Source organism: Miscanthus floridulus, chromosome 12 (assembly GCF_019320115.1).
Source record: "Miscanthus floridulus cultivar M001 chromosome 12, ASM1932011v1, whole genome shotgun sequence".
Classification (NCBI taxonomy): Eukaryota; Viridiplantae; Streptophyta; class Magnoliopsida; order Poales; family Poaceae; genus Miscanthus; species Miscanthus floridulus.
In genome coordinates this window covers 33717368-33789456 of record NC_089591.1, presented here as the reverse complement: position 1 = coordinate 33789456, position 72089 = coordinate 33717368, and the positions used below count along the sequence as shown (strand labels likewise).

The 72089-nt window shown below is 45.7% G+C and overlaps 2 protein-coding genes across 4 annotated transcripts; both read right to left on the bottom strand.

The window, feature by feature from the left end:
• Positions 1-34208: 34208 nt before the first annotated feature.
• Positions 34209-37042, bottom strand: LOC136496789 (heavy metal-associated isoprenylated plant protein 7). The gene is made up of 5 exons (XM_066492549.1): positions 36875-37042; positions 36497-36764; positions 35578-35795; positions 35325-35412; positions 34209-34922 (listed from the first exon to the last, which is right to left on the bottom strand). The coding sequence occupies exons 1-5, from the start codon at positions 36881-36883 to the stop codon at positions 34381-34383; spliced, it is 1125 nt and encodes a 374-aa protein (XP_066348646.1). The 5' UTR covers positions 36884-37042; the 3' UTR covers positions 34209-34380.
• A 10430-nt stretch (positions 37043-47472) lies between these two features.
• LOC136498465 (uncharacterized) lies at positions 47473-54013 on the bottom strand. Of its 3 annotated transcripts, none has more exons than XM_066494392.1 (10): positions 53821-54013; positions 53587-53702; positions 51751-53432; positions 51007-51233; positions 50561-50893; positions 49428-49674; positions 48716-48844; positions 48418-48633; positions 48191-48314; positions 47473-48014 (listed from the first exon to the last, which is right to left on the bottom strand). In XM_066494392.1, exons 3-10 carry the CDS (start codon positions 53311-53313, stop codon positions 47776-47778), a joined length of 3078 nt encoding a protein of 1025 aa, XP_066350489.1. In that variant the 5' UTR covers positions 53314-53432; positions 53587-53702; positions 53821-54013; the 3' UTR covers positions 47473-47775. The 3 variants fall into 3 exon arrangements, with proteins under 3 accessions (XP_066350489.1, XP_066350490.1, XP_066350488.1); XM_066494393.1 differs by having other exon boundaries at positions 53587-53695; XM_066494391.1 differs by lacking the exon at positions 53587-53702.
• Positions 54014-72089: the final 18076 nt, after the last annotated feature.

Genomic DNA, 72089 nt, shown 5'->3' with positions numbered 1-72089 from the left:
TCCAATTTGGAGCCTTGCTCCCACCGCCACACCATTAAAGGCTAAGCCCACTGTTGCCATGGGCAAAAACCCCACCGTGCCATCCTGAGCCAAATTGGTTGCACCCCCAGCCCCACCTCACAATCCTTCTCGATGTGCATACCTAAGCCACACCCTCACTGTTTCCCTCGCGGCGCTGACATGGCCATGCCACCGCTACCCACCATCGCCCTTGCCGTGCACACGTGGCCGTCTCGACTAGGGCCGTCTCTAGACGCACAACCACTTTGGTTAGGATAACGGTGAGACCCTAATGCTCATCCATTGTCCATATTTCCTCTCCGGTGGCGGAGATCGCTTGAATGGGTTGCCACCATCACAGGTTGGTTGTCGCTATAGAGGGAGCTCCTGGACGTGCCCCCGCTTACCCTTTCACCTCCCATCGATTCGCGTCTACACCTAGGTGAGCATCGGTCCCTTAGTTAAGGCAGTGGGGGTCCTGGGTGGTCGGTGGGATCACCAGTGCCATCGGCTGCCATGCCAGCGTGTGCAGCCAGGGCGAGGACATCTCTGTTGCGAAGGAGAGAAGGAGCGAGGGTTTTGTTGCAAAGTCATAGTCTATTGAAATAGTGCATATAGTGTTAGTAGTATTATCGAAGAACACAAGGGTGTTTTTGCAAATTGGTCGGTGCGTGCACGGGCACCCCCATCATGGGCCGTTTGCGCGTGTGGGCCGCGCCTTGCGTGGGCCAAGTTGGGCCGCGCGGGAGGGAATCGTTTTCCTTTTTAAGGATTAGAAATAGCTTATTATTTTATGGTGTAAGTAGAACTTTGGAAAAAGCATATCAATTCAAGCAGGTGTCCAAAAATTGTGAAAGCCATTTTGTTAGGTTCCTAAAATTGTGCTCTATCTATTAGTGTATTTAGTTCATATATATATATATATTTGTTGATACTAGCGGCTATTAAATCATTTGCGAGTGTTTAGTATTGTTTAGATTAGTATTTGTAGGAATTTTTGTGGCAAATTGGTAATAGCTTTGACCATAAAATTTTTACAGTAGATTCATTGTATTATTATGTGCTCAGTATAATTTTTGTAGCCTTAGAATAAGTTGAGAAATATGGTAGCTAAGTACTCCTTGTTGTAGTATATAGGAAATCGTTAATAAGAGTAAGAATATATTTTAGTTGCTAAGTAGCACTTGTAGGTGAAACCCTACTGGTTTGATGGGAATGATGATTAGCTCGGTATCTTAGTCATTAGAGCTAGCTTAGTGGCTTAGTAGATGTATTCTTATTTTAAGAACTGTTGTTGCCTTGAATATTGAGTGTTGCATCGTCATTGCATGCATGTAGAGAACGAGTTGGTGGAGTTCATGACCGTGGGCGAGCAGGAGTACGAGGAGGTGATTGAAGAGTATGAGGAGGAGATCCTCATGTAGGAGGAGGTCCTAGAGCCACCACTAACTGACTGAGCTGACACCACGCCTGCCTAAGGCAAGCCCCAGTGCATAACCATATTTTGAATAATCACTGGATATATATATGTGATGTGCATTTATGTTACAGGCATTTTATGCAAACTACATGCATAGATAACCTACCTATGAGTCCTACTAGCATAGGTCGTGTAGCTGCTATGCTTAGGCTAACGGTAGCGTGAGTAACCTATTGTTACTCACAACTAGGTGATTATTATTATTACTCAACATAAAATGGTGAAAGGAAATGGAGACCGAAGCAGGGATATGGTACGGGTATTGGTGGGTGTTGGGTACCATAAAAAGGGGTCCCCTAAGCGAGAACTGAAAAAATCGCTTAGACCTTGTAAAAATCGAAGCCAAGAGACAACCACCGGTGAACCCCCACCTTGTCTGAGGCCCGGCCGGACCACCCGGCCCACCTCGAACAATATCCTGGGCTCATCCGAAGCGGGCTCAGCCCAAAATGATTCCACGAGGCCTCGAATGAGGTACCGATTCTCCAATTCGCCCGAGGCCCCACCCAGTAAGGCCTCGGACGAGGTACCGATTCTTCGCTTCGCCCGAGGCCCCGCCCGTAAGGCCTCGAACGAGGTACCGATTCTTCGCCTCACCTGAGGCCCCAGCGCGTAAGGCCTCGGATGAGGTACCGATTCTCCGACTCGCCCAAGGCCCCGCCCGTAAGGCCTCGGACGAGGTACCGATTCTCCAATTCACCCGAGGCCCAGCCCGTAAGGCCTCGGGCGAGGTACCGATTCTCCGATTTGCCCGAGGCCTCGCCCGTAAGGCCTTGGACGAGGTACCGATTCTCCACCTTGCCCGAGGCCACGCCCGTAAGGCCTCGGACTGAGGTACCAATTCTCCTGCCTCGCCCGAGGCCCCGCGCGTAAGGCCTCGGACGAGGTACCGATTCTCTGACTCGCCCGAGGCCCCGCCCGTAAGGCCTCAGACAAGGTACCGATTTTCCGATTCACCCGAGGCCCCACCCATAAGGCCTCGGACGAGGTACCGATTCTCCGATTCGCCTGAGGCCCCACTCGTAAGGCCTCGAGCGAGGTACCGATTCTCCGATTCGCCCGAGGCCCCACCCGTAAGGCCTCAGACGAGGTACCGATTCTCCGCCTCGCCCAAGGCCCCGCGCGTAAGGCCTCGGACGAGGTACTAATTCTCCGACTCGCCCGAGGCCCCGCCCATAAGGCCTTGGACAAGGACATCACATCCAACCACTCCCGCGACATCAATCGAACGATGGCTCGATACAGCGGAGTGGCCGACGAGATAGGAGTCACCTCGACGCCATGCCGTCCAGGACAGGACGGGGCAGGGGTTACCGACCGCTGTGCTCGACACTGTGCCCACGACTGACACCCGTGTCGCACTGTACTGCCTAACCCCTGCTCCAAAGACAGCGCGGCGTGGAGAGTCAAGTCCGGGTCCCTGTAGCCTCGGAATCAACGTACAAGACCAACTGCTCCCTCTAAGCCTTGGCTATCCGCTTCCGGGCCCCTGTAGCCTCGGGACTCGCGCCCTCTAAGCCCCCACAATGGTTCAGCCTCTGCACCAACTGGGCCTCGGCTCTCTACGTTGATAACATATAGCGACCGGCACTGCTGTCCGCAGTATGCACCATACCCTACGTCAAGCCACAGGAGCTCCGACGTCGTGCACAGGGCCAAGCCCTGCATCCTCAGAGTTAGCACACCCGCGTCGTCGCCTCTACCCAGCCTCAGCTCCCCACGTCGGACAAACATACAGCAACCAGCATGCCTCCAACAGAAGAAGGTGCGCATGCCATCACAAGAGCTCCCACGTCGCACAGGATCAGGCATGGCCCGCGCGTCGCTCCAGTGCATGAAGGACAAGACCGCTCTACCGACCATGCCACCACAGTGACAAGCTGCAGGGCTCGGACACGCTGCCTCCGCTCACAAAACACCACGTAGCAAATGCATGTACCGCCCCTGTGCCTCCCTTTGACTATAAAAGGGAGTGACCGGGGCCGCTTCTAGGGAAGAGGAGAGAGGGACACACATGTGCAAGCAATGCACAACGCTCTGTAACACACACATTTCCTCACTGTAAGAGATCAACATCTCAAGCAACCCACGCCACTCTACATAGAGACCAGGGGCTAGCTCCCTCTCTCGCTCAGCTTGTAAGCCCCTACTACAAGCACCTTGGTGCAAGGAATACAAGATCGCTCTCTTAGACTAGACGTAGGGCACCTATTGCCTGAACCAGTATAAACATTGTGTCTCTTTGCATCACCATCTAGGATTAGGCGCACGTAGTACACTTTCACTAGTCGGTTGAGGACCCACCGGACCAAAACACTAACAGTTGGTGCGCCAGGTAGGGGCCATACTGTATGTCAGCTTAATCATCCCAACAAGTTCTAGATAGGCGCTGCTGCCGAGCCATCAGCAGCAGCACCCTCCAGTGGTGGAAGGCCGCCACAACCATGGCCGTTGTAAGGCCACAGCTGCGCTGCCTCTCTAGTGCCTTCAGGAGGTCTGCAGCTTGGGCTAGGTCAACCTACTGGGACGCCGTACCTCCACTTCTCTGGCTGGCTCTCCACAACCCGCCCGGTCTAGGGGGGAAGCCTGCCGTCATCATTATGGAGGTAGAACTAGCTATTGTACCAGCTGGTGGTTGGATGACGTGAGCTAGGCTAGGATATAGAAGGGCTACCTATCTTGGCGCACTTGGAGAGTGCAGCCGCTAGCCCTCAATGATTTCTGCATGCCCGTCGTGCCCGCTGGCTTGGTGTTGAGCCCTGCCCAAAAGAAGTGGAGCCACAGCTCCTAGTGGGGGGCGATGCCTAGGTACCCCTCGCAGACAGCAACGAAGATGGCCGCCTATGTGATGGAGTTGGGGTTGAAGTTGTGGAGCTCCATGCCATAGTAATGCAGGAGCGCCCTGCATGAACCGATCCGCCGGCAAGCTGAGACTGCGCTCATGGAAGGCCACGAAGCTCATGATGTAGCCACCGCTCGACAACGATGGTGGCGGCGGCAGTGGCACGGCCCTCGGAGCAATCCACTCCGGTCTGTTGGGGTCAGTAACTGGGCAAAGGAGACCATCGTCGACGAGTGACTGCAGCATCGCCACGGACATGTCAGATGGGCCCCAAGGATCTGCCTGGACGACAATAGCACCACTGGCCATGGGTGTGGTGGAGAGTGCGGCTACGGTGGTAAGGCGTGCTCTCGCTATCCCACTCTATCTCTCTCGCCTTTCCTCCCCCTCGAGGGTCTTGATAGCCACCCTAGGACAAACAGAGTCAGGGATGACTATGGGCGAGCCTGTACATGGCCGAGACCCAAGCAAGCAATTGCTTGGGATGCCCTAAGTCATGTCCAAGATTGGCAGGGAAGTCTATGAATGGGATCCCACCGTAGGGAGGCATCGAGCCCCCGGGGCTAATTAAATGACCCTGGGACCTACTAGAGAAGCCCTCTAGTACTTTTGGAGTGCGTCTCTAGACCGCCAGCTGACCCCTATCGAATGGGGCACGGGCCTCCACTCGGACTTACCCAATAACAACTCACCGGAGGTGTCACTGCTCGTGCCCACCGAGGGTAGCCTGGCATACTCCACCCCTCCTTCCGAACAAAAAGGATACGTGAGGGCCGCACATAAAAAGACAGGGAAAACTCCTAATCACCCTCTTGCTCTGAGCAGAGGCTTGGGGGCTCTTCCTGCAACCAACCTGATTCCTTTCAGACTAAGGAACTGGGCACCGAGCCTGTTACGATCTAGGGGTTCGAAGGCTAGGCCCCCGAGAGGTCTCGACATGCCGCCCTAGGACAAACAGAGCTAGGGATGACTATGGGCGAGCCCGTACATGGCCGAGGCCCAAGCAAGCAATTGCTTGGGATGCCCTAAGTCGTGTTTGAGACCGGCAGGGAGGTCTTTGAAATGGGATCCCACCGTAGGGAGGCACCGAGCCCCTGAGGCCAATCGAATGACCCTGGGACCCACTAGAGAAGACCTCTAGTACTTTTGGAGTGCGTCTCTGGACCACCAATCAACACCTATCGAATGGGGCATAGGCCTCCACTCGGACTTACCCGATAACAGCTCACCGGAGGTGTCACTGCTCACGCCCACCGAGGGTAGCCTGGCATACTCTACCCCTCCTTCCGAATGAAAAGGATGCATGAGGGCCACACAAAAAAGACAGGGAAACTCCTGATCGCCCTCTTGCTCCAAGCAGAGGCTTGGGGGCTCTTCCTACAAACAAGCCGAGGCCCAGCAACCCGAACTCGCACTCGGAGGCTCAACAAAACACGATAAAAGGCACCAAGCCCATTATGGTCCAGGGGTTTGAAGGCTAGGCCCCCAAGGGTCTCGACAGCCGCCCCAGGACAAATAGAGTCTGGGATGACTATGGGCAAACCCGTACATGGCTGAGCCCCAAGCAAGCAATTGCTTGGAATGCCCTAAGTTGTGTCTGAGACCAGCAGGGTGGTCTCTAAATAGGATCCCACCGTAGGGAGGCACCAAGCCCCCGGGGCCAATCAAACGGCCTTGGGACCCTCTAGAGAAACCCTCTGGTACTTTTGGAGTGCGTCTCTAGACCGCTAGCCGACCCCTATCGAATGGGGCATGGGCCTCCACTCGGACTTACCCGGTAACAGCTCACCGGAGGTGTCACTGCTCGCACCCACCGAGCGTAGCCTGGCATACTCCACCCCTCCTTCCGAACGAAAAGGATGCGCGAGGGCCATACAAAAAAGATGGGGAAACTCCTGATCGCCCTCTTGCTCTGAGCAGAGGCTCAGGGGCTCTTCCTGCAACCAACCTGATTCCTTTTAGACTAAGGAAATGGACACTGAGCCTGTTACGGTCTAGGGATTCGAAGGCTGGGCCCCCGAGGGTCTCGACAGCCGCCCCAGGACAAACAGAGTTAGGGATGACTATGGGTGAGCCTGTACATGGTCGAGGCCCAAGCAAGCAATTGCTTGGGATGCCCTAAGTCGTGTCCGAGACCGGCAGGGAGGTCTCTGAATGGGATCTCACCGTAGGGAGGCACCGAGCCCTTAGGGCCAATCGAACAACTCCAGGACCCACTAGAGAAGCCCTCTGGTACTTTTAGAGTGCGTCTCTAGACCGCCAGCCGACCCCTATCGAATGGGGCATGAGCCTCCACTCGGACTTACCCGATAACAGCTTACCGGAGGTGTCACTGCTCGCGCCGACCGAGGGAAGCCTAGCATACTCCACCCCTGCTTCCGAACAAAAAGGATGCACGAGGGCCGCACAAAAAAGATAGAGAAACTCCTGATCGCCCTCTTGCTCTGAGTAGAGGCTCGGGGCTCTTCCTGCAAACAAGCCGAGGCCCAGCAACCCGAACTCGCACTCGGGGGCATGGCAAAATGCGATAAAAGGCACCAAGCCTGTTACGGTCTAGGGGTTTGAAGGCTGGGCCCCCGAGGGTCTCGACAGCCGCCCCAGGACAAATAGAGTTAGCGATGACTATGGGCAAGCCCATACATGGTCGAGGCCTAAGCAAGCAATTGCTTGGGATGCCCTAAGTCATGTCCGAGACCGGCAGGGTGGTCTCTAAATAGGATCCCACTGTAGGGAGGCACCAAGCCCCCGGGGCCAATCAAATGGCCCTAGGACCCACTAGAGAAGCCCTCTGGTACTTTTGGAGTGCATCTCTAGACCGCTAGCCGACCCCTATCGAATGGGGCATGGGCCTCCACTCACACTTACCTGGTAATAGCTCACCAGAGGTGGCATTGCTCGTTCCCACTGAGGGTAGCCTGGCATACTCCACCCGTCCTTCCGAATGAAAAGGATGCGCGAGGGCCGCACAAAAAAGATAGGGAAACTCCTGATCTCCCTCTTGCTCTGAGCAGAGGCTTGGGGGCTCTTCCTGCAAACAAGCCGAGGCCCAGCAACCCAAACTTGCACTCGGGGGCTCGGCAAAACATGATAAAAGGCACCGAGCCCGTTATGGTCCAGGGGTTCAAAGGCTAGGCCCCCGAGGGTCTTGACAGCCGCCCCAGGACAAACAGAGTCAGGGATGACTATGGGCAAGCTCGTACATGGCTGAGGCCCAAGCAAGCAATTGCTTGGGATGCCCTAAGTCATGACCGAGACCGGTAGGGAGGTCTCTGAATAGGATCCCACCGTAGGGAGGCACCGAGCCCCCGAGGCCAATCAAACGGCCCTAGGACCCACTAGAGAAGCCCTCTAGTACTTTTGGAGTGCGTCTCTAGACCGCTAGCCGACCCCTATCGAATGGGACATGGGCCTCCACTCGGACTTACCCGGTAACAGCTCACCGGAGGTGTCACTGCTTGCGCCCACCGAGGGTAGCCTAGCATACTCCACCTCTCCTTCCGAATGAAAAGGATGCGCGAGGGCCGCACAAAAAAGATAGGGAAACTCCTGATCGCCCTCTTGCTCTGAGCAGAGGCTTGAGGGCTCTTCCTGCAACCAAGCTGAGACCCAGCGACCCAAACTCGCACTCGTGGGCTCGGTAAACGTGATAAAACCCTCACTCAACATGAGAAAATCCCCTGGAGGAATAAATTCACTCATCCAGGCACTCAGGGGCTACACCCGGTGGGTGCACTCTCGCGCACCCACCGAAGCCTTGAGTATGAAACACCACCCCACCAGGAGCTACCATGAGCCAAGTCTCATCAAAACCTCAGAGAGAGCGCTCACACTCTCCCCAATGCTCGGGGGCTACTATCGGGTACCATAAAAAGGGGTCCCCTAAGCGAGAACCAAAAAATCGCTTAGACCTTGTAAAAATCGAAGCCAAGAGACAACCACCGGTGAACCCCCACCTTGTCCGAGGCCTGGCCGGACCACCTGGCCCACCTTGAACAATATCCAGGCTCATCCGAAGCGCGCTCGGCCCAAAATGAAACCACGAGGCCTCGAACGAGGTACCAATTCTCCGATTCGCCCGAGGCCCCGCCTGTTAGGCCTCGGATGAGGTACCGATTCTCCGCTTCACTCGAGGCCTCACCCGTAAGGCCTCGGACGAGGTACTAATTCTCTGCCTCGCTAGAGGCCCCGCGCGTAAGGCCTCAGACGAGGTACCGATTCTCTGACTCGCCCGAGGCCCCGCCCGTAAGGCCTCGGATGAGGTACCGATTCTCCGATTCACCCGAGGCCCCACCCGTAAGGCCTCGGGCGAGGTACCGATTCTCCGATTCGCCTGAGGCCCTGCCCGTAAGGCCTCAGATGAGGTACCAATTCTCCGCCTTGCCCGAGGCCCCGCCCGTAAGGCCTCGGATGAGGTACCGATTCTCCGCCTCGCCCGAGGCCCTGCGCGTAAGGCCTCGGACGAGGAACTAATTCTCCAACTCGCCCGAGGCCCTGCCCATAAGGCCTTGGATGAGGTACCAATTTTCTGATTCGCCTAAGGCCCCGCCCATAAGGCCTCGAACAAGGTACCGATTCTCCGATTCACTCAAGGCCCCACCCGTAAGGCCTCGGGCAAGGTACCAATTCTCCGATTCGCCCGAGGCCCTGCCCATAAGGCCTCGGATGAGGTACCGATTCTCCGCCTTGCCCGAGGCCCCACGCATAAGGCCTCGGATGAGGTACCGATTCTCTGACTCACCCAAGGCCCCGCCAATAAGGCCTTAGACGAGGACATCACATCCAACCACTCCCGCGACATCAGCCAAACGATGGCTCGATACAACAGAGTGGCCGACGAGATAGGAGTCACATCGATGCCATGCCATCCAGGATAGGATGGGGCAGGGGTTACCGGCCGCTGTGCTCGGCACTATGCCCATGACTGACACCCATGCTGTACTGTACTGCCTAACCCCTGCTCCAAAGATAGCGCGGCATGGAGAGTCAAGTCCGGGTCCCTGTAGCCTCGGAATCGACTTACAAGACCAACGCTCCCTCCAAGCCTCGGCTATCCGCTTCCTAGCCCCTGTAGCCTTGGGACTCATGCCCACCGAGCCCCCCAAAATGGTTTAGCCTCTACACCAACTGGGCCTCAGCTCTCTATGTTGTCAACATACAGCGATCGGCACGTCGTCCGCAGTACGCACCATACCCTATGTCAAGCCACAGGAGCTCCCACATCGTGCATAGGGCCAAGCCCTGTATCCTCAGAGTTAGTACACCCACATCATCGCGTCTACCCAGCCTCGGCTCCCCACGCCAGACAAACATACAGCAACCATCATGCCTCCAACAGAAGAAGGCATGCATGCCATCACAAGAGCTCCCACGTCGCACAGGTCAGGTGTGGCCAGTGCGTCGCTCTAGTGCACGAAGGACAAGACCGCTCCACCAACCATGCTGCCATAGGGACAAGCTATAGGGCTCAGACACGCCGCCTCCACTCACAAAACGCCATGTAGCAAATGCATGTACCGCCCCTGTGCCTCCCTTTGACTATAAAAGGGAGTGACCGAGGCCGCTTCTAGGGAAGAGGAGAGTGGGACACACACGTGCAAGCAACGCACAATGCTCTATAACACACATGCTTCCTCACTGCAAGAGATCAAGATCTCAAGCAACCCACGCCACTCTACGCAGAGACCTGGGGCTAGCTCCCTCTCTCGCTCAGCTTGTAAGCCCCTACCACAAGCACCTCGGTGCAAGAAATACAAGATCGCTCTCTTAGACTGGACGTAGGGCACCTATTGCCTGAACTAGTATAAACCTTGTGTCTCTTTGCATCACCATCCAAGATTAGGGGCACGTAGTACACTTTCACTAGTCGGTTGAGGACCCACCAGACCAAAACACCGACAGTGGGTGTAAGAGGTTGTGTCCCGTGGCCAATTAGGCATAGTTTGCTTACACTATTTTCCCTGTCCATGTCGGTTAAGGACCGGCCGTTGCATTGGATTCTAGTTAGGTCACTGACTTATTATCCTGAGCACATACTTGTTTATGAGAGCAGGAAAGGCTCATTGCTCTCTTGTCGTGTGTTTCGGCTCATTTCAGACCGACTGATTAGAGGCGGGGATGGTGGAGGTCTAAGCACCACACTGAGTCCGGGACTCAGGTGTGGGGGCTTGGAGTCCAAGTTTGGATGGAGACCTAGACCCCTTGACAAGAGAGTGATGGGTTGGTCCTGCTTGTGCTTGGGGTACAAGCGGGGCATGTGTTTCAGGCTACCCAGCTGGACACATTGATTCACGAATCGCTGGGTAATCTGGTATGACTTGTCTACGATCTAGCACTATAGTAAGAATTGGAAGATGAAAGGTGGTAAAATGGATTTAATTGCTCAACTCTTGCTTGAAAGTAGAACAGGTGCTTACATAGAATGGTTATCTAATGAACTAACCATGACAGCTAATAAAAGACATACATAAGGATTCACTACTAGTATTGCTTTTTGCAAAAAGGAAACCCAGCAAACCATAAAGCTTATCATATCCTTTGGAGTCGGGAAATTATTCGCACTAGTCAGGTAAGTCTTGCGAGTACCTTGTGTACTCAGGGTTTATTTACCCTTGTTGCAGGTGCAGCTGGAGGAGTAGCTGTTGTGTGGAGGATTGTTCTGGTGGGCATAGACGGATCCTTGTATCTTATCGTTGGAAGTTTATTTCAATTCCGCTGTTTAAATTTCGCACTCTAAACTTGGTATTGTAATAATGTATTTCTGAGAACTCTTGATGTATGAAATAGACTAAGTATTATAAACTTGTTCTCATTATTGGATCTTGGAGGAAAAACATGGATTGTTCGAGTTCTCCCTTAGAGTGTCCTCGACAGAACCGTCTGATGTAGCTTGTTTTTGGGGTGCATAGTGTCTGGTGGAAGACGGGCGCCTCTGAAAGCGCGCTATTTTGGGCGGTTCTGCCACACTCTTCTTGGTGCTGACCGACCTCCATGGCGAGCCTGGCGGACATGCCATCAGCTAGAACCTTTAGGTCCCTCTCCCTCTGAAGCTCATCCTTGAGGTGGTCAATCTGCCACTGAGCGTCAGCACGCTCCTAGCGAGCCAGGTTAGTCCCCGTGCGGAGCCCCTCTATGGCCTAGAGCAAATTGTCTCGCTCCTTCTGTAGCCGCTCGGCCTCTATGACGTCTGTGCGCACCCTCTCAATCAGGGCCATGAGCTTCTCCTTGGCCTCACGGGCATCGTCGTGAGTATCCTTCTCCTTGACTCAGAGGTCGGCCACCTCCTGGGCGATAGGGGCAAGCTCAGCCACCTCTTGAAGAGGGGCGGCAAGCTATGTGGCTAGCCCCTCACTCCACCACATCTCCTCAGCAAGGAACTAGGACTTCTCTAGGCTACGAGCCATAAGGATCTACGAAGAAGACAAGACTTAAAGGCGTAGAAAGAGAAGATGAGGGTCGGAAGCATGGTCATATCATACCTGGCCAACCGGGGCGATAATGTCGTGCATCGAGCTCAGCATAGTGGCTAGGGCATGAACGGCGTCCCCAACCTCCATGTGGATGCTCCCCCATTCCCTCTCCTCTGCTGCTTCATTAAGGGCAGCCACCCAGACTAGAGGTCGAGACGTCCCCGCGCTGACCTCAAGCGACGTTGAGCTCTCTGGCGGCAGTAGCTCCTCCAGAGTGGCTCCTCTAGCGATAGAGGGGGTGGGTGACATAGACATGGAGGCTTGCCCTGTTACAACATCCGCGAAGGATGCCTCGGGTGTGCGCCCTTCCACCAGCCCCACCATGAACACGACCACCTGCATGGACGACGGCTCCGGCGCCGCCTCCGCCTACGACGTCAAAGACATGACCGACCATGCCGCACCCGCCATGGGTGCCTCGGACACGCCCTCCTTTGTCTGCTCTCCCACAGACACAGCCATCGGCTATGCCTCCTAGGTTGATGCCGTGGCTGCCCCGACGCCACTCACGCTCACCACCGGCATGACGCCAGTCAGCTCCTAGTGCATTTGCTGGAAGAGGATCTTTTTCAGAGTGAGCCGCAGAAGAGTCCCATGTCCTCCGAGGCTGCAAGGGACATGGCGATCAGTTTGTGACAAAAATTCATTAGGACAAAAGGACGAAAAAATCCTTCACTCACCCTGACGCCATCATGTGAGGACATTTTGGGGCCGGCTTGCTCAACCCCAGTTGCTCCTCGTCGGTATGTTGCCGCTTCAAGCCCTTCCTCGGCTCAGAGGGCTCGGATGAATCAGAATGGCCGCCTCCCTCCAACTCTGGAGGCACCACCGAGGGCTCGGATAGAGCGGGGCAACCTATTTCCACCGGCTCTGGGGCCATCGTTGAAGGCCTAGACAAGGTGAGGTGGCCTAACTTTGCTAGTTTCAAGGCCACCATCGAAGGTCTGAATGAGGCGGGGCATTTTGATTCTGCTAGCTCCGAGGGGCGTCCTCCCCCTCCTGCCCCGTAGCATGCTGCAGGAAGAGTCCCACCTATGGCAAAGTGGGTTCTCATCCTTGGTGGCCAGATCATCCCACGGGATGGGTGACATGGAGCCTTCATCCTCCTCCTCCTCTTCTTCTTCTTCATCATCTTCTTCCAATGAACCTTGACGCTACTTCCCTTGCTGCAGCTTCGCTCGCTATTTCAACCGCCGTTTCTTCTCCTTGTCGTCCTTCTTCTTCCTTTGTTCATCTGCGGCACGGTTCACCACCCTCACGGTCGTGTGCTGTCGGCACAAAAAATCATCTCGTGTCGAGCACATGAGCAGGCTAGAAGGGTCTGCTCGATGTAGCTAGAGATCCATCTAGCTTCAACGCAGGGATGGTCGATCCTGCATACTCCTCCCAAGATGTGCCAGTCAATTTGACCCCACAATTGACAAGGAGAGAAATTTTATCAGTAATTTAAGGTGGAACATGCCAGTCTATGCCTAGATAGTTCCAAGTGTGCCACTTCAGGAGCAGCCAGATGCGAAGGGTGACTAAATAGCCGATCCGCACATAAATCGGCTGTTACAGACTATAAAGCTTATGAGTAGCGATTAATTTCATATTGATAGGTACAATACACATATATGTAAACAAGATCATCAGCTAGATAGATATTGCTAGTGTAAACCATTAAACCAATGAATCTAATCAGAAAAGATATAGCACATGAATGAATCGACTATCTGATATGAACGGATCTACAAACGCTCTGAATCTAATCTATTACCACCAACAGTGAGGTTCGACCAGATCGGCGATAGCTATGATGATAGTAACAAACTAAAACCAAAGAATCTACAAACACATCCGTACTTCGACAGGCTTTCCGAAAGACATGCTATACAGGAAGGCTCGGATGAATCGGCTAAAATAGTCGATTCAGGTGAAAAGGACTACAGCGTGTGAACAATCAACTATTTCACGTGAACAAACCCATGGACTCCTTAGACTCAACCCACTATCCCTAATAGTGGGGTTCGAATGGATCGATGCAGGCGTGAAAAAGACAATGAATCAAGCCCTCAAAGCACATAGATCTATTCAGGCTCAACAGAATCATGGACGCACACCGTAGACGTTAACGCATAGGCGATCGACTATTTAGCCAATGCAAGCATAGCAAACAGCTAAGGTCATGCCTAACCAGGAATAGATCTACTAACTAACGGTCCCCACTCCATGGTACTAACAGTGGGGTGTGAGGCAAAATCACACAGGCCATGATAATGGGCTATGGAACGGTTTTCATTAGCCGATAGATCTATTCAAGACTCGGCATGCCTTGACCGCACACTATGCATGATCAAGATTGACATAAAACAGCCGATAAAACATAACTCATTATTTAAGTTATAGATTAGATCAGTTTAGATTAATAAACAATGAGTTAAACAAGATATAAAGCCGATCTATATCAATCCCAATCGGGCAAAGTGATATTGCTATAATTAAATAAATAATGAAAGCAATAAGCAATATTGTTAACTTAATGAATCTACTCAAAGGACGTCACCCTTAGATAGAGCCGATAACTTGACCTTAATCTAGTTCAAGCAGTGGAGGTCGATCGGATCGATGCAGCCATACTTGAACTAGACAAGTGTCGATAACTAGCTTATACCAGAGTCGCAGTGGAGGTCAACTGAATTGATGCAGACGTACAAATAGAAGTATAAGCCATGATGGTACTTATAGACAAGCCGGAGGTTGGCCGAACCAATGTAGCCCTGCTCGCTGAAGAACTCGCCGAGATCTACTCTACTCCTACTCCTAAAAGGTGGCCGGAGCTGAAAAAGTAAGTAACTTGTATTTGATTGATTGCGTGTCCTTTACAATAGCCGGGGTCAAATATTTATACCTAGAGCCTAAGCATGAATCCTATTCGAGTACAACTCATTACAATCTTTGGTATAAAAGAGAACATTCCTAATCTTACTTAAGATAACTTGGACCCCAATCTTTCCCTTTTTGTAGAGTCCAACATGTTTTTCCTAGCGTCGATTGTAGCTATCATAGTTATCTGCTGGCGCTATCTGAAGATAGCCGATTCTAGTGTTGCATTCGAATCAGCTGATACCGACCTTTATGCAATTGATTCCTTGATGACATGATCTTAGGAGCTTTTGAGTTCCTGCAATCCTTCTTCCAAATTCTGGTGTAAACACGTGCCCCCCAATTTTGGGATAAAGGTAATTTTATTCTAAAATTATCACATCTATACCCTCAATAGGTCCTGCAGTCACGGGTAGAGAATCTAGATCTAGGGTCTACTGTTTGTCACCATCTATGTCAGCTTATGAGTCCATGCTTCAAAACTTTTACGAGAGCATCATTACTTCACGGGCGCTTGGATCCATCTTTCTAGGCCGACTATAAAACGTCTATCCAACTCTGGTGAGAGCAATTCAACAATTTAGCTATGTTTCTCTTCTATCTACTTCCTCGAGTGCCTCTAGCTATGCCGGACCCTCCATGGTCTAATTCCTTGCTATGAGGATCTTGAGTGGTTAGAAGAATTCTTGTGCATAGGGTGATTGTCTCACTCATCTTAGCGCCTTGTCGAGCAAGAGGATCAGCTACTGTGGTTAGAAGAATTCTTGTGATATCACCTGAGTCTTCTCTCCTTGCTCGTACAGCTGTTCTAGTGTTTCCAAAGGCTAAAATGTGTGGACACCTTTCCCTTGTTTGCTCCATCAAATTCCCATCAGGAAAGCCATAGACTTCTTTCCCACAGTTTTCCAGTCACCGAGAAATCAGTTGGGCATCTGTTAAGCAGGCAGCCTTTCCCCTTCTCTAGGCATAATTTTTTCAACGGGCCAATGTGACTCAGTTCATGATGACCTTCGGCCCTACCGGGATCCGAACTCCCTTCAATCCAAAGAAGCCTTGGTGGGTTGATCGCTCGTCAATGTAAACCTTTCGTATCCATCCCACGATATTTTGTAATTATGGGAAACAATAAGTTTGAATCTGTTATCTCTTCGTTATCCATCCCCTGAATTTCTAGTGTGTCGATCCATTTCCATATCTGACTTTAATTCCATAACCTCGGTGAAATCTATCTTCTCACCTTACTAGGCTATATATATGGGCCACGGCTAGGGATCAAAAAGAAACTCGCTTCGTCTCAAACCTTTTGTGTCTTTAGTTCGATTTCTGCTTTCCCATAGGTGTGAGATCATGGAGAACAGCAAGAGGTCTACTGAGGAGGCCCTCAACAAAGTTGTGCCATCATGCTAGCACCTTCGTCACTAGGAGGGTGCAACTCGTGATCCCCTCACTACCTTGGGGCATAGGGCTGACTCCATTCAGCCTTCAGGGTTCTCTTTGCCAATAACTTGCCACCAGCACCCCTGCGATCCGAGGAGGTGGGTCCACAATGATGACCTGCTCGCCTCCGTCGATAGGCATGGCCAGAATCTCATCGACTATCTCTCCCTCACAGAATTGGCTCTGGGCATGGTCTGATGTTGATCGCCTCCTGAGGCCGATTCGGTGGAGGATAGGTTGGCCAAGGCTGAGGCCAAAATCACAGGTGAGATATCTATCATAATTTTTGTCTTCTCTCAATTTCATCTTCAAGATCTTGATCATCTCCCTTTTGAATCTTTTTAGATTTGTCAGCTCAGCTAGAAAGCCTCCAATCGGCTGTGGAGTACGCGGCGGGATTCATCAACGCCAGAGGTGTCGTCATGGTGGTTCATTTGCATGACATCCCGAACGTATCAGGGAGGTCGCTTTGCATGGTGTTCATCATGGTGCTGCCATGGCGTTACCTATTGCGCAAGCCCATTCTGGCCACGAGCTTCGGCTTCTTCCCCATGGGTTTCCAGGCGTGGCACACCCTGGAGATCATGAGTGCCTGGTCAAGGATTTCTTCGGCGCCGCCAACTCTGTAGCTCTTACTTCCCAGTCCGATGATATAGTAACCAAAGTGTTTTCTGGCCCATAGTTTCTGATAGGTGATATTTAGCAAACAATTTCTTCATCTTGAGTGATTTTCTTTTGCTTCGTACTTCATATTCCATGCATCAATCTGTCCGTGTTTGCTTTGCTCCTATAGGCGATACGCATCGTACCAGCTTCTACCCCTTTGGGTTTATTTTTGTACTAGAGGCGGTACCCTTCTTGTATCGGCTATTAGAGCCGATGACCGAACAAATCGGATGTCAAGTATTAATCCAAATGCTAGGGTAATATTTCTTTAGATATTTCTCATTGATTGCTCTGCCAAATTCTTCTTCTCCTCTTAGTGTTTCTAAAATATAAGCATTATCAGGTGCACAATATTTGATCCGATATGGTCCTTCCCAATTAGGTGACCATCTGCCGAACTTGCTATCCTTTGACCCGATTGGTAATTTTACTTTCCAGACCAAGTCACCTTTAGAAAATTGCTTACTCTTGACTTTTTTATTGTAATATTTTGCAACCCTCAATTTATTGGCTTTGATATTCTCAAGAGCTCGTAGCCAATGGCAACTCAAGTCCTCTAAGTCCGTAAGTCATCTATCATAAGATTCTTGTAGACTTTGGCTAACAAATCATTTTGCAACGTAACACGCCTCAATCCAGCCTGAACTTCCCAAGGAAGGACTGCATTATGGCCATACACAAGTTCATAGGGTGACGTTTTAATCAGTCCATGACAAGCCATTCTATATGCCCATAGTGCCTCATTAAGCGTTGAATGACACTTCCTTGGCTGCTCCTCAATCTTTTTCTTAATCAGCTTAATCATAATCTGATTGGACGCCTCTACCTGGCCATTAGCCAGAGCATCGTAAGGAGAAGAATTTAGTAGCTTGATTCTCATACTGGCAGCAAAATCTTCGAACTCTTCTGATGTGAACATTGTCCCTTGATCGGTAGCGATAGTTTGAGGAATCCCAAAATGATACACAATATGCTCGTTGACAAAATCAACCATGTTCTTTGAGGTTACCATCTTCAAAGGAATTGCCTCAATCCACTTAGTGAAGTAATCTGTCGCTACCAATATGAACTTATGTCCTTTGCTTGAGGGCGGAAAAATCTGACCAATTAAATCAATTTCCCAACCTCAAACGGCCATGGTTTGATTATTGGATTCATGGCTGATGCAGGCGATTTCTAGACATTACCAAAACGTTGACAGTCCTAACACCCCTTGTAATATTCAAAATAGTCTTCCAATATTGTTGGCCAGAAATATCCAGTTCTGCGAATAATCCATTTCATCTTATAAGCTGATTAATGAGCTCCACATATCCCTTTATGCACCTCGCCCATCAATACATTAGCTTCCTCTTGATTTAAGCATTTAAGCAACATCCCATTGACTATTTTATAATACAGCTGATCATCCAGTAAAACATACTTAGTCGATTTATATCTTAGCTTTTTAGCAACTTTCTGTGATGAATTCCTAAGGTAATCGGCTATTTTAACTCTCCAATCATCATTCGAGGTTTCACTACTCAAGACTTCTTGAAACACTCGATAACCTGATGCACTTTGAGCTAAACAATTAGGCTCTTGATTCTGTGCTCTCAGAATATGTTGAAAAGAGACATGAAGAAATTCCTTGAGCAAACTTTAGCATTCATCATAGTATCCTTTCAAAGTATCTTCTTTGCATTCATATAGGCTGATCAACTAATTAATAATTAACTGTGAATCTCTAAATATTTCAATTGCTTCAGCCTTTACTTCATGAAGAAGCTGAAGTCCTTTAAGAATAACCTCATATTTCGCTTGGTTGTTGGTAATCATTGGTTCAGTTGAAAGAGCAAACTCAAAACTTGCCCCTCGAGGCAAAATAATAACAATACCGATGCCACCACCTTGCTTGCATGATGATCCATCAAAGAATAATGTCCAAGGTACCGGCTCTACATAATCAACGCTTGGCTTATGATGCTGGGTGACAAAATCGGCCATTACTTGTCCTTTGACAGCTTTAGCCAATTAGTACTTCAAGTCAAATTCCGATAACACGAGAATCCACTTTCCCACTCTCCCATTCAGTATTGGCATTGATAACATGTGCTTAATCACATCAGCCTTGGAAACAACTGTACATTCGGCCGATAATAAGTTGTGTCGCAACTTAGTGCAAGAGAAATATAAGCACGCGCATAACTTTTTGGTGGGAGAATATCTTGTCTCTGGATCCAGGAGTCTTCTACTCAGATAGAAAACAACTCGCTCTTTTCCTTCAAACTCTTGCATCAAGGCCGATCCAATTGTTTTGTCATCAGCCGATATATACAACTTAAAAGGCTTACCATGCTGAGGAGGGATCAGTATAGGTGGACATTTCATATATTCTTTTATCTTCTCAAACTCCTTTTGTTGTATGTCACCCCACTTAAATTCTTGATCATTTTTCAACTTCAACAAGGGAGAAAATGACATAACTCTTCCCGACAAATTTGAGATGAATCTTCTGATAAAATTAATCTTACCAAGCAAAGATTATAACTCTGTTTTAGTAGTAGGGGGAACTGCCTCATCGATTGCTTTTATGCTTTTTTTGACCAACTTTGATTCCTCTCTCGTGGACCATGAAACCCAAGAATTGTCCAGCTGACACTCCAAAAGCACACTTATTAGGATTCATCTTTAGACCATGTTTTCTTGTGCATTCTAGAGTCTCCCGCAAATCAGCTAGATGCTCCTTGTACCCCTTGAATTTTATCATCACATCATCAATGTAGATTTCAACAATCCTGCCGATCAACTTATGAAAAATATAATTCATTGCCCTCTGATAAGTTGCACCGGCATTATTCAAACCAAAGGTCATCACAACCCACTCAAATAAACCAATTGCACCAAGGCACCTGAAAGCGGTCTTTGCTATGTCTTCCTCAGCCATGAAAATTTGATTATATCCTGCATTGCCGTCCATGAAGCTAATAACTTTGTGTCTGGCTGCCGCGCCAACCAACACATCAGCTATTGGCATCAGATAACCATCCATGGGTGTAGCCTTGTTCAGATCTCTAAAATTGATGCAAACTCTTAATTTTCCATTCTTCTTATACACACGGACAGCATTCGATATTCACTCTGCATATCGGCACGGTCGGATAAACTTTGCTTCCAGTAACCTTTTAGTCTCCTTTTTTATATTATCAAGCATGTTTGCGTTGAATCTCCTCGGAGCTTGTTTAAACGGCTGATATCCAAGTTTGATTGGCAATTGATGTTCAATAATCGATCGGTCTAGAGCAGGCATATCATAGTATTCCCAAGCAAAACAGTCTTTAAATTCCTTTAATAAATCAACTAACTCTTGCTAATACTCAGGATCCAACTCGGCCTGGGCGTATCTCCAAAACCAATATCTACTTCTTCTAACTCATCGCCCGACGTGAAGCCATGTCCTAGTTTGCCATCTGTACCATCTATTGGATTATCCATTAAAGCAAATTTTCAAAGCTGACTGCTTGGACCAGCTATTGGCTTTCATTATTGATTCTAATGAAGCCTCCTTCCCATATCTTGTCAGAAAAGCATTCAAAGTCTCCTAGTTCCTAAAAGACTGGATCGACTATTGCGACACTCATAGATTCATCAGCGTGAACCAGCTCAACATTATCTCCATGCCATTGAATCAAACACTGATGCATGGTTGATGGCACACAACAGTTTGCATGAATCCAATCGCGACCAAGGAGTAAACTGTATGACCCTTTTCCATCGATGATGAATAATGTGATGAGCAAAGCCTTACTCTCGATTGTTAGTTCGACGTTCATTGCCCCCCGGGTCTTAGACGCATTACCCCCAAAGTCCTTAAGCATCATGTCGGTCTTAATCAGATCCCTTGGTCCCTTGCCAAGTTTACAAAAAGTGGTGTAAGGCATGAGATTGACAGAAGCACCTCCGTCCACCAACATCTTGTTCATCGACTTCCCATCAACAAAACCTTTTACATATAAAGCCTTTAAGTGCCGATGCTTGACTACTTTATTAAATATTGCCTGTTGTATAACTGTCAACTTGGCAATTATCTTCTCATACTCTAATTCATCAAAATCTAAGTAAACTTTTAGATCTGCTAGAGCTCTGAACTCTAATGGTAGCAGAAAAGCCATTTGAATATTAGCTGATGGTTGCCTTCTATCAGCTATCTGTTTAGCATGCCATACTTGAGGTTTACTAGATGCCTGAGCCTGCTCCAACTCTCTATTCCTAAGGCGTTGCACTCTTCGTTTCTGGCTTCTTGTCAAACCTCCTAGACACCATTGGCCTTCCTGCCAAACACATCCTTCTTCACTATTTTCATAATCAGCCCAGTTTTGATCAACAATTCATTTTCTAAGTCGATCATGAACACTTTCATTTTTTAAGCGCCGATCCATGTTATCATGATGATACGCATCTTGAGCATGGATAGATCGGCGGTTGGCTTGAGATTGCCTAAACTCCCAATATTGTTCACTGTACTCTAGATAGTTATTTTTGGTAGGCAATTTCAAACCTTCATTCCAGCAATGTATGAAGAAAGGACAATTCTATTGTGATTCAGCTTGCTTTCTTTCATACCTCTCTTTTTTCTATTGACGCTAGTATTCTTGCTCTTCTAACCAACGCTGATAATCCTTTTCCTTCTGCTGCTGTCATTTATTCAACAAAATTCAAGATGTAACACGCGGCTTTGCCGCCCCATCTTTTGATGTTTATCCATGCCCATATCGGCTCTTTTGCTTGTCGCGACGTCTTTTAATTTCTCTATATTCGTCAGCCGATATTTGCACCTCAAGATCGACTGTTCTAGTTTCTCTTGATTTGGTTGATGTCAGGACCTTAGTCTTTCCTTTGAGCAGCCTAGCATCGACCATGTTTTGATCTCCTAGGAAAGGATTATCATCAACTTTTATCTTCCGAGGTGTATCGAACTTGAGCCTTCCTTGCTAAATAGCCATCTGTATATGCAGCCAGAAAACTCTGCATTCATTAGTGGAATGAGAAGTAGCGTTATGGAACTTGCAGAACTTCTTATTCTTCAACTGATCAGGGGGCAACATAACATGATTATTGGACAACTTGATCTGTCCCTTCTCGAGCAAGAAATCAAAGAGCTTGTCAGATTTTGTGACGTCAAAGTTATAGCTCTCCTCAACTCCTCTTCCCCAAGGATTTTGCACCATTACTATCGTTTTGCCCCAATTCCATTCAGCCACGATAACCTCTTCTTCTTCATCTTCATAGCTATCATCAATTGAATATGGATTATAAGCTTCGGTCATTGTGGTACTTTTCTAGAATCGGTTATCTCTGCGTATACTCTAGAATTGGCTATTGAGTGCTGCCACTTGTTGAGCCAATTAACCCGAGTTATCAAACTCTTGTCCCAGCAGCTTCTCTCTCCATGTCGGCAACATCCCTTAAATGGCCAAAGCAGTAGCTGATCATCGGCCAAGTTCAATGAGAAGCACAAATTTCTAATCTCTCAGAACCTCTAAAGAAACTTAGTGCCCGATTCATTAGTTTCCTGCCTTATAGTTGTCAAATCGGTAATCTTCTTTTCTCTAGTCCCAGTATAAAAATATGTATCAAATTTCTTCTCTAGGTCAGCCCAATTGGCAATGGAGTTAACTGGCAGTGATGAAAACCAAGTGAAGGCTGGCCCTGATAGTGACAGGGAGAAGAAACGAACTCGATGGGCCTCTTCAACGGATGTCTTGCCCAATTGTGTAAGATACCGACTGACATGTTCTATTATGCTTGTGCTGTCTTGGCCAGTGAACTTGGAAAACTCTGGGAGCCTGTAATTTGTAGGAAGAGCGACCAAATCGTACCATTCTGGATATGGGTGTTTGTACGAGAAGGTCAGACCTTTTAGCTTTAGACCAAACTGATTCTTTATCATCTCGGTCACTCTCAGCAACAACTCATCAGCACTCGAATTTAGATTTCTCTACACCTGCTGACCCATTTGTGGATTAAAATTATGGGTACCTTGGTACCCTAGATTCAGAATCATGTGAAGGGTATTGTAATCTGTGCCATAATGATACCCTTATGAAATCTCTATCTGCTGGGACCTCTGTAGGTTTGCTGCTTGAAGTTTCTGGTTATAGACATTAGGATCTATATCTCTACGGATCCTTTGAATTAATGGTGTTATTTTTTGAGCCGACGATGGTATGTGGCCTGATGTGCCAAAATTAATCATCTGGTTTTGACCTTGCCTCGCCGGCCGTTCCACATGTTGCACTGATGATCCAGGATTATACTGTATCTGATTCATAGTAGCACCCTGAGCTTGCTCAGATGAACTCTAAACTGCCTGGACATCATCATTACTAGCTGGTACTGCTTCTTGATAGCTAGTACCAGCTTGATTTGTTCCCTAAGTCAACGGATGTTGAATGTTGTAATAAGCCGGCCCAACCTGATCAACTGAAAACCCATGAAGCACCTTCTTCATGGTGTTGTGGAATGTGTTCAAGAAAAATTCATTATGGTTCGATATGGCATCATGAACAGATTTGTTTACAGCTTCCATGAAGAAACGTCTATCTTCTGCTTTATCTGCATCTGTCTAGCCATGCAATAGAACTCTTGGTAGTGGATATTTATGAACAATTATATTGTCACGTGTCTTGGTGTAGGACAACAAACACTTATTCTGAAATTCTTTTATAGCTTTACTGATGACATCTTTATCTCCATCAGGTAGATCTTCATAAGGTACCATAAGGATGTCGTTGTTGTTGTGAGCCACCATGATGATTGTGGGGTCCCACCGGATGTGCCAGAATGTGTGTCGGCATGAAAATTCATCTCATGACAGGCACACGAGCAAGTCAGAAGGGTCTACTCGATGGAACTGGAGATCCACCTAGCTTCAACGTAGGGATGGTCGATCCTATGTACTCCTCCCAAGACGTGCCAGTCAATTTGACCCTGCAATTGACAAGGAGAGAAATTTTATCAGAAATTTAAGGTGGAACATGTCGGTCTGTGCCCAAATAGTTCCAAGTGTGCCACTCTAGGAGCCGCCAGACAAAAGGGCGACTAAATAGCCGATCCACACAGAAATCGGCTGTTATAGACTGTAAAGCTTATGAGTAGCGATTAATTTCATATTGATAGGTATAGTACACGTATATGTAAATAAGATCATCAGCTAGATAGATATTGCTAGTGTAAACCATTAAGCTGATGAATCTAATCATGAAAAGATATAGCACATGAACAAATCGACTATCTAATACGAACGGATCTGCAAACGCTCTGAATCTAATCAGTTACCACCAACAGTGAGGTTCGACCGGATCGATGGCAGCTATGATGATAGTGACAAACTAAAACCAAAGAATCCACAAACACATCTGTACTTCGATAGGCTTTCCGACAGACATGCTATACGTGAAGGCTCGAATGAATCGGCTAAAATAGCTGATTTAGGTGAAAAGGACTACAGCGTGTGAACAATCGACTATTTCACGCAAAAAAACCCATGGACTCCTTAGACTCAACTGTCGACAGAATATCATCGGCAGTCCTCTAAGGGGTATCCCACGAAGGTAGATTGATCGGCAGGGGAGCGTGAGATCAAGAACAAGAAGGCAACAGAGACACACGAGTTAGAAAGGTTTAGGCCGTCAGTATGACGTAATATCCTACTCCTATGGTCTGTTGGTTTGTATTAGCTATCATATGATATTGCGTGCCTGCATATGTATGTATCTTGATGTAGCCTATCCGCTAGGGGACCCCTACCTCTCCTTATATACTCTGGAGAGGTAGGGTTACAAGGAAAGTATCCTATTTGGTACTATACAATATCTTGCAGTGCACGTCGAGCAGCGTCGTGCACGCCTTGATCTTGTGGGCTAGGCCACCTCTGATGGTGCGGCCCATGTCTTATCTTGTGGATACCAAGGGCCATACCCCTACAGCTAGTCCCCGAGCCTGACAGTAGGTGACGTAGTCATGTGGTGCCAGGGTCAGAAAGTAGAAGACTAGCCGAGCAGGCAGCCAGTCCCCGGGCGTAGCCTCGAGATGAGAACAAGCACATTCACCGTAAGGTGAAGTGTGCCCACTTAGTCCTCGAGCCTACTAGAAGATGAAGAATGAATCTTGTAGCAGGGTCAAAGAAAAAGAAGTCTAAAAGCTTTGCGGACGTCGTCCGACATGCGCGTATCAAGACCCTAGATGTGCTGCCCAAGATCAGCACCCTGATCCGAACAGCATGGAGCAGCTTGATAGCACACTGATGAGACGTAGCAAGATCCGACCAGCAAGGGAACACCGAGGAGTCCCTGGCATCATTGGCGATATCCGAGCACCGAGGAGTGAGGAGTCCCCAGCGTCGCTGGCGATGACCAAGCACCGAGGAGCAAGGAGTTCTCGACATCGCTGGCGATGTTCGAGCACCAAGGAGCGAGGAGTCCCCGGCATCGCTGGTGATGTTCGAGCACCGAGGAGCGAGGAGTCCTTGGCCTCCCTAGCGATGACCGAGCACCGAGGAGCGAGGAGTCCCCGGTGTCGCTGGCGATGACCTAGCACCGAGGAGCGAGGAGTCCTCAGCGTCGCTGGCGATGTCCGAGCACCGAGGAGTCCCTAGCATAGCTGGCGACGTCCATGCAGTGAAGTGTGCCCACTTAGTCCTCGAGCTCGAAGAATCTGAGGGCCGAGGAGTAACCGACGTAGTTGGCGATGAAGCACGAGAGACGAAGAGTCTGGTCAACTAGTCGGCGGCGAAGTGAACATTGAGTAGAAGCGACTGGTGAACAGTCCGATCAACTGGTTGGCGATGGAGTCCATAAACCAAGCGGTCCGACCAGTTGATTGGTGGAGAAGTCCAAACACCAGGTGATCCGGTCACCTGGACGATGATCCTGCAATACAAATATATAGAACAGGTAGTACATGATGTAAAAATATATGAACTCTGGAGAAAAATCAGCAATGGCTATAAAATAGCGTATGCAGCTCGACGATCAGTTGGTGTGAAGATGTATTTATATTTAATATAAATCGCCCGACTAGTTAGTGTGTAGCTGAGTCTCCAGCCCTAGCTAGCCTATAGTCCATAACATCGAGCGCGGAGCCCGTGCACATGTAGGAGCAACAGGCGTGACCAAGGAGCTGCTACCGACCACCCATAACGCAGAGCGCGGAGCCCATAGCACATGTAGGGAGGAGCCAAAGACAGGGCCGTCTCTAGAGGCGTCCAAGCATCAACACGGCTGTTCGGGGTTCAGAAAATCATTTGGAGAGCAAATATGGAGAAAACAGTTCAGAGAAACATCATGGTGATATACAAAGATTGGAGAATATTTAGAAGAATATTAAAGCATGACTTAGCTTTAGACAGAAAGTTTGGTCAGCGACGTATGGAGTTATATGGTCGGTGAGAGGATGGACGTCCTTAACCTAGTCGGCGAATCTGCCCATCTGGGCATGTTGGTAAGCGGCGGCGGCGTTGGTGAACCCGAAGGGTAGAGTCGCAACTCCTGGAGTTTTCCAAGCAGCCACTAATAGATATGGATCAAAGGGTGGTCGGTGCTGAACCAAAGTGTCCAGGGCCGATTCGGCGATAGAGAGGCAATCAGCGAGCTTTAGACCGACCCGATTGATGGATTCGATCAGATCGTCATTGTTGATCTGCCTCCTCTGGTAGCGAGGAAGCGGGCGATGGGTCGTTGATGAAGGTGACCTCAGAAGTGGTTCCAAGATCGGATCTGTAGTTGCAGGCACGGAGGTGGTCGGCGTAGAAACGATCTACACCGGCTCGAGGAGCTCTCTGACTCCGTCAGCGTTGATGACCCACGAGATGGATCTGACCATGAAGATCTGGTTGGGCTGCAGAAGGGATGAAGAGCCTGTGGAAAAAGTCATCTTGTTCGACAAAGAAACAACACGCACTCCCCTACCTGGCGCGCTAATTGTCGATAGAATATCGTCGGCAGTCCTCCAAGGGGTATCCCATGAAGGTAGATTGATCGGCAGGGGAGCGTGAGATCAAGAATAAGAAGGCAATAGAGACACACAAGTTAGACAGGTTCAGGCCGTTAGTATGACCTAATACCCTACTCATGTGGCCTGTTGGATTGTATTAGCTATCGTATGATATTGCGTGTCTACATATGTATGTATCTTGATGTAGCCTATCCACTAGGGGACCCCTACCTCTCCTTATATACTCTGGAGGGGTAGGGTTACAAGGAAAGTAGCCTATTTGGTACTATACAATATCTTGCGGTGCACGCCGAGCAGCACCGTGCATGCCTTGATCTTGTGGGCTGGGCCACCTCTGATGGTGCGGCCCATGTCTTGTCTTGTAGATACCGGGGCCATACCCCCACATCAACCTGCTATCCCTAATAGTGGGGTTTGACCAGATCGATGCATCCATGAAAAAGACAACGAATCAAGCCCACAAAGCACATAGATCTATTCACACTCAACAGAATCATGGACGCACACCGTAGGCATTAACACACAGGCGATCGGCTATTTAGCCGATGCAAGCATAGCAAACAGCTAAGGTCACGCCTAACCAGGAATAGATCTACTAACTAACGGTCCCCGCTCCACGGTGCTAGCAGTGGGGTGTGAGGCAGAATCACACAGGCCGTGATAACAGGCCATGGAACGGTTTTTGTTAGCCGATAGATCTATTCAAGACCCGGCATGCCTTGACCGCACACTATGCATGATCAAGATTAACATAAAACAGCCAATAAAACATAACTCATCATTTAAGCTACAGATTAGATCCGTTTAGATTAATAAACGATGGGTTAAATAGGATATAAAGCCGATCTAGATCAATCCCAATCGGGCAAAGTGATATTGCTACAATTAAATAAATAATGAAAGCAATAAGCAATATCGGTAACTTAATGAATCTACCCGAAGGATGTCACCCTTAGATAGAGCCGATAACTTGACCTTAATCTAGTTCGAGCAGTGGAGGTCGACCGGATCGATGTAGCCGTACTTGAACTAGACAAGAGTCAATAACTAGCTTATACCAGAGTCGCAGTGGAGGTCGACCGAATTGATGCAGCCGTACAAATAGAAGTATAAGCCATTATGGTACTTACAGACAAGCCGGAGGTCGGCCGGACCGATGTAGCCCTGCTCGCTGAAGAACTCGCCGAGATCTACTCTACTCCTATTTCTAAAGGGTGGCCAGAGCTGAAAAAGTAAGTAACTTGTATTTAATTAATTGTGTATCCTTTACAATAGCTGGGGTCCAATATTTATACCCGGAGCCTAAACATGAATCCTATTCGAGTATGACTCATTATAATCTTTGGTATAAAAGAGAACATTCCTAATCTTAAGATAACTTGGACCCCAATCTTTCCCTTTTTGTAGAGTCCAACATGTTTTTCCTAGCGCCGATTGTAGCTATCATAGTTATCTGCTGGCGCTATCTGAAGAGAGTCGATTCTAGTGCTACATTCGAATCAGCTGATATCGACCTTTATGCAATCGATTCCTTGAGGACATGATCTTGGGAGCTTTCAAGTTTCTGCAATCCTTCTTCCAAATTCTGGTGTAAACATGTGCTCTAGCAGCGGCGCGATAGAGTCTCGGAAGACTGACCCCATCGGTAGCTCGATGAAGCCCATGTCCAGACACATCATGGGATGCCCTGAGATCAGGAACACGGCATTGGCCTCCCCCGTGGCCTCCTTGATGTGCTGCGCGACCTTGCTGTCGTGGAGCAGCCCCTAGGCGAGCATCGTCCCGTACAATGGGAGGACGCGCGCCATCAGCGGCGCCACCCTCCTCTCATGATACCCCCTAATGACGCTGGCCCCACGAAGGACGTGGGTCTTCAGGAATGCGATGGCCTCGAGGAGGTCACGCATCCTCTTCTTCTCCTTGATGGGTGGCCCCCATGACCATGACGGTGGTACCTCTTCGATCACACACCCGGAGAAGACTGGCAAGGGAGCGGGGGGGTCGTTCTTCACGTAGAACCAATATGAGTGCCACCCCTTGTTGGATCTAGAGAGCTAGAGGGCATGTACTCGGTCAGCCGCTACCCTCATAGGTGGATGCCCGTGCATTCCATCAGCACTGGGGTCTCCTGGCCTCTCTCCTTCTTCTTTCTGATCAAGGAGATGGAGAAGAAATATCTCCATAGCTCGAAGTGAGGCTCGATCCCTAGGTACCCCTCGCACATTGTGATGAAGGCCGCAATGTGCTGGATCCCATTGGGATTCAACTATTGCAGCTTGATTTGATAGTGGTGCAACAGACCCTGAAAGAATGGGTGGGGAGGAACCATGAGTCCACGCTCGTGGAAGAGCACGAAGGAGAAGATGTAGCCGTCGGGTGGTGCCAGCGCATCCACACGGCCGGGTACAAGCCACTCCATCGCATCTATCCTCCCATGAAGAAGACCATGCTTGACAAGGCCCTCCATGCATGCATGAGTAACATAGGAGTGGTACCATGAATCCATAGAGGATGGAGGTGGCTGTAGAGAAGCAAAGGCAGCAGTGGAGAAGCGGAAGCTACAGATCTAGGGCTCCAGCAACGGATTAGCAAGCACGGCAGATCTGATCGGTAGCGGTGGAGAAACGAAGAAGGTAAGGCTATGGTTTTGGTGTGCAGAAACATGAAGGGGGAGGCCGCTATTTATAGGATGGAGCGGGGCGAGAGGGTGAACGATCCGCCTAGGTTCACGCGCCTGCTGCGCCACGTCACGTCACCTCCCTCCGAAGATCATGCACACGCTATCTCTAGCCACGCCCTCGAAGGACACGCTGGATGATGGTTCACTCGGTCGATGGGCCAAGAACCATCACAGGTAAGGAGGGATACAGAGCTAAAAACGCTCCTACGGCCCATTCAGGACCTAGAGTTTGAAGGCTGACCCGCTGATGGGTTCACAGCCGCTCTAGGGCACCCTTAGAGTGAGGGGTGAAAAGGGATGGGCCCACTAGCGGCCAGTACCCGGGCGCACGAGCGTTGTGGGATTCTCGGCCCATGTTCGAGTCTTGGTCGGTTCCCAGTCCAAGGTTTTTCCTCGAAGAAAGGCAACGAGCCCTTAGGACCGGCCGAACGGACCCAAGAACTATATGGATTGGCCGTCAAGAGTATGGAGTCGGTCACTAGCTGACCCATGCTGGACCCCACAAACGGGAAGCTCGGGCCCCACTCGGACTAGCCCGTTAATAGCTCATCGAGCACCATGTTTCGTCCATCGAGGAAAAACGTGGCATGGCTCAGCCCCTCCGTTTTATCAAAAAAGATGCTAGAGGGATATGATCACAAAGATGAGCCGACCCTCGACTGGACCCCTGCTACGCGTGGGGGCTCAAGGGAAGTTGGACTCGCAAGGAGACCGAATGCGTGGTCACAGTACGACGACGGACCAATCGGAACCTAGGGGACTGGAATCAAGAAAAATCTATCCGACCACCCGAATCCTACTGTTACATGCCCCCAAGAAGACCGATCGTGATAAAAGGGAATCACCGTCCTACCAGGACATGCCATGGGCTACAAAAAGAAGGTCAAGGCCCTCAGAGTCCTCCCATCCGGAAAAGCCTCCAAAGAAGTATTCTACTCCTCCGCAGGCTCGGGGGCTACTGTCGGGTATCGATATTAGGGATACCCAAAGCAAGGAAGTTAGCACCCATGATGACTTCCCCGGATGGATCCAGACATATGAAAAGGTCTCGCCCGACCCCAAGGCTGCGGGCTCCGTCTCGCCCAACCTCGAGGCCATGGGCTCCGTCTCGCCCGACCCCTTGGGTGCGGGCTCTATCTCGCCCGACCCCAAGGATGCGGGTTCTGTCTCGCCTAAGGCCATGGGCTCCGTCTCGCCCGACACCTTGGGTGCGGGCTCCGTCTTGCCCGACCCCAAGGATGCGAGTTCTGTCTTGCCCAAGGCAGCGGTCTCCGTCTCGCCAGACCCCTTGGGTGAGGGCTCCATCTCGCCCAACACCAAGGACGCGGTTTCTGTCTCACCCAAGGCTGCGGGCTCTGTCTTGCCCGACCCCTTGGGTACGGGCTCCGTCTCGCCCGACCCCAAGGATGCGGTTTCCGTCTCGTCCAATGGGGACCCATACCGCCGCCAACCACTCCAGGTCCAAGCGTATGGGCCTGAGTCAAAACTCTGATACCAGGAAAGAGACTGGCACGCCTCGATGTAACCCGTGGCCATGACGGTCCATACCTAGGGATTCACATCAAGAACAATATCAGGCGTGTCGGTGCTGTTCTGCCTAACCCTCGTACGGACGTTGACAGACGTGTCAGTTCACCACGACGTCCGCCGGGACGGAGTGGAACGTCATGACCGGTAGATGACGCCTGTGCATGGCGCCAGTGACGAACAGGGCCGCGACGCGGAGCCGTCCCTGTTGACATCTACAAGATCGACAAGACCCGCATGAAGGAGAAGAAGGACCCGGCGACTCTTGAAGCCTTTTTCTCTCTCTCGTTCTTCTCATTTCCCTCCTCTGTAACCCGCGCTTTCCCTTCGCCTATCAAAGGGGTAGCAGGGCGCCCCATGAAGGAGGACGAAATCAGAACACAAGAGCACGACACGAGCACACGATTGAGCGGCAAGCGAGCTCTCAGCACCCGTTCACTCCTTCCACCAGAGACTTGGGATCCTCTCCCTCTCTTGTATGTTTGTAACCCATACTACAAACCAAGTGTCAATAACACGAGCAGCAGCGAACGGGACATAGGGACGTTTCGCCTGAACCAATATAAATCATTGTATCCTCCGAGCACACCATCCAAACCAGACATATAAATACAAATTTACTCGTCGGTCGTCCGGAAACACCGACACATGAAAAGTGGACGAGGAGAAGTCGTATCTTCGACACTAACCCTTTTAAATAGTTCATTTAGAGAATTGTACGACAGAGTCGGCTTAGAATCAATCCTCTGCAAAATGTCGAGAGCTCCACTAAAAAGGTCACTGTTGCTGTTGTCGTCATGGCTGCTGCCCAAAATCTGATTGGACAGGTAGGAATGTATTTCACGAAAAGTCAAGCTCTGTTCCACGGTCTCTATCGGGAACCAAATACTACATTTTCAAGGCCAAATTCTGTTCCACGGTCTGTGTCTGAATTTCTGAAACCAGCCCCCTGCACTCGCGCACGCTTTCGTTTCTTACGACGCAATTCACCGTCATCGACCCAAACCCAACCATGCATGCAAGCAAGAGGCCACCTAATAGCCGTAGTAGCCCAGCCAGGCCCCACCAGGTCAGTGGCAGTACAAATGGGATCACAAGCAAAGCAATGCAATGCAAGCATGCAGCAGGGGAATCCATCCTAAGGATGGCAACGGGGATTTACCCGTCGGGTATCGCCGGAACGTTCTCTTCCCTGCCACGGGGAATTCATTCCGTCCTCATCCTCATTAACTGTCTTGAGTATAGATTCTTGCTCATCCCCGTACCCATCGGGTATCGGTCGGGTAACAGATACCCGATGGGTACTGCATACCCGATAAACAAGGACACTTGGGGTTGCAGCTTTGCAATCAGAGACGTTTCTTCTTCACCTAGGTATAAGTGTCGGAGTCTCGGAGATGCCGAGCAGAAGGAGCGAGGTTGCGAGGAGGACGAGCAAAGGTGGCAGAGAGACCGAACTGAGGAAGTGAGGGGCACGAGCGCTCGTGAGGCAGACGTGCTTGTGCTGCTGGCGGAGATGGTGAGGAAAAATTAAACTAGAGTTCCTAGAACACACAAACTATATATATGATTGTTCAGATTTGGACCAAAATACCTATGTTGAGCTTCTTTGGGCCTAATACTCGCATGACAGCTCAAATAAGTCGGGTTCCCCAACGGGTAACGGGGACGGGTAAACAGGGAACGTTCCCGTACCCGCTATACCCGTCGGGGATGGATTCTTGCCTATTTAGATGCCCGCGGGTAAAGATATAATCCTATCCCCATCCCCTAATGGATCAAATACCCGTCGGGTATCGGGTATCGGGGCCGTTGCCATCTTTAATCCATCCACGCGTCCGTCCGTCCATGATTTGGGCCATGTTTAGTTCTAAAAACTTTTTCCAAAAAGTACTACAGTAGCTATCATATCGAATCTTGCGATACGTGTATGGAGCATTAAATGTAGACGAAAAAAAACTAATTGCACAGTTTAGTTGAAAATCGCGAGACGAACGTTTTAAGCCTAATTAGTCCATGATTGAATATTAATTGCTAAATAAAAACAAAAGTGTTATTGTAGCCAAAATCCCAAACTTCACCCAACTAAACAAGGCACGGGAGAATGCAAAGGCAACCTGAATCCACAGCTCTTTCAGGGCTGATGTTGCCATGATGATGTGAAAGAATCCTCTCATTTAGAGCAAACTCCAAGGCAGGCAGTCAGCTGGGTACCTGTAGCTGTAGGTAGTAGGATATACTGCCGCACTGTGAAAGGCGGGGAGGAGGACCAAAGTTGAAGCTGCAATCCACCTAGGATTTTGGGCCACGCACAAAGGACCCATCACATTCACATGCCCCATGCCCACATGCACATGCCAAGCACTCCCCCCCCTGCCTATATGTATCACCTCTAGAACCTTCACATCATTCACCCCGTGGTGAATATATTATTTCCTCTTTTTCTTACCATCATCATGAAAATTTAGATTCCAATGCAAACTTGCTGAAGCTGTTGTTACCACTAGTACCAGTGGCGGATCCAACGTGGGGTGGGGGGCTAGGGGGGGCAGCAGCCCCATGTTTGCTGCCCCATGTGAGAGTGATTTTCCTTTATATTTACTATAGCAAAAACGTAATTTCACCATTAATCTTTGATATTTGTTCTAAATCTCTATTGATTAGCCTCCGAGGTGCTCATCTTGGCTCCGCTAATAACTGGTACCATCATCATGAAAATTTAGATTCCAATGCAAACTTGCTGAAGCTGTTGTTACCACTAGTACTGTACTCCTACTAGACGAAGGGGCAAAGAAAATATATAGGACAACTAGCTACAGGGAATTTCCAAGGCAAATGGAACTTACACCGTCCTAAAAATAACTATCATTCTCACTTCACAAGAAATAACTTTAACTAATTTTATATAAAAAGATAATAGTATTTATGATACACAATTAATATCATTAAATAGATCATCGAATTTATTTTTATAATAAATTTATTTAGAGATATAAATATTACACGTATTTTTTATAAATCTAGTCAATCTTGTGGCATAAAAATCCAAAATAATAGCTAATTTGGGACGGGGAGTAGAGTAATACTATCATACATACAGTTTTTTTATAGAAGTTTTACATAAAGGTACTCCATGTAGCATCCATAAAACTGACCAAGTCCAGACTTACTTTATACCAGAAAGGTGAAAAGAAAGGGATAAAATTACAAAAGGGAAAAAAAGAGAGAAATTGAAAGAAGTCTAACCCCCCCCCCCCCCCAACCCAAAAAAAAAGCCTGGTACTTTTGTTCAAACAAAGTTGCCATTTGCTTTGCTCAGGGGCATTTTTGCAAAGACAACCTCCTTCCCTCTAGACCTCCCTCCAAACTACCTTCTTATTCTTTTTTTTTTCGCTCAGGGAGGAGCAGGACCCCCAACCTATTTTTACATGACGGAGCAGGCGTTGGGGTTCTCGTCGCTGAAGATCTGCGGAGCCATGGACTGGTGGTGCGGCGGCGCATACGCCGCGTACGACGGCGGCGGGTAGGCCGGCTGGTAGGCGTACCCCGGAGGCGGCGGCGGCGGGTACTGGTAGGCCGGCTGGTAGTACCCTCCCGGGAACGTGAACCGCGGGTAGTGCATGTACAGGTTGGCGGCTGCGATGGCGGCCGCATCCTTGTCCTTATCGGCCTCGTCCTTCTTCTCGTCGCCGCCGCCGCCCTCCTGCCCCTTCTCGTCGCCGCCGTCCTTCTTCTCTTCCTCCTTGCCGTCCTTCTTCTCCTCGCCTCCGCCTTCTTCCTTCTTCTCCTCCTTGGCCTTGTCGTCGCCGCCGCCGGCACTCTCCGGTGGGGGGACTGTCTCGGACTTGACAATGGCCGCGTGCTTGCCGGTGCGCTTGTACACGTACTCGGCCAGCTTGGACTCTTCGAACACGCCCTTCACTGTCACCTCCGATGCCTTGAGGTCTGCTTCTACAGACTGCACGCCTGCACAACCATCAAGAACATTATTTGTGATTCAGAACATAGTATATAATACAAGGAGCAGTAAATAGTGTTTCGACAAGCTAAACGATCTTGTTAATTTTTGGTCAAACAGGTGGGTGGAGGAGTTATTCATTTCACTCTGAATAGTTGTGTTCCGTATTCATTTCACTCTGAAGAGATGCATGCATGTGTTCCGAATCATTTGGTCAGAAAAAGACTGCATTTGGGCATGCTGAATCATCACACTAAGCTAGCAACTCCATTGCAGCCACCAAGCTTAGTAAACTGCTACTCTAGACAAGACATGATACATGATATGGCCATATGAGTAAACTGCTACTCTAGACTAGCAAGTAATCTAATAATTGAAGGCAGACAAACTGATGATAATGGAGCACCGACCTTTCATCTTGAGGATCCTCTTCCTGATCCCCTGAGCGCACGCCTCGCAGTGCATGTGCACCTTCAGCACCACGGCGAGCACCGGCGGCTTCAAAACCAAGCAAAAACACAAATCCTCACATCAGCCTCTGATCGATGGAAGTAAAACCATCATCATTTAGCATAGAAACAATGCAATGCAAGGGCCAATGCAGATCATCAAGATGTTGATATGAGAAGACATATGTAGTAGTATGTCACTGATTATATTCACCTCCTTCTTCTCTTCCGGCTTTGGCGGCTCGGGCTCCTCCTTCTTCTTCTCCTCTTCCTTCTTCTCCTCCGACGGAGGCGGTATCGGCGACAGGAGCTCCACCTTGCGGCCGGTTTTCTTCTGGACGCGCTCCACCACCTTCATGGGTTCGGCGGCCGCCTTCTTCCCCTTCACCAACACCTTGTGCGCCTTGGAGTCAGCGATCACATCCTCCACTCCTGCAATTTCCATTCCAGTTCAGAATTCAGATGCATGCCGTTGCCATGGAGAAATAACATATATGTGCACGCATCATGCGTTGCTTGGACCATTATTAGTTGAGAATCATTTGGAGGATACTGTCTAGACATGGCTGCTGACTGAGGAATGAATCGACTTCACTTTTTGAGCTCTGAGAATGACACACGCATGCTCAAGGCTGTCATTCTCTTGGAATCTACCTGCCTTTTGCCAAGCTAAAAAGTCACTCGGATCTCTATAGCCAGGGAGTCAGTCGTCGTTCTCCCCTCCACCATTAATCTTATTCAAGTTGATTCGTGTGCAATTGCAACCGTTGAACATGGAAGATCTAATTGATTAGCGAGGTGAATCTGATTAAAGAAAGCGTACCCCACCTACTACCCCGTTAAAAATCCCGCCATGAATCACAGCAATTCTTCCAAGAATAACCTTTGAAGCAAGTATCCCAAATCTGGAAAAATAAAATAAAAAAAGAAGGAAAAAGAGAATATTCTGAAATCTCAATCACATCATGCGTGGTGTTTAATGAAAAAGAAAACTGATGAACACACAGATACGTGCTACCACAATTTTAACGAGAAGAAACTGAGAAATCCAGTCGAGAATCGATCCATTCCAGCACAGTGAAAACAGAACAAAGGATAGAGAAGGTAGCAGAGTTTGGACAGGGCAGCATTACCGTCGAAGCGCTTGAGGATCTTCTTGACCTTGCGTGCGCATCCCTCGCAGTGCATGTAGACCCGCATCTCGACCTCCTCCGGCGGCGGCGGGGGCGCGTCGTCCTTCTTCTCCTCCCCGTCCTTGGGCTTCTCCTCGCCGCCGCCGCCTTCCTTGGGCTTCTCCTCCGCCGCCGCGGCGTCCTTGGGCTTGCCCTCCTTCTTCTCCTCCGCCGCCGCCTCCTTGGGCTTCTCCACCTCCTCCTTCTTGGCGTCCTCCTTCTTCGCCTCCTGCAAGGCAAGCAACAGAAGACCACCACCGTCAGGATGTGACGCCCGGCGGTAGGAGATGAGAAGCGTCGTCGTCGTCGTCGAAAACAACGGGCAACGGCCAAACTCACCTCGCCCATGGCTTCCCTCCCCTGTTGTGCTCTGCTCCCACGCGCGCCTCTGCTGCTGTGGCTGCAAGGTCCTCCTCTCCTCGGTGAGCGAGCGGGTGAGTGGTGGACGGTGGTGGTGGCTGGCTCTGTGCTCGCGTGTCTGTGACGCCGGTGGGGAATGGGGGTGGGGGTGGTGTGTCACCTTATGTAGAGAGAGGCCAGAGGGTGGGCGCCGCCAACCAAGGCCTGCAAGATCCGCCTCCGCCCCCCCGCGCGGAAATGACGATTTCGGCATCTCTCGATCCCTTTCTCTCTCCACCACGTCCCTTGCCTCCCTCTCACTCTATCTCTCTCTTGGAAATTGGAGAGTGGAAGAGGAGCACACTGTTTCGATCTTTTTTTCCCCCTCCTTCTCGGTGCACCGAATAGGTAGCTGTAAAAAATTATTACTAGTCGGAGGGTGAATTTAATTTACTTAATTAATGAAATATAAATATACTTGTGTGTAACGTTCCTTTTATTCCCTGGAGATTTTTTGAACCGATTACTACCGTGCTTTACCAAGCAAGGTTTAGTTTTGTACTAGGCCCAGTTTAGTTGTCGAAAATTTTGGCAATACGACACTGTAGCATTTTCGTTGTTATTTGGCAATTAGTGTCTAATCATAGTCTAATTAGGCTTAAAAGATTCGTCTCGTGGATTTCGTCTAAACTGTGTAATTAGTTTTATTTTTTATTTATATTTAATGCTTCATGCATACGTCAAAGAATTGATGTGACGGGGAATCTTGAAAAATTTGATGTTTTGGAGGGAACTAACCAGGCCCGAGTCCTGAGAGGATCAAAATAACATTTTTTTTTACCTTCATCAATTTGCACACTACTACCCAGCCCTGGGGTGCATGTGCGTGCGTGCATCCGTTGGGCGACACAAAACTACAAATAAATAAATAAGAAAGGTTTTCTCGATCCAGGGGCTTCATCTTCAAGATGCTTTGCGGTTATGCAACGCCGTGCCGTGCTCCCTCTCCCTCCTGTGTCCGGCCACCGTCTTCTAAAACTTCCTTTGTATGTATCTCTTCCTCCTTTTCCCTGAGAGGCTTGATGCATGGAGGTTTCTTACCACGTAACTATCTCTATCTGTATTTCTCAAAGTGCCTTTGCATTGGAGTACACATGTTCCTCCTTTTCCCTCACTGGCTTTGCTGACGCACCAAGGTTTCTTGCCACGTAGTATTTGTACGTATTTCTCAATGTGCCTTTCTGTGTTTCCTTTTCTCTGAGAGGCTTGGATTGATGCATGAAGTTTTCTTGCCACTTAAGTACTACTTACTGGAACTATTAATTAAAAGCTTCAGTTTCTGTCTTTTTTTTGTTCTAGTGCTCCGCCAGCTTATGCATGACTCAACACAGCGGCGGACTCAAAAAATATTTTATGGGGGTTGAACAACACTATTGTTCGATCTTAAGTCTCAGCCCCCTACACTATAGAACTTAGCCTAAAAATTCATAGGACTTCACAAGGTTCCATGCTCCAATCTAAGTAGGGGGGGCTTGAGCCCCCCGACCCACCGCTGTGTCCGCCCCTGACTCAACACACATATCCCCAACCAGCTGTTCTGCCATGCATGCGTGCATCATGCAGCCAAGAAAGAGAGAGAGATATAGATAGCACACTTTCTGGTATGCAGATACAGAGATGCAGATGCAGTGCAGCCCTGGTACGGTGTGGCAAATAATGTAAGCCTCTGGACACTGTTGTTCGGCCACTACCTTCCTTGTGCTTCTCTATGTATCTTCTTTGCAAGATATACATGTACCATATGTCACGGTATATGATCCATCATGTGAGAGTGATCACGTAATGTAATGCGTCTAGGTATACGTTCATATCCAGCCATACACTTGTCTCCTGCTTTGAGCTTGCAGTTTCCTCCTTAATTTAGTTTTCCCTTAATGTACGGCCCTCTTTTTTTTTGTCTGTGTTAGCGTGCATTGGCAACAAGAAAGATGACGGAGTCTTGAAAGCAAATGAGAAAACGGCATATTAAAAGAGAGAAACCATTAGTGTGCATTTTAGCCCTACCACTATATATCATCCAGGCGTTGAGAGGCTCTTCGAGATGAGAATTAAATTAAATTAATTAATCAACGGTAGTAGAGAAAAGACTTTTGGTTCAGCATATTAGTCTCGGCTAGAATTAGGCCCGAGACTAATGTGAGCATTAGTCTCGGGTCCAAGTTTTTTGGGTGTCAAAGGACCTTTAGTCCGGATTGGTAACATCAATCCGGACTAAAGGGTCTACATTAGTCTACTAAAGAGCATAGACCCTTTAGTTCTGATTGATAGCACCAACCTGGACTAATGTAGACCCTTTAGTCCCAGTTGATATTATCAACCCGGACTAAAGATCATTTTAGCATCGGTTAATGTTACCAACCCGGATTAAAAGTCCTTCGACGGGTTAGTTCAAAAGAAAAGCATTCCACCCAAAGTCACGGGTGTTGTGTAGGTGGGGTGTAAAGGTACACGCAAGGCAATGTATGAGGTCTTGGGTTTGAATCACACGCGAGGCACAGATGTGGGAGACATTATTTATTTTATCCTCGGAGGACCTTTAGTCCAGGTTCAAAGCAATCGGGACTAAAGAGTCATGCACTTTGGTTCCGAATTCGTAGTCCCGGCTGTGACTAAAGCCTGTTTCCAACCGGGACTAAAGTCCATCTGTCTACTGGTGCAAGGAAAAGCAGGTGAGCTTGATCCTCTTCTAGATGTCACTAACTAATTATATATAGTGGTTGCATGTTTATATATAGATCCAGCATTCTATTTTCCTTTAATATTGCTTGCTTGCAAGAGACCCAAAGGCGCGCTAAAAGTTTCAGGTTTATTGTTGTTTGACCGATCGATCGTGTGGAACGGCAACGTGATTTCTATCGTATTACGAGTAAAGTTTAATTATATATCGTGTAGCCGTACTAGTCAAGTTAACAATGCATGCATGTATCGCCTTTTATCTGACACCATCTAGTAAATATTTCATTGAGCGGTGGCGGCTCATGGGAGGCATGGAAAGCTAGCCAGTGGCGAAATCATATGGCTAAGTTTGGAATATGGGATTTTTTTATTTATATGCTTTTCTATATTTAAGATCCCCTTTGGAACATAGGAAATTTTTCTGTTTCCTATGTTTTTCATAAAATTCGTCTACCGGATTTTATTAATTTGCAAATTCTTCCTTAGCTAGTTAAAAAAATGAAATTGGCAGTTTCACAGGCCTTAAAACTTTTGACCAAGATCGGCGCGAAAAAAAAGAAAAAGGTTTCCATTCTACGGATAGGGACTCTATTTTTCTATTTTAGGTATTATCTGATTTGCAAATATCCATTTCTAAATCAATGGAATGTGAGGATTAGAGATAAATTCATATATTCTGTCTACTCTACTTTCGAATTGATTGAAAAAATAATGAGGTAAAACACTGTAGCAATGATATGACTAGCGAGGTCGGTATCTTTAGCAATGTTTGAATCAGATTGGAGGTACGGTTATGGGGACGGCTTAAATAAAAGAATCATTTGTTTATGAAAATCCTACACAAATTATGTGAAATTCTGGTGTTCCAAAGGAGTCCTAATTGATTGCTACCTACATATGGTTTTTTTTTTGTAAAATTTCCGTATTTCAAATGGGCTCTACAAGTTGCATCGATCGCAACAAGGTGGACAAAAAAAGAAGGCGAATTAGGTGGAATGTAAACAGCAATAAGTTTTGTCTTTTGGCTTCATCTCTCAAAAAACACATTTTTGCCTCAAAGTAAAGCCTAACTTATATCCATCAGCTATTAGTTAGCTAGTCAACAACTCATAGATAATATTAGCAGATTTGGCCCAACTAGTGAGATAGCTAGTTAAATATCTAGATAACAATTAGCTAGACTATTATTAGGTGAACCCATTTAGATAAAAAAAAACAGTTATTAGCAGCTAACTATTACCTCTACGAATCAAAATAGGACCTAAGTTTCATCAGCCGAATACTATCATGTTAAAAAACTAGCTAATAATATTAGCTGCTATTAGTTAGACTATTAGTTGTCCCATTTAGATAAAAAAAAGTAATTATTAGCAGCTAAATATTTGACAGCATCTAGTAAATATTTCAGTGAGCGGTGGTGGCTCAAGGGAGGCATGGATTGGAAAGCTAGCCAGTGGCGAGATGCTAAGTTTGGAATACGAGATTTTTTTTATTCCTACTATGCTTTTTTATATTTAATTGATTACTATCTATATGTGTTTTTTTTTGTAAAATTTCCACATTTCAAATGGGCTCTACAAGTTGCATCGATTGCAACAAGGTGGAGGAAAAATAATAAGGCAAAATAGGTGGAATGTAAACAGCGAGAAAATTTGTCTTTTGTCTTGATCTTTCAAAAAAAGGCATTTTGTCTTAAAGTAAAGCCCAATTTATATCCACAAGCTATTAGTTAGATAGTCAATAGCTCATAGATAATATTAGCAGGTTTGGCCCAACTAGTGAGATAGCTAGTTAAATATCCAGCTAACAATTAGCTAGATTATTATTAGCCGGATCCGTTTAGATAAAAAAAAGACCTAACCTTCATGAGACGAATACTATCATGTAAAAAAACTAATTAATAGCTCATAGCTAATAATATTAGCTGCTATTAACTAGACTATTAGCTGTCCGATTTAGATTAAAAAGCTTATTATTAGCAGCTAATTATTAGCGAGACTATGAGATCAAAATAGGACCTAAGCCTCATCAGCCTAATACTACATGTAAGGAGTAGTACCACGGCGGTAGTAATCTTTTTTTTTTAGATTCGGCAGTAGTAATCATGTACGGGAGCTCAAGTTATACCTTTTCTTCCAAAGACCGGTACGGGACACGTAGGGATGAAAACGGTACATATATTTTCCGATCGTATTCGAAACCGAATCTGTTTAAAGGGGTTGAGATCTGTTCGTATCCGAGTTCGGATATCCAACATCCGATATCGTATCCATATCCGAATACTCAAATCGCATATTTATGATGTCGATATCCAATCGTATCCTATCCGACATACTTGACACTATCCATATTCGAATCTGAATGCGGACAGAAATATGAAAACAAATATAATATCGGTGATATCCGTTCGTATGGGATCTAGGTACATGGTACCATGCGTACATGGTATAAATGCAGGAAATCGTGCGGCAGATTCGGCACAGAGCTTGCTGCTTCCGCGGATGTGGTTAATTTCACAGAGGCAAAGGTGTCCTTTAACAGCTGCACAGTGCACACATCTTCATCACAATCAAAAACTGACAAGCACTATGTGCTTCAATGCTTTCGCAGGTGCAGCTGCAGGGTGCAGGCCTCTTGTTTTTCCGAGCGTCCAATGCCTCTCTCTCTATCTCTCACATTCCTTCTATTTTCTCAAGTGAAGGCGAGATGAAAGTGGTTCTGTTTGGAGCAGTGCATTATTCACAGAAAAAAAAAACTCGAGCCTATGTAGGTATTGATGAAAAGATAAAAGATTGTCTTCCACAAAGTTACCTAATATACCACTGATGTTGCTTTTTTATTTCAATCTACAATATTTTTTTTAGAATTACACACTACAACGTAGACGTTCATAACACGCACGCACACTCACCCTTACGAACACACGTATGCAAACCCTACCTCTATGAGCATCTCTGAAGGACTGAGCCGTCAGATCTTAAATTCACGAATCCGATAGATCTTGAAATTCACGAAGTCACCACAAGCGCCCTGCTGTCGACGTGGACGTTGCCTACCACTGAAAGCATCGTGTCGTTAAATCCTGAAATAAATCAAGGAAAATGCGAGCACTCGTGCTTAAGTTGAGGACTTGAACCCAGGTGGGCAGGTTCCACCACAATGAACCCAACCAACTGATATCTGTTAGCAGTCTACAGTATTTTCATAGTAATCAAACTGCAGCTGCAGCCGCTGCGGCTGCGGCTTTCAGCCTGTTCGTTTCGGATTATTTACTGTTGGCTGATTTGACTGGTTTGATGTAAGAGAAAAATACTATTCTAGCTTATAATCCACGATCATATGAGCCCAGCCAAACAAGCTGTTTAATCTCAAGCGAAATGGTTGATCGGTTCAGTGGTTATAACTAACTAGTGCAAGTATATAATTTCCTGATGAAAAGGCAGGCATGCACTTCTGCTGAAGATAAGTACTCCCGTAACTCTAAGAGCCCGTTTGGAGGGGCTTCTTCCGGCTCCGGCTCCAGCACTGTAGCACTAATGTGGCGGAGCCGGGAGAAGCTCCAAATGTGCTGCTCCTCCAGCTCTTCTTCTTTCTAGTTCATTTTTGGAGGAGCTGGAGCCGTTTTTTGTCATGCTACAGTAAAAAAACACAGTGTTGCACAGTGTCTTAGGAGTAGGAGGTGGAGCACCAAGAGCCGCACCAAACAGGCTCTAAATGTAAGTTGTTTCGAACAGATAGATGAACTTCAATGTGATGCTTTGACTTGCAGCTTTTGGAAGGAAAAAAACGTTCTCTTGCTTCATCCTTTCATTCATATATTGAATAGCTGACTCAAGAGTAAGTTTGGAGCATCAATCTTGTGAACCCAACTGACAACGCAGCGCCAAGCAGATGCTGCTGCTGAGCCCTCTCGTCCTGTTCCAGTGCTATTGACAGTGAAATCAAAGCACTTCACAGTCACAGTGCGCACTGCTGTCCTGTGCCTGTGTTGCACTGCAAGTCCTGTGACCGTAGCTTTCCGTCCATCGTCAGAGGAATCTCCGGCCTGATAGGCCCAGGACTCACTCGGAGGCCCAGTACTACTTGCCTGCTTGATGGAGCCCATAGACAGTTTTGCCCCACAGGCACTGGACTCATCCAACGATTTTTCAACAATACCACAGCAACCATAAATTTGGGGTACTTGTGGTTGTGGTAAACAAGAGGAGAAAATTCTCTATCTGACCGTGTTGAAACCAGGCCTTTTCTCATTCGCCCTGGTGGATTTTTCACATGATTTGAGGTCATCATAATTGAACAAAATATCCCATACATTATTTTAGACATGGAAGCATTAGTTTGTCTATATTTCTGCACATCAAACAATTAAACAGTAAGATGCGTATATGCATCACAATTGGATTACCTTCACAAATTGCATATAAAATCCACAAATGCGTAGCAAAGTTTCATTAGTGTATAAATTAGCTAGGTTCGGTTCACACATATAAATATGGTGCACATATAAGTTGAAACAAACATGGATTCGTATAAGCCAAGCTGATTCCATATACTACATTACATTGGATTGAATGAAAACAAGCATATGAGAAATTAGAGGCTGAGCCTTCTTTTGCTTCTTGTACTCATTGCAGGATTAGCATGCTATCCTCTCCTACTTCTTGTGCCCATTGAGAGACTGTTAATTGGCACCTTGGAATCTTTAAGGCCTCTTTACCAAGACCTTCGTCTTCCTTGTGGGTTGGACCTTTTTAGCCTTAGCCTTACCAGGTTGATTTATTGTGTGAAGGACATTCAATGGAAAGTTCCTTCAGATGATTTTAGCCACTTCTTGACCTACAAATGTGAATATATAACAAAATAAAATTAGGAATAATGGAAAATTTGAAATTAGAAAAAGTACCTTTTGATGCTCCAAAGTTAGAGTTAACATGTTTTCCCCTTTTCTTACTTGAAATCTCCAAAGTTTGATTGTGGTGATAGGGAAGTAATGAATTTAGATTCCAAGCCAAGCTGCCATTCGTGGTAGCACAAATTCAAAATTTAACAGCTAGTAGCAAAGGTTCCTCTCACCATATCCCCTCCGTCCTATAATACTTGGATTTTTTTAGCTTTCTACACCTAGGTCACTTCCAATCCAGTTGTGGTTTCTATGTTCATTAATTAGAGTACCAACTAAACAAAAAGATAATGTAGCACTGTAATTAAAGAGGAGAGAGGAGAAAATTGTTTCTTAAATAAGAAATCATGTCTATATAGGAATCATGACATAAAGAGATGTGATTGGTAGATAACAAAGAGAGAAAATATATGGTTGGAGAAAAAAATATTTTGCAGTTACTATCCATTAAGAACATAATTTTATATGTAGTATCTATATAAATTAATAGACATAGAAACTACATGTGATTTCTAGCATTGAGACTGTTCTTATTCCAAATTAGTTGTCATTCTCTAGGGATGGAAACGGATTAGATTCGCATGGAATCAAATCCGGATATCACATTTTACCATATTTTAATTGAAATTCGAATATGGATAGAAATATTTTTGAATACAAAACAAAAAGGATGGCTGAGATTCAGATATTTACTCAACTCAACTCAAAGTACATTTCTACTAAGTTCATCGATAACCAAAGTGATATAAAATCAAAGTACATTTCTAATAATCTCTGATATAGAAGTGAACTAAATTATAATAATGGATAATATATAATAAAATAATAGGTCAAGTGAAGAAATTCAAATAAGAATGGTAGGCAACAAGTAGCCATTTTGCTTTATCAATGTTTTTTTTAATTACAAAAATGTTGCACAAGTATGCGGGTATATAACATAGAGAATGATAGCTCATTAAAAATAATATATTTATCAAGAAATATTTAATAATTAAATATGTCAATTAATCAATCATTATTTATATAATATTTATCAGGAAATTATAAATTATATAAATGATTTAAATTAGTAAATAAATTAATTAAAGTATTAAAATAATTTACAACAACAAATATATTAGGTTTAAACGATATTAGAAAAATATTAAAATTAATTTAATCTTTATGTATAATTAATTATATTAAATTAATATTAAAAGTTATTTATAGATATAATATTAAATAGTTTTAGTGCATCATTAGTAATATTAAAATTAAGTAATTAGTCACTAGTCATAGAGAGAAAAATTTTAAATAGATTAATTATACCTCATTCTTCATAGATACAGAAAAGTGTCGAATATTCTATTTTTTTGTCCAATACATATATGAAATCAGATAGAGAAAATAACAAAAAACAAATATGAATACATCTATTTAGTGTGCACACTAATACGATATAGATATCCATATTATAAAGTTTTAACGGATAGGAATATCAAATATAACTGATATCCATTTCCATTTTCATCCCTATTATTTTTACTTTCTGATGCACATTTCTCTTTCGGTAATGCTCCTAATAGGGTGATTATCCGTCCGGATGAACCCTGCTCGCGTCGCCCGCTCGCTGAATGGATCCCGCCCCTGCTCGCTGGACAGACCCCACCCTCGCCCGCTCTGCCCCTGCTCGCATGGCTATCGCTTGCGCGCGCGCCCCCCCTACCCAGACTCGTGTCTCCCGTTGTGGCCGCGCTCCATCCGCCTGCCGTGACCCTTGCCGAGGTCTGTGGCACCGACGATCTCCACACCGCCAACCTCCGCGCCAATCCATAGCATCGAGCTCCAATCAAATGTCGAGCTCCTCGTCGACGAGCCTCTATTTTCGTCCAAGCAACAAGTAGATGTTGCGCTTGAAAGCGCATGTTGCAAGCGTCTATTTCAAGTGTTTCAGAGATATGTTGCATGTGTTTCTCATATGGGTGTTGCAAAAGTAGATCGAGATGTTACATATGTTTCAATGGTTGTACACGTATGTTGCAAGCTTTTTTCTCAATGTTTCATCTATTTTTTCACACGTATGTTGCAAGTGTGTTTATCTCGTGTTTATCCGGATGTTGCATATGTTCACACATATGTTTGAAAGTGTTTTTGTCTAGATGTTGTGTATGTTTTTGCAATGTTTTCAAATGTTTTTCAGGTGTTTTTGCAAGTGTTTCAGATGCATGTTTCAAGTGTTTCATCTGCCTTCGAACGTTTGTTACAAGTGTTGCATCTGAATGTTTTAAAAGTAGATCGGGTGTTACATCTCCCTCCTCGCTTTCTACTGGCTTCGCCTTGGTGTCTCCTCCTCCTCTCGACGTCAACCGGGCATCCGCCGCCTCCTCCCTCTCTTCTCGATGCTAGTGGCGTTTGGGGCGACACGAGCCCACGTGAACTCGTGAAACGACACGAAAAAATTACTACATGTAGGGGCATCCAGACGTCCGAGCGCTAACAAGCCCGTTTCTCTTTGCTCAATATATTTTATCTCTATCTCTCCTTATTTCCTGTGCACTACCACCCTCTTACTCCTTGAATCCTATGCTTAGAGTAAAACATCGCCTATTATAGGACAGAGGGAATACCTTTCAAGAGACTGATACTAAGTTACCACGTTCAGGACCCCTTTAGAACAAAGGATTTACAAAATATGGGAATAGAAAAAATGTAGGAATGAAATGTCCTAACACTTCAAATCCTATAGGGTTTTAGATGTCTTTGGAAGCAATAGGAAAAGCACAGGAAATGAAACAATGAGGATGGAGCTCATGTTTAGTTTCCTCCAAAATTCCTTCACAACAGTCCAATCCATAGGAATTTCAAAGGAATTATTGGGAAAGATTATTTTGTTCCAAAGGGCCTCGTAGGATTTTTTTTCCTATAGAATTTAGATCCTTTAAAATTCCTATATTTTTCCTCCATTCCAAAGCAACAAGCAAGATGAATGACATACTGTTCATGCTTTTTATACTTCGCAATTCATCGCAGCAAAATTCCGGCAGTCGGTGTTTCAGGCTTTCAGCCATGCAGGCTTTTCAGCATACAGGAACACAAAACCGACGCTGCGAGATGGAGTTTTTCCAAACTTACAACGGTTTCTTTCATGCGGTACTGTAGAGTCCGAAACGATTATTTCACCAAATGGCTGCACAGGTATAACTTAAGGCCTGCTCTCTCTATAGAGGTATATCAAAATCAATCAAAAGGTCCCCAATTCCAAGAATCTACAGGGGTCTCGTTTCTTTCAGAACGTGTAGTTGATAGGGTCGCGCTGCAGTGCCTTCTGCACCAGCTCCGTCTGCTCCTGCACGTGCAACGAGTAGAAGCCCGTCGCGGTAGCAGCCGACGGGGCCCTGCCGACGTACTTGATGTCCTCGATGCCACCCCGGCCCAGAGCCTTCATCGCCGTCAGCAGCCGCGGGTTGATGTAGCTGTACGCTCCCATGTTCATCGGCTCCTCCTGGCACCACACGATCTCAGCATCTGCACAACATAAACGCGTGTATCAGCTTGTTTGTTGTTTACTAGGACTCATCCATTAGAATGTATATATGTCAACTATCCTTCCAGCTGCCAAAACATATTATAGTATACAGTTGACAAATTAGAAATCATGCAGCAGAGTAAAAACGAGCAACCAAACTTTTCTAAACACATACTTGGATATCTCTTCAACTCGCGCTGAATGAGGTCATAGGGGAACGGGCAGAGCTGCTCAACTCTACATAAAGCAACATCAGTGCGCTCTGTCTTCCTTCTTTCTTCATCCAGTTCATAATACACCTGAAATCATAGTTAAAAAAAGGGTCAAATAATGGCTTGCCAATTTGCCAAAGAGGAACCTAACGATCTTCAAAATACAACTTCCAAGAGTGACACAACCTACCTTTCCAGAGCAAAGAACTAGACGGTTGATTCCCTCCTCGAGGTCCTTGTGATTATTCTGGTCCTTAATGAGCCGCTTGAAGCGTGTCCCTTGCTTGTCAAATCCAGGGTGGCCCGCAAGATCATCAAATTCAGATAGGTTCGACTTGCAGTCCTTGTGGCGAAGGAGGTTCTTTGGGGACATCACAATCAAAGGCTTCCTGAAGTCCCGGTGTATCTAAAAATAAAGGAAAGCCATTTCAGTGCACCACATCAGATGGTTTTACAGGAGGAAGGGGAAATTTTGCAAAGATTTTCACCTGGCGACGCAGAACATGGAAATAATTTGCAGGAGTCGTTACATTAACGACCTGCCAATTGCACTCCTGGATTTGCTTCCGCAGTGTTGGATCCATCTCGGGTATAACATAAGGGTTGTCATCACTCATCTGCAATACAGTTATTGATGTTTAATATAAAAGGATGTAGGTAACCAAAAACTATCAGCATCTAAACGACGTAGAACCAAGAATATATTTCCATATACTAAAACTGAACATATTTCTCTGACATTTAGAGTCATTACACGTATAACAGATAGACTGCATAATATAGAAGTAATAACTGGCTAACTGCAGATCCATCAATATACAAAGTGCAAGTGTTGATTTGATTGCATTCTCTATTCAAAACTCTAAAATCATGTAAAGTTAATGTTGTGACCAGTGAGCTACCATGGACAATTTTGATGCATTTCCATTGCATGTAGGTATTTGGCTGCCAAGTTATCAGTCATGACAAAGGGAAAATATTAAACATTGTAAGCAACAAAGTCAATTTTCTGGTAATGACAATGCTCATCATTGGCAAATGGCATAAACAATTCCAAAGGAAAAAAAAGAGACTGAAGGGTTGTGGTAGAGCTAATTTACAGTAAATCTTGCAACTGTTCCTTTTAAGTGTATGGATAATACTTCAAACACGAGTTATTAATGTGCCTGCATCTTTGCAATTGAAAATACAAAATAGTACCTGAAGAAAGCGCTCCAATCTTGCACTAGAATGTTCAGGCCCCTGACCATCATATCCATGAGGAAGGCATACGACAAGGCCAGTCTGGCGGAGCCATTTTGACTCCCCACTACTCAGGAACTGATCAAATATCACTTGAGCTCCATTTGCAAAATCACCAAACTGAGCTTCCCATATGACCAATGAGTTCGGGTTCTCCATGGAGTAACCCAATTCAAAGCCTAAAACAGCAAATTCTGACAGGGAACTGTCAAAATAATTGCATACATCAGATCAGGCCAAAAAAAAAAAGCCAGTCGACTATAAAAAGGGGAAATAATCAGGTATGAAAAGATGGCATCTCCGTATGTTTATATTACAATATATAGCAGCCCTTAACCTCAAGGTTATGATTCCCTAAAGAACAACCCCAAAACTTGTTTTCATCTGAAATGAAAATTACTAACTTGGCCAGTTGAGGGTGCAAAATGTTCAGTTTTTTTTCCTTGAACTACCGAGAGAGCTATGTTCATTTCACTAAGAGAAAGATACAACGAGCGTTGTTAAAATAACGAGTGTTGTTAAAATAACCAGACTCGAGACATCCCACATACTCAGCCATATATTTTTTTATATTTTGCATCTGAAAATTCATACAGCGAAAGATGACATACAAGCATGTGGAAATCAGCCATAAAATCCAACAGCCGTTGAAACTTTTTATCATTCAGTCCTGTATCTAGGTTCTTTTAAGATAATTACTAATCAATCTCAGTACTCGTTATGATTTTATAACAATTTGTTCCTTATCTAGATCATCTCAGTGGTCAGTGCCTACAATGCATGGAAACAGGAATTAGTCAGGAATTCTATTCCTTGCCTGTGTTTCTGTTTTTCTGCTGCACCTTACATGTGCTTCTCAATTCAGCAATCAAAATATTGTAGCATTATATCAGAAGTTCAAATAATTAATGATACCAATATACCACAATACCCACACAGAAATCAACTAGTGCAGTTGACAAGTACTGGTTCTATTTTGGATCTATCTGGTTATTGTAATAACATTTCGTGTTTCCTATAGAAGGTGAACTTAAGCTGCTAACCCATGCACATCCCTATCTGGAACAAGTTTAGTATATTTTATTTCATACCTGTTGCTCACAGTAAAAAGCTCCTCATCTTGATTCATAACAAGATGATCCAGCGGGCAGTACTGCTCTCCAGTTTCTTGGTCATGGATGACAGAATGACGGTGGCTGAATGTACCCCTCTCAACATCCTGACCACTTAACCTGACATGGTTCCCCTCAATTATAAGAGTAGCAAAAGCAAGTGCTTCACCAACTGCCCAATCAATGCCTTCTCCAGTCTCAATCATCTGACGCCGCAGATCAAAAATCCTCTTCACAGCCCTGTGAGGCTTGAAATTTTCTGGCAGAGTAGTCATGGCTTCTCCAACACGTTTTAGAATCTCTGGCTTGACACTGCATGGTTGAAAATGCATTCAAGGAAGCACAATTGTTTTTTGTCAGTTCAAGATCACTTAAAATGTGAAGAAACACAGAAACAGTCAAACTAGGCGGGAAGATCTATTTACCCGGTGTTTCGGATACGCGAAATCTGCTCTGGTGACTTGAACCCAGTCCAGTAAGCTGAAAGCCAGTCCCTCTTGTTGGGAACATAGTCTTTGCTATTCTGGAATTCCTCATTAAGTATAGTGCTGACCTTCTTGTTTAACTTATCAATATCTTCCTTTGAGATCTTCCCAGACTCCAGCAACTTTCTTTGATAAATCTCAAGCGCACTTGGATGGTTCCTAATCACCTGACGCAAACAGAAAACACTTTCCAAATGTGAATGGGCACAATCACACATTTGACTGTGACAAATAATACCGAAACTACACCAAATTTGATTATTCAGAATCAATGTTGGTTTCAGACTTTTAAGAATTCTTCTGATTATGATACCAAAAGATACATAATAGACTCATGTTTTTTCTGTCTGTCCTTCAGCATTTAACTAGATGTTGTACTGAAGATATCACTACTCAAATGGTACAGCAAGAATCAGGATAGAAATAACTATGTGAAGACAAGGGCGTACCCAGTGCAGAGAGCACCCGCTCTGTGCGGGGTCTGGGGAAGGGTGTCAGTGGCAAGCCTTACCCTCGCATGTGCAATGCGAGGAGACCGCGACTCGAACCCAGGACCTTCCGGTCACAGGCGGTAAGACTCTACCGCTTGCACCAGGCCCGCCCTTCTTAACAAAACTATGTGAAGACAAAAGTATGCAAATTTGTGCCAAATCTTAACAAAATGAAACGAAGAAGAGTGTGTACCTTGTACATCTTAGGTTGGGTGAAGGACGGCTCGTCAATTTCATTATGGCCAAATCGCCGGTAGCATACAATGTCCACCACTACATCTGAATGAAATATCTGTCGCCATTCTGCAGCGAGCTCACAGACATGAACAACGGCCTCCAAATCATCACCATTAACATGGAAAATCGGAGCATCCAATGCTTTTGCTACGTCTGTGCAATACTGCGAGGATCTCCCTGACTTTGGATCAGTAGTGAAAGCAACCTGATTATTGACCACGATATGTATTGTCCCACCAGTGGTGTAGTTTTCAAGGGCGCTGAGATGCAGCGTCTCATACACAACTCCCTGCCCTGAGAAACTACCATCACCATGCAGCAACACTCCCAAATTCTTGGTCCTGTCGCGGTCATTAGAATAGTACTGCTTCGCTCTCGTCTTCCCAGCAACAACAGGATCAACTGCTTCCAAATGACTCGGGTTTGCAACCAGTGACAGATGGATATGTTTCCCACCCCTGGTAGGCCTATCATATGAAGTTCCAAGATGGTACTTGACATCACCAGTCCCTGTATATAACCCCTCCCCTTCATTGACAGGCTTGGTACCACCACTAAACTCACTGAATATCTGTCGCAAGGGCTTCCTCACAACATTTCCCAAGACATTTAGCCTGCCTCTGTGAGGCATCCCAATGACAATAGTCTCTACACCAAGATCAGCTGCCCTGTCAAACATCTCCTTCATGCCAGGGATCAGAGTCTCAGCACCTTCAAGACCGAACCGTTTTGCAGTCGTCCACTTGGTTGCCAAGAAATTCTCAAACTGTGTGCTCCAGATAAGCCTATCCAGCATGACCTGACGACGCTCATAAGAGTACTCCCTTGGGTTAACTGTCTCGATCCTATCCCTGAGCCAGTCGCACTTCTCCCTGTCAGGTATATGCATGTACTCATACCCAATGGTGCCGCAGTAGGCTTGCTCGAGCCGCCCCAGCACGGAACGCAGCGTCTGCACTGGCCGGTTCTCCTCAAGGAATCCAGCCATCCTCCACACCCCAAGGAAGAACTCGCGGTCTAAGTCCGCCTCAGAGAACCCATAGAACGCAGGGTCCAGCACGTCCGGGACAGGGCGCTCCTCCACCCCGAGCGGATCAAGCTTGGCCTTGAGGTGGCCGCTCACCTGGTACGCCCTGACGAGCAGCAGCAGCCTCATGCTCTCCTGGATGGTCTGGCCGGAGAGGCCGGGCGAGGTGGCAGCAGCCTGGCCAACGAAGTTGCGGAAGAAGTTGTCCCAGGACTCGTCGACGGAGTTGGGGTCAGCCTCCCAGGCCCGCTGCAACTCCTCGAGGTAGACGCTGCTGGTCCCGTCGAGGAAGCTGTCAGTGAGGCGCGAGAGCGGCACCGCGCGGGGCTCGGGCGCGGCGAACCGGCGCGGGCGGGTGGAGTGGAAGTAGCGCGCCGGTGCGGCGCCCGCGCCGGTTCCACCGCCGCCGGCGAAGGGGCTCGCCGCGGCGCGCGAGAGGTTCCGCCGCAGCGCCACACGGGCCAGGCCGGCCGCCGCCCGGAACAGCCCCATTTTCAGATCGAGGTCGCTTCACCAAAAAATCAACCGCTAAGGTACGTGTCTGACTGGTGGATTGCGGGAATCTAGCCTCCCATCAGCCAACCAGGCACGCGATCGATCGCATGCCCCCCCTGCACGAGAACCGGATATTGATTTAAGGTCTCCATAGAGAGCAGCAGGAACAACAACAGATTAGGCACCGAAATTCCAGGGCAAGGGAACTGAATTTTGCATGTGTCGCGGCTGGGCTTCCCAAATCAAACTAAATCTCGATCAATTACGCACCGCACAGATCAATAAATCACAGATTCACAGCAAAACTGGCCTCGCAGTCCCCATCCGAGATCGGTCACTCCGTACAGAGCACTGAGACCCGCGATCTCTCCTCATAACCCTAGGGACTAACAAGTAACAACAAGCACTAAGCAGATTCCGCAGCAAACAACCGATCGGGTCAAACTAGAGAAAACCGCGTGACGGAATCCGGCAAGGAGGGAACAACGAGCGGGCGAGCCTTACCTGGGCCTGTGGTCGGCTGGGGCGGGGAAGGGTCTCGCGCCGCGCCGCCGCGCTCCGGTGCTTCGGGAAAGGAGAATGGGGACGGGTACGCTTCGAGGGCCGTCTCCCGGTCTCCCCCGTGATGGTGTTGATGATGATAGAGGGCGAAGGTGCGGCGTTGGCCCGCCTGGGTCCCTTCTCTTCTCTCCCCGGTGCCGTGCCGATGCCGATAGATTCGGAGAGATGGGATGGGATGGGATGGGATGGGGTGAGAGGTAAAAGTAAGCCTGGCGGGTTCCCCAATTTTTTCGGGTTGGGTAATTCGGGTAATTCAAAATTTGGGTAATGAAAATTGTTATCCGATATTATCCTCGAAAAAACATTACCCGCAAATTCGGGTACCCGATAATTTGGGTTCGGGTTCGGGTATTACCCGATATACCCAAATTTACAGAAAACAACAAACTACACTAAATTTCAGTAGCGATCTATACATAATTTCAGCAGCAATTTGTATAGAATTTCAATAACAATTTGTAGTGAATAATATATTACAGTCACTCATTCAAATAGAGAGAATTATATTCTAATAAAGTGATAAGTTAAATGGTTCAGCTAACAACACATGATAAATACAAAGACAAAAACAAATCTTTGGGTAGTTCGGGTAGTTTAGGTACCGGGGGATATTACCCGAATTACCCAAACTAATTTCGGGTAATCAAAATCGCTATCCGAATTTGGTATCGGGTACCTCGGGTTCGGGTAATTCGGGTCCGAGTTCGGGTAATTCGGGTATGGGTAATGGGTATCGGGTATTTTGCCCAGGCTTAGGTAAAAGTGGACCGGCGGTGGGCCCTAACGACAGTGTCACGGTTTCAAACGGGCTGGCCCGCAGACTCCTTCTTCTGGAACCTGGATGGGTGGAGCGACCAACGAGTCGTGTATCGCCAAGTGGGGGCGTCTGGCTGCCTGACCTGGCCTGCAACGGGGCCTTCTTCCGCGGAGCCCGACGTACGCTTTGGGCTTGGGCGATTGCTCAAACACAAACGCCCGTTCGCTTCGAGGAATTTAAAGGAATCTGAATAAATTTGAAGAAATTTATAAGAGAAATCATCCGTGAACAGTAAAATTCAGTCGGAAACGATACTTCCTCCATACCAGCCGAACGCAGCCAAAGGTTGTAGAGATGTGCAGCGGTCCTTGAGATGTATAACATGTGACACTCTTTTGAGTGTTTTTATAAAAAAAATTGGACATTCAAGTTACCTAAAAAGATTTTGGGTCATATATTTCAGGTTTTAGAGAATTTGGATTTCTGAAACTGTTACCCGATATTTTTCTTGGAAAAAGATTACGCGAAATATCGGGTACTTGAAAATTTAGATTCGGGTTTGGGTATTTTTGAATTACCTGTTTACAATTTGCATCCTAGAGAGAAAACAAAAAAATCTTAAAAGGAGCGGGACGCCTAAGTCGAGGAATGTCACCGTCGAGCAGGTGTATCACTGGGCCGCCACACTCACCCTCCTCGACCGCCACACCACCGACCTCGCCTACCGCACCAATGAACTTGCCTCTTGCACCGACGACTCGCCTCCGCACTAAACCGACACCTCATAGCCCATGCATCAAGGGTTGGATCAAGAATAAGAAGCAGGAAGAGATTTAGATTGTGGATGAGGATTAAGGATAGAGAAAGAGAGAGATTGGCGGATTGATCCGAGGGTGGAGAGGTGGTGTCACTTAGATTCATGGGCCCACTTTCACCTTAGCTTTCCCCTATAAATAGAGGCTCACTCCTCACTTAAAAGCAAGCTACACTCAAGAGTCCTCTCCTCATTTATCTTAGTACAATGAGTGTGAGCTTATCCATCCTAGTCTCTAAGGTAAGCTCTTGTATCCTTTATTTTGTAGTACTTTGAGTATTTATTTACATATATATCTTCTTTACTTTACTTTATTGTGTTGTCTTAGTAGTGTTGCTACTCTCTATCTTTATAGTAGTAGTAGTAGTAGTAGTAGTAATACCTTTAGTTGTGTGCTATACTTAGTTGTATAATCTTGTATGTTAAGCAGTAGTGATTACTCCTTTATATTGGTTCATCGCTTATGACTATTTAAGTGCTCTAGTTCATCTTGAGGCCTGTGCTAGAGTAGTAAATCATAGTGTAGACATGGTGGCTAAACTATAGTTTACGTTTGTCTGTGGCTTATTGCCCCATGGATAGTTGTGGTAGGTAGCAAGTGGTGTCGACCCTATCTATCCTCTACATTTCACTACGTTTGAGTGAGTTCTTAAATTATAGAGTTCTTTGCAGGAACAGTTTGACGTCCTTCTCACTTCTTTCTGAAACGGTTTGACATCCTTCTCACTTCTTTCTATTGTTTACCGGGTCTATCCTCTCATGTTTGATGTGCGATCACTAGTACCTAGGTGTGCTAAGTTGTATAACTAGTTATTCCTGTTTAGACTAAAGTAGTAGAGAATTACTTGTGGCTCTACATATCTCGTTGCCCTCCTAACTAGGCTGTCTACCTACTTGTATCTTTATAGGGCTTTGGTGTGCTTATCTCTTTCACTACCCTCCTTTATTGATTTATCCGAATAGACTTTGGTACATTAATTAATTATGATGTAGTCAAATCACATCTATTCATTATTATTCTTAGCCATGCTTCTCTATGGATAAACAAATGAGATACTTTGGAATACTCTTTGGTGAAGTTACGAGCATAAGAAATACCATCAATGGTTGTGCCCTATGTTAAAAAATAATTCTTATTTATGGCATTATGATTATGTAAGTATAATGATTGAGTTTACAAAATCTATTATTATTTATCCATTATGATTTTATTTAAACACGTGCGTGGACGCACGTGCATACCTCTTGGTAAATATAAGGACTTTTGAGTGTGTTTTACATTAATTAAACTATTCTATATTTTATCAAGCTTACAGAAAAAATGATAACATTTATGAGCATCATTAGATTAATTTTTAAAATATTTTTCTGATAGGTTAATTCTTTTATTTTAGATGGTAATATTTTTATAAATCTGATCAAACTAAATTAATTCGACTAAATTAGTTAATTAATTATTAATAAAATATATAAAAATCACTATATTTGGGGACGACTCCCCTCTCACCTGTGCCCACCAACCGTCCAACTCATCCATGACGAACTCAAATTGGTAATGCTACCATTAAGATGTTTGGAAGGTTGGACGTCTCCCTCCACTCACTATCGCATGCGCCACTTTCCTAAAAAAATCAACTCTCGCATGTCTCGCTCCGCTTCTCTCCCGCACATGGCGCTAGGCTCCACTACCTCATGCGGTGCTCGACTGTCTACCCTACCAGATGCGGCGCATGCCTGCCCTCTCCTGGTTTCGGTGGCACGGCTGCCTATGAGTCACGGTGGTGCGGTTACCGGCCCTATCAGGCACGCAGCCGCCTGTGAGTTGCAGCGCTTGGCTACTAGGCCCTGCCTACCCCAATGTGAGGCCGAGAAAGTGCATCTTGCTCTTTAGTGGGTCTTGGATGATTGAATGACAACGTGATTAAAGGTCTAACCTATGTACTAAGCGTTAGGCAGAAAATGGGTTATCTTACAGGTACTTGATGAAAGCTAAAATGATGTGTTGATGTATAAATAATCTAGTTCAAACACAAGACAACAATGCAAAAGATATTCATGAAGGCTTACCCATTGTGGGATTTCTACGAATAATATGAAAGCAAGCACATTGATGTTTTTGATTAACGAGACATGAGGGATTGCATATGGAACGGTCTCACATTCTAAAGCTTGCTAGATTAAAAGGCAATTATAATTGAACTTAATGGATGATTCAACACAAGGTGTGACTTGACAGCTTGATATGATGAAGATAGCAAGGAAAAGGCTTCGAGGTACTAGGCAAAGGTGAAGGGCAAGCGACGGCTTGGCGATCAAGGAACCTAGCTAGGGTGAAAAGGAAGTACTTACATTTAGTCAAGGTACTAATCAAACCGTGTTGCTCATATTGAAGTGGAGGATCAAATCTTGGATGAATTGTTGAAGTGACTTGATACATTTGAAGTCAACTCACATTTGTTGTTTGGAATCAAGTCACATGCTCAAGATGGCTTGTCAAAGTTAACATGATTGACACCCTCACTTGTCGAAGACCGAAAGCTATGGCATTTGTTTTGAAAGAAATTAACTCAAGCGACTCAATTATGTTTTCATTTGATCTTGAGTTAATAGGTATGTCATACTATGAAGAGGTATGCATCATGTTAATAGATGATTATTCATAAGTGCTCAGGCCAACCCATGTGAGGTTTGAGTGAAAGAGAGACACAAGTGCTAACTCGCTTTGCTGCAGCTAGAAATACCAGACGTGTTCGATATTGGTTCAGTCGTGGCAACTTTTTTAGTGTTCTCGGTTTGGTTCATCGGGAGTTCTGACAAGTGTTGGGAGTTCTAGGAGTTGGAAGTTTCGACAATCATCATGAGTTTCCGACGCCTCATAGCGTCACTGACTTAGTGATCATTGGGGCTGTACAGACAGTACTAGACGTGTTTGATATTCCTAACGGCTCTATAACGACTAGTTTTTCAAAGGGGCTATAAATATCCCTTAGCCTCCACCTTTGGAGGTTGCTGATTCTCCTGACATTCAAACATATTTTTGAGCTTTGAGAACACTCTCCATCCCTCTCTTAGTGAGTGATTGATTTAATTTGCAAAAACCATCTTATGGGTTGAGTGAGATTCAAAATTGAGAGCAAGCCACCCTTGAGCACTTGTGCATATTTGTCGATCTTGTGATTTGCATTTGTTACTCATGGACTCTTCGATCCTAGATGGCTAGGTGTCGCCGAAGAGCACCAAAGAGATTATGGTGTGCCTCGAAAAGTTGGTAACAGTTCGATTCCACCACCACAAGGGAAGGGATCAACTAGTGGAAGGAGGAAAAGAAGTTAGAAAAGACTCTAGCTAGAGTGTCCTTCATGGTTCTCTAGAGCTGACCTTCGCTGGGTCGCTCGTAGCCCCTTCAACTGAAGAGTAGGACTTGACGGAGTCTAAACTTCAGTAAAACAAATACCGTGTCTCGATCTCTCTTTACATTTGGTATTTATGATCTTTGTGTGTTGTTTGAGCTTAGTCAATAGGTTATCAATAGTGGTCTACAACTTGGTGTGAAAGGAGAAATCGAAAGGAGAAAGTTAGGAGCTGGAGTGTAGAACCCATTTATACCGGACACATCCTGATATAGGTACCAGACACATTCGATATTTGAGTACTAAGCCAACCTTATTTATTTGATTGCTCTAACTTTGTGCTGCAGGGTTGTACCTCCTAGATACTTTCTCTACACCTTGTACACTTTGTGTTTAACTCATGAGGGGTTCATTTCTCTGATTTGGAATTTCCTTCACTAATCGTTTCCGCATTTTAAAGGGTTGAATTTTTAGAACCGCCTATTCACCCCTCCTCTAGGCAGCATCCTTGGTCCTTTCAGTTGGTATCAGAGCAAAGGACTCACTAAAAGCTTCACTACCAGTGAGAAAAGGATGTTGACGCCTAATGAGTCAAAACCAGTGCTTCCCCAAAATGATGGTTCAAACTTTCTATCTTGGTCAATTCATGTACTCAATGCTTTTAGGGCTATTAGTCCTCTTATTGAGCATATTGTGGATGTAAGCATCTCTCTTCCTATAGTTGATTGGAGCAACTACAAAAATATTCTAAAAGAGGAAGAGAGATGTGTGCAACTAAATGCTCAAGCAATTAATGTCATGTTGAGTACATTGAGTGCAAAGGTTCTAGATGAGGCAATCTTTAATGGATAAACACCTCCGGAGAGTGCTCATCTCATTTAGACTAGACTTGTTTTGTATGGAAAATCCAAATATGATGATGTACATGAGCTTGAGACAATGGAAAATGTGTCCATTGTGTCGTCATGTAGTGAAGAGGCCTCATAAGACCTAAAGTACATTGAGTCGGAGCAAGAAGTGCAAGCCACAAGTGTTATGCTACCTGGCAGCTCATACTGGACGTGTCTAGTATCTATACTGGACATGTTCGGTATGGCCAAAGCAGCAAGACAGCAAGTAGACTCTTGTGAGGTTGATCAAGCTCGGTGGTGACCAAGTGATGAATCATGTTTAGTATTTCAAGATACTCATTACTTGTGTCTCATGGCCAAGAAAAGCAAGAAGAAAGCTTCTAAGAAAGATCAAGTAAAGGAGATAGCACAAGTGGATGATCAAGATGAAAGTGATGTTGAAGTTGAAGACAACTACAACCTTGATTATCTCAGCTGCAAGGACAAGCTCATCATCATGAAGATAGTTGAAAATAATGATGAGCTAGAAGAAGAGAATGAGAAGCAAGAACAATCACTTCAAAAGCAAGAAATATTTCTCATCTCCAAGTTGGAAGAAATAAAGGAAATAAATGAAAGGTATGAAATATTGTCAATTGAGCATGTTTTAGTTACTAACTCTTCTTCTAGTGTGTCACAACTAGAAAAAGACAACATTAAGCTCAAGGCAAAGACTAAATGAACTATCAAGCAAATATAACATTCTCCAAGCTAACTATGTTCATTTCAAGTGCTCACATGAAAAGTTAGTAGAATCACATATCATGCTTGAGGTAGCTCATGAGGTTGTGATCATATTGGTAAAATCATCTCAACCTATCACCTGCATACTCACTTGCACACCATCTTAATTAAATACCCATTGTACTAATGAGTGTGCTTCTTAAGCAAGCCAATCTTTGATTAAGTAAAATTCCATAGAAAATAACAAGCTCAAAGAAGAAGTGGAAAGGCTAAGAAAGGATGTGATTTGGTTAAAGGGTGAGGAGAAAGCACAACCATCTCAAGATAATCGTGACAACATGGTGAAGAAGCTTAAGAAGGGATCAAACCTTGCTTCCTCAAAACCCAACAAAAGAATCACATTTCAAGCAATGTTAAAGCAACCAAGAGCAAGAAACATGGAAAAAGGTCATGCTATGGTTGTGGATTGTATGAACATGAGTGGGCTATGTGTCCACACAAGAGTTGAGCCGACAAGGTTGAAGCCGCCAAACATAAAGCTTCTACCAATGTGGCCAAGCGAGTAAAGAGTGATGAGCCAAGGGTTTGTCTCATATGCAAGTTGGGCCATCCTACCAAGACATGCCCCTTGTACAAAGAGGCAAGAAAGAGAGCCCAAGTTACAACAAGAAGATGCTATAGATGCAATGAGACGGGGCACATGGTTGATGGGTGTCCCAACAAGCAAAACAAGCAAAGAGCAAATCAAGGACGTATATGCTATGCTTGTAGAAGAAAGGGGCATCTAAGCCATGATTGCCCAAATGGTAAAACTCCTAAGCCAAACACATTTGGTTATGATAATATGTTTAGGAGGGCCACAAATAGAGTTGGCACTATCAAGGTGATGTGTTCACCACAAACTAGTACTAAGGCCATTTGGATGCCTAAGCATTTGTTGACTAACTCAAAAGGACCCAATAAGAGTTGGGTACCAAAATGTGCTAAGGATGTTGATGTAGTTACTTAGTGGTGAGGTGAAGCCTTTAGGGGTGCTTGAGCAAGCAAAGTAAAAATATTGACTCAAGCTACCAACCAATTCTTATCATAATTTCTTATATGGTTGGCCCAAAGAAAAATAAATGATCATATCCTCCACTTCATTCTCACCTTTGGTAACAAGTACTTAAACCTTATAGGATAGCCACTTTGCTTGTAACTTGCTCAATAGCTCACAAATAGGCATATTTGTGAAATATTGAAAAGTGGCTAATTAGATTATAATTGATCATCTGATATTTGCCATGTGATGCTCTTAATGGCTCTTTAGTAGAGCAATGTATTTGTCAAGTTGTAGGTATATAAGAAGTACTAGAGGCCGACAAAGAATCACACACAAAGGCTCACTGGTTCTATCCTATGTATACTGGACGTGTCTGGTATACCTACCAGGCATGTTCGATATTCCAGGGAGTAGAACATCAATTCTGGTTGCCGCTGAGTTATGATCGTTGTGACTTCATATATTCTTAGGTTATTCAAAAGATTTGTGATTCATTATGCCTAAGTGGTCTGTGAGTATTTCTCAACACAATTTAAGATATGGCATTTTCCCTATGTGTTGGTCAAAATAGAGAGTTAACTCTCTCATTCTTAATAGAATAAAGTGCTTATTGAAAGTCATTCAAATCACTTATAGCCCTTATTGAGGGGGAGCTAATGTTCTATTTTGTACCATTGTGGACTAGCATTTTCATTGAGCATTCTTTGTAGACCTTTGGATGAAAATTGATTTCATGAATGTCATGATCATTTGAGAGATGAAGTAAGCGTAATGATTATCATGCTATGTATTCTCTTAGTGGAAATCATGTGGGCTCAAGGCAAAGGTATGTATCTACATTTATGCATTATAAGTGCATCTAAGGCCCTTTACATGCTAGAATGTGCATTTGTGTGACATAGGATAGATGTTTTTTAAAATCCCTAACTAGCATGTGTAGGTGGTGTGAATTTGAAAAACTATTTGATTCTTGGTCTTTGTGGCCTAGCCTTGTAATGTGATGATTATAGCTCTCTTTAATTGATTGAATGACTAATCACACATGGCATGGCTCTCTTAAGTCCACAATCTACTATGTCTCACTCAATCTCTCTCAAGCAATCAAAATCTTGTATGTGCCAAATATTTGGAAAAGAGAAGAAAAATTCATGGCATTTGGATAAGAAAAGTGATTACATTTAATTTGGATCAAGGACAGATATTATTTTGGATTAGGAAATGATAGAGAAGGGTTTTGGATTTAAGAGACCTAAATTTGGAGTAGATGGGCACAACCCGCAAATACCAAACGTGTTCGGTATCCGCGGGGGATATACCCTGGCGTACCCCTTTAGCCCAAGTCCGAGGGCCATTCTTTCTCTCTCACTCTATATCTGTCTGTGCCGCCGCTCTTCCACATCCTCACCCTTACCGCTAGCGCCACGGTCCCAGCGTGCCCTCATCATTGGTCATGCCTCTTCACGCACCGCTGCCTTCACCGTGTGCACGTCTTGCGTCCGTGCCCTCACCAGCCGCCCTCATTAGCCGCACGCAGGCACTAAGCAGCAGTCGTGGTCATCGCCATTGCTGCCCCTGACTGAGACCTAGCAAGGAAAAGAAAGGAGAGGAAAAGTGAGGAAGTTTGGATTGACTTCTCCATTTGAAATCGAAGGTCCTCTTGTTGGATTTGGAATCGGCTTCAAGTTTCTCATCTCTAGGTATTCAAATCCCGTACCTCATCCAATCTACTCATTAGAGCTTTATTTTCAAATTCCTTTGGTCAAGATGCTGCATTATGGTCAGAGATGTGATGCCCATAGTTGGGAATGATTTGGTGATGAGATTGCGGACATGCCCCTTGTTAGGGTTAGCTATGCGTCCATACCGGGTGCATCCGATATGTATACCAGACGTGTCTAGTATGAGCCAACAGTGTAGGTTTTCGTGCAGCCTCAACTCAATGTTCATTCAATATTGTCTCTATATTTATGATTGTTTGTCTAAATTAATTTTATAAACCTTCACCATGGATGGGATAGGTGATTGCAAGATTATAGATAAATGATTATATATATAGATGATAATATAAGAGATATTGATTGGGCATGTATCTAAATTCCTTGCAAATTATTGTTTGGATTCAGGGCAGCAAGCATGGCAGGACACAAAGATGGCAAGATTGAGCCTAGGTCCAAGGCCAAGCACTGACCACCGTATTTTTGAGAGGCACAAGAAGAAGCAGGATCTACACCCTAGTTTTAGTCAGCAGGAGAGCAGTAGGAGACCTGTAGGATCTCTAGAACACCTAGAGGGAGGTGAATAGGACTTTAAAAATTCAACTTAAACTGAAGTCACATTCACCCGTGGCACTGCCGCTCTGTGAGCGTGGCACTGCCGCACCTATAGGAGAGATTAGTTCACCGTTTAAAATCTACCCAATGAAATTTAGATTGGGTAAATTTCTTAGCTTCTTGCAGGGTAATAGATCATAGATCAACAATTGAAAGTGGTGGGAACACCACACACAAGTAGATCAGCCTTAAACTCTAGAAATCACCTCAATCTCTAGAAATCACCTCAATTAATAATATGCCGTGCAAGTAATGTAAATCAAGCACAAGTGACACAATGATTTATCCCGTGGTTCGGCTCGCCACCAAGGCTTGCCTACCTCCATGTTGTTGAGGTTAGCCACTAAGGCTTAGAGCTTTCTAGCCCTTCCTCATTCTCAAGTCAAGAGACTTAACTCTTTAGATGAGAGGTGAGTTTACTAGCTTCAAGAGATTGGTTACAAACTTCTCGGGGTTGCCACATAAGTTGGCAAGCTCCACAGGCGATGCTCTAGCCGGCTAGGAGCCAAGCTCCAAGAGTAACAAATACAACCGCCGGCCAAAACATGAACCAAGTGCTCTTTAGAGTTTTGGAATCAATGGAACTACTCTCTAATCGAGTTTGGGACCCTTTTTCCTCAAGGATTGATGGGGAAATCAATGGATTTGCTTGAGGGCTTGAGGTCAACAATGGAGTGAGAGAGAGCTCTTGCTCTGTTTTGGGTGTGCTGAAGTGAGGAAGAAGAGAGCTAGTTACCATTGGGGAGGAAGGGGAAGGTATATATACCCCCACCCCCCCAACGGTCACTTGAATCGTAGATAGCCATTGGGGAAGAAGAGGGAATGTATATATACCCCTAGCCCTCAACGGACATTGCACCCAAGGGGTCAAGTGAGATGAAGCCCACAGCCTTGAGGTCGGGTGAGATGGAGCCCGCGACCAAGGGGTCAGGTGAACCAGAGCCTATGACCAAGGGGTCGAGCGAGCCGGAGCCCGCAACTAAGGGGTTAGGCGAGCCGGAGCCTGCAACCAAGGGGTCGGGCGAACTAGAGCCCATGACCAAGGGGTTGGGTGAGCCAGAGCCCGCGACCAAGGGGTAGGGCAAACTGGTGCACGTGACCAAGGGGTCGGGCCAGCCGGAGCCTACGACCAAGGGGTCAGGCGAGCCTCTCTTCAAGTGCGGCAGTGCCGCACCATGCAAGACAACAAGGGTAATAATGAAGTGTAGACTGTCTTGGCTGTGAATCTTAGGATGCATGTGGTTATTTGAGCACTTGGTAGCATATATTAGTTTAAGCATTGTGCCCCCCTTTATAGTATGGCTTTTCCTATACTTAAATTCAATATATAAAAGAATTTAAACCTCCTTTGAGTTTGAAGCCATCTACATTTGTAATTGGGGGCTTCTCCGTTTTGTGTAGCATCCTTAAATATAAATTCCCTACTTGTTATCTCGATAAATCTCATTAGTTCTCTAATTCCATAGTCATTATCACAAAAATCTACAATTAAGGCTTGATTGCACTTTTCAATCTCCCCCTTTTTTGTGATTGATGACAACCCAATTAGAGCTTACAAAAGATATGAAATAAATACTGAGATTTTTGAGCCATGGGTGTATAGCCTCCCCCTAAGTATGTGAATAGAGAATTGAATTCTCAAATTGGCATAAGAAGCCAAGATTCACATTTTAGTGAAAGTGATGGGGCTCCCCCTACATCCATGCTCCTGTGGGGTGCTGCATACTGTGTCAAGTATGTAAAACATGATGCAAATGATAGTTTATGCACAAACTGGTTTGCTATTGCAGCTAGGTGTGGCACTACCGTACTTGCTGCAACAGCATAGACTAGAATAGACACCACACAATATGTGATACATAAATATATACGTTCTAACACAATTGTATCACAAGCGACAACATAGATTAATATATGTCCATATCCCACACAAAGAGTCAAATAGTAGCATTATTTCACAATTTAGAGTTTTTAATGGACTCTCAACCTCTCACCTAATGAAGACTACTCTAAACGGATACGAACATGACTCTAGCTGTAGCAACCTCCATGGCATCAAAAAAGTTGTTGACCCCTCTAATTTTCTCCCCCTTTGGCATAAAGCACCAAAAAGAGAAAAAAGATAGATCAACACCTACTCATCATCTCCCTAGATGTCCGTCCAATCAATATCATCACCTCCTGCAGCAGTCCTGGTACCACCATCACCATCATCGTCGTTGGAGTTAATACGTGCATGGCCCTGACGGTGAGTAGTGGTAGTGAAGCGAGTGGAATGCCTCGGCTCCTGTCTCTGACAGTATCCCTCCAGGGTCTCATCCCAATCTACTGCTCATCCCTACTCCTCCTCCTCATCATCATCCTCATCATCTGAATCTATGTTAGAGAGACTTGGAAGGTCATACTGTGGAGGAGGTGGAATAGGAGGAAGTGGTAGAAGGTCCTATCCATGCTGCTGACGCTGCTCAAGCTGTGTCTCATACGCTCTGTTAGCTTCATAGGTGCACTTGTCGAAGATTGCCTTGAACCACTTACCAAACTTCTTCATCTTGCCTCCTCTATGAGACCTAGAGCAGGAAGACTCAGGGATATCTACATGAGCACAAGAGCTCTCTGCTCCCTGAGTAGCTATAGCTGGCCGGGTCTTCTCAATTTTGTAGACGGTGTGCAACCCATCATTCGGAAAATAAAATCCAGTGACCCTCTCAATCATGAACATGAGGTAAGGGGCATAGGGCAGCCCCCTCCTCCCATCCTCCACTATAAATTTTAACTCAGTCCACATGAATCTTGGGACATTGAACCTATCCCCACCTAGGAGCAAATCTAGCCAACACATTTCTCACATAGCCATTAATATCTAAGGCTGCTCCATCATTTGGGTTGATGGTGTTTCTGATGAGGTTGTTGAGGATATAATAGAAGCTTTGTAGACACTCCTCTTGCCATCTGCAATCCTTCTATCTCTCCACATGTAACTGATGTAATGGATGTCAGATCGAGGCTCATCATGAATGTAATTGTAACCTCTGTGCTCTTCCCCAAAGTCAAGAATCTAGCTAAAAGTGACAGTCGATTCGGTAGTGCCAACCATCAGTCATCTAGTGAATCTCATCAAAGGTCTAGTCATAGAAGTATGTGGCATGAAACTATGCAAGGACCTCCTCATTCTTGTTATACTGGAAACCCATGATGTCTGAAAGCTAGAACCTATCACAAATTTTGATTACCTTGTCAAACTCAGGCTCCTCCTTCTCCTGCATATCATCCCAATCAATATACTACATCTTGACGATCTTGGTTTTCTTGGATGCAAGAATGACAGTGGCATAAAAGTTGGAATAAAACTCATTCTAGAATCTATAATCAATGCCCAAATCCTTACGCACTGCATAGGGATTGATCTCCCTTGCCTCTTCTACTAGCTTCCAACTCTTGGAATAGTTGACAACTACATGCTGGCAGGAGTCATCTGGAGGTCTCATGATGATCTCACCCTCAAAATCTCTCATGTATCTGCCATCTAACTCAGAGAGATGTTGTGGGGTGTCAAGAATGGCATCAGTGGTACGACCTATCATCTCTAGCCTCTCCTCATCTTCAATGTATTGCTCACGCCTCCCCCTATCATAAAGTTCCCTTGGAGCTGCACTACTACCTGCTGCTGTTGACCTCCCTCGACCACGACGAGGTGGATCCTTATCTCTTTGCTCATTCATCTTTATTTTCCCCCTTCGGTCATTATCTCTGTGCTCCATCTTCTCAAACGAGGATTGGAGAGGGAAGAAGAGCAACTGCTTGGGCCAAGAGCAGCAGCAGTCACCGATGGTATTGGAAGATGGCTGGCAACCACCATGGCACTGCTAGAGACTAGCAGCACATGGCCAGGCGATGGCGACGCGCGGGCATGAGAGGAAGAGAAGGTGTGGGTGTCGGCGTCGGGTGAGAATGAGGGAGAGAGGGAGTTACTGTGGGCCTGGGTAAAGAGATAAGGTAGATGGGCCCCACAGTAAAACCATTTGGGCCAAATCTCAATTAAGATTCAAAGTGCAGCACTGACGCATGCCTAGCCCAGCACTGCCGCACGGTAGGCGCGGCACTGCCGCACTCTCCAAAACAGTGGGAGTTAGCTATAATCTATATGACTCTCTCTGTATAAGATATGGACACATATCACCTATATACCATGACCAGAAACAAATAATCAATACATACCATGATCATGATACATAAGTTGCCTTTTATAAATCATTTTCATGCACAATATGAAAATTTTCAACTCTTTTGCCTAGATACTAGTTTATCAAACAGAGGCATGCTAAAATTCAAACCACATTATGAGAATCAAGTATATTTAGCTTGCTATGCAAAGCACAAAACCTTGACTCGTCGAGGGGCTTTGTAAAGATATCGGCTAGTTGCTTTTTGGTGCTCACATGGCAAATTTTGATATCTCCTTTGGTTTCATGGTCTCTCAAGAAATGATGATGGATGTCTATGTGCTTGATTCTAGAGTGGCTTACGGGATTGTTTGCAAGCTTAATGGCACTCTCATTATCACATAATAATGGGATTTTGTAAAATGACATCCGAAATCACGAAGAGTTTGCCTCACCAAAGTAGTTGGGCACAACATGTACTAGCCGCAACGTACTTGGCCTCGGCAGTGGAAATGGCTACACAATTTTGCTTTTTAGAACTCCAAGACACTAGGGATCATCCAAGGAATTGACATGTCCCCGAAGTGCCTTTTCGATCTACTTTGCAACAGGCGTAATCGAAATCCAAATACCCAAGTATATCAAACTTAGAGCCCTTAGGATACCACAAATCAAGGTTAGGAGTGTGTACTAAATATCTCAAGATTCTCTTAATGGCCACTAAGTGACACTCTTTTGGGGTAGCTTGAAATCTAGCACACATGCACATACTAAGCATAATATCGGGCCTAGATGCGCACAAATAAAGTAGAGAGCCGATCATGGAACGATATACCTTGGTATCTATGGCTTTCCCTTCAATGTTGAGATCAAGATGTCCATTGGTTGGCATGGGAGTTTTGATAGGCTTGGCATTCACCATATCAAACTTCTTGAGCATATCATGGGTGTACTTCATTTGACTAATAAAAGTTCCATCCTTCACTTGCTTGATTTGAAATCCAAGGAAGAACTTCAATTCACCCATCATGGACATCTCAAATCTCTTGGTCATGATCCTACTAAATTCCTCACAAAAAGAATGATTAGTACTACCAAATATTATGTCATTAACATATATTTGGCACACAAATATATCTTTGCCAACTTTGTGAGTGAAAAGGGTAGGGTCGGCTTTGCCTATTTCAAAGCCTTGTTTAAGCAAGAATTCCTTAAGGCATTCATACCAAGCTCTTGGTGCTTGCTTAAGCCCATAGAGTGCCTTTTGGAGTTTGTAGACGTGATTGGGGAACTTGGGATCTTCAAAACCAGGTGGTTACTCAACATAGATAAGTTCTTGAATGGGACCATTGAGGAATGCACTCTTCATGTCCATTTGATGTAGCTTGAAATTGTGATGAGTGGCATAGGCTAGAAGCATTCGGATTGCTTCAAGTCTTACCACCGATGCATATGTTTCCTCAAAGTCCAAGCCCTCTACTTGAGTGAAACCTTGAGCAACCAATCTTGCCTTGTTTCTTGTCACCGCACCATTCTCATCTTGCTTGTTGTGGAAGACCCACTTGGTGCCAATGATATTGGTGTTGGGTCTCTCCACCAAGGTCCATACTAGATTTCTTTTGAAATTGTTGAGCTCATCTTGCATGGCCATCACCCAATCCGGGTCTCCAAGTGCTTGTTCTACCTTAAGAGGCTCCAAAGAGGAAACAAATGAGTAATATTGACAAAAGTTTGTTAAATGTGAATGAGTTGTTACCCCTTTTCGAAGACTCCCAAGGATGTTATCAATGGGATGATCCTGTTGTATTGTTTGCCTTAGCCTTGGATGCTCAATGACCTCTTGTTCATCTTATAGATCTTCATCATCATCTTGCTCAAATATGGGTTGCAGGTTTTGTCCATGAGCTAGAGTTGAATCAGCTGCTGCTGACTATGTAGGTGCGGCACTACCACCCTCAAGTGCGGCATTGCCATGCTCTAGAGTTACAACAGGTGTTTGCTATAGTGTGGCATCAGGTATGTCTGTGGAAATTGGTGCAGCAGCAACTTGAGGAACCACCACTTCAGTGACTTTATGTTCTTGTGGTCTAATATCACCAATAGCCAATTGCTTGATTACTTCACATGGTGGATCCTCCTTTCCTACAACACTTAAATCAACTTGCTCTACTTGAGAGCCGTTAGATTTATCAAATGTCACATCTACCACAACCTCAACTCTCCTGGAGGTTTTGTTGAAGACATGGTAGGCATGCTCATTTGATCCATAACCAAGAAGAAAACATTCATCAACTTTAGGTGCAAACTTAGAGATTTTGGGTTTCTTGTTAAGTATGAAACACTTGCACCCAAACACTCTAAAGTAAGACACCTTAGGCTTATTACCGGTTAGAAGCTCATATGAAGTTTTCTTCAACTTCTTGTGTAGGTAGAGGCGGTTGATGGCATGGAAAGCGGTGTTGATGGCGTCACACCAAAAGATGTCCAGCGTCTTGTACTCATCTAGCATTGTCCTTACCATATTAATGAGTGTATGGTTCTTTCTCTCTACTACACCATTTTGTTGAGGGGTGTATGGAGTTGAGAACTCATGCTTGATGCCCTCTTCATCAAGAAACTCCTCAACTTGAGTGTTCTTGAATTCGGTCCCATTGTCGCTTCTTATTTTCTTGATGGGGAGACCGAAACTCCTTTTAAGCTCTTCTAACAAAAGTCTTCACTTTGTCTCTAACTTGACACTTATTAAACAAGAAAAATACCCAAGTGAAACATGAATAATCATCAACAATAACAAGATCATATTTGTTACCCCTGATACTTAGATAGGCGACTGGTCCAAAGAGATACATGTGTATGAGCTCCAATGGTTGCGTTGTGGTCATGATACTCTTTGGTGGGTGAGGTACGCCAACTTGCTTTTTGTCTTGACAAGCGCTACATATCCTATCTTTCTCAAAGTAAACATTTGTTAGCCAAGGATGTGTTTGTCCTTTTGAAGTTTGGCCAAGTTCCTCATCCCAACATGGGCTAGTCAGCGATGCCAAAGCCACCCCATGCTAGATTTTGCCACTAAACAAGTCTCAAGATTAGCTTTACTTTTGTTGAAATCAACTAGGTAAAGCTTGTTCTTTAAATGACCCATAAAGACAATAGAGGAATCCTCCCTTCTAAAGACTTCCACACCCTTATCTAAAAAGAGACAATTGTAGCCCATCTCACACAATTGAGAAACGGACAACAAATTGTAACTCAATGAATCAACATGTAATACATTTGTAATTAAATGCTCAAGGGTTATAGCAACTTTACCGAGACCAATCACATCCCCTTTGAATTATCTCCAAAGACAATATTTTCATTTGAGTGCGTCATCGGGGAATATGATGAGAACATACTCCTTTCTTCGGTCATATGATTTGTACATCCACTATCAAGCACCCAACTTGATCCACCGGAGGAGTATGCCTACAAAACAAGTTTAGTTGCTAGATTTAGGTCAACAATTTGACTTGGAGCCTTGCATGTTAGTCACAAGAATCTTAGGAACCCAAATAGAAGTATTCCTATATATATTGGTTTCCTTTCCAACATATTTAGCAACCAATTTCCCACTGTTGTTGTTCCTCAACACAAAGCATGATGTCAAGCTTTGTCGAGGTGCTTAAATATTTGGTTGATAGGCATACTTATTCTTGGTGGCCCACACTGGTTCCTTAGGCTTCTGGAAAACCTGTTTCCCTAGTACACCTTCTTCTTGGGCTTAATTTGATCAGGAACAGAATTGGTAGCATTTCCATTTTTGCGGGGCACGACATTGTCGTCCTTTACTATGGCACTGCCGCTGTGCGACACTACTGCTCAGGGACACTGCACTGCCATGGTTTGTGCAAGCTGATCTATACCAATTTTGGCCTTCCTCTCAAACTACACACTCATAGCCATTCACTATCCTTCTTCCATTTGTCTTGGCTCCTTTTTGTGTCCAAGCTCATGCTTGATTGAGGGATGCCTTCCATGCTTGAATTGTGTCCCTTTTGATTCATCAACCTTCTTGTCATTGGATTGGGTCACACTTATCCACCCTTTTTTAATGACTTCATTGAGCCTAGCAATCTCCTTTCTCATAGCTTCCATGTTTGCAAGGTTAGTGGAATAGGCATTCAAATCAAGATTAAAACATTTTCC

Excerpts from the sequence above, each read along its gene's own strand:
- LOC136496789 (XM_066492549.1), bottom strand. Across the intron at positions 35,413-35,577 it reads AGCCGGAAGAGAAGAAGGAG|CCGCCGGTGCTCGCCGTGGT; the intron begins GTGAATATAATC and ends TTGGTTTTGAAG. Across the intron at positions 34,923-35,324 it reads GAGGATCCTCAAGATGAAAG|GCGTGCAGTCTGTAGAAGCA; the intron begins GTCGGTGCTCCA and ends ATGGTTGTGCAG.
- LOC136498465 (XM_066494392.1), bottom strand. The coding sequence starts at position 53,313 with ATGGGGCTGTTCCGGGCGGCGGCCGGCCTGGCCCGTGTGGCGCTGCGG. Across the intron at positions 48,634-48,715 it reads TCCATGTTCTGCGTCGCCAG|ATACACCGGGACTTCAGGAA; the intron begins GTGAAAATCTTT and ends CTTTATTTTTAG. Across the intron at positions 48,015-48,190 it reads CGAGTTGAAGAGATATCCAA|ATGCTGAGATCGTGTGGTGC; the intron begins GTATGTGTTTAG and ends TATGTTGTGCAG.